The following is a 72,089-nucleotide window of genomic DNA, read 5'->3' as shown; positions in this document are numbered from 1 at the left end:
TACCTGGCTTCCGCGAAATTCACCGTCTTCACGGACAACAATCCGCTAACGCATCTGGATACCGCCAAACTCGGGGCCTTGGAACAGCGGTGGATGGCCCGGCTGTCCAACTATGATTTCACCATCAAATATCGGGCAGGGCACCAGAATGCCAATGCCGATGCTTTGTCCCGAATGCCCAATTTACCAGAAGTGGGAGAAGACCCGGAGGCACTTGAAGAGGTGGAGCTGCCTGCCTTCCATCGCCCCAAAGCCACTCAGAGCTCTCACTATGTGAAGAACAGGCACAAGAACCAACCGGATGCCACGCTGAATCCCCTGCCCCACCACGGATGGGCAGAAACCCAGGATAGTGACCCCGCGGTCCGTCAGGTGAAGGAGCTCTTGACGCAGGCTGGGTTGCACCCTGGCCCAGATGATCCACAAGAAACCCAACAGCTGTGGAAGGGAAGAAGCAAGCTGTTTATCCATGATGGCAAGCTGTGCAGGAGGAGCATCGACCCACGTACTCATGAATTGGTGTGGCAGATAGTGGTGCCAAGGCGAGATGCGCCCATGGTTCTGGGAGCCTACCATGATGGAGCCGGACACTTCGGATGGAAGAAGCTGGAGAAGCTACTCCGAGGGAGGTTCTATTGGATTGGCATGAAGAGAACCATTGAGAAGTGGTGTCGGGAGTGTGGTCCATGTAGTCTGCGCAGAAAGGACCGTGACAGCCAACGGGCCCCCCTGCGGCCTATCATCACCAAACGGCCGCTTGAACTGGTCGCGCTGGATCATGTGAAGCTGACACCTAGCCGGTCGGGCTATATCTACGCCCTTACCATCGTGGACCACTACTCCAGATTTCTGGTGGTTGTGCCTGTTAAAGATCTAACGGCCAGGACTGCCGCCAGGGCCTTCCAGCAGCACTTTTGTAGGCCCCATGGCTACCCAGAGAAGGTACTGACCGACCAGGGACCTGCCTTTGAAGCAGAAGTATTCCAAGAATTCTGCCAGTTGTACGGGTGTAAGAAGATCAGAACTACACCGTACCACCCTCAAACCAACGGGATGTGCGAGAAGATGAACCAGGTAGTAATCGATTTATTGAAGACCTTGCCTGTGGAGGAACGGAATCTGTGGCCGACAAAGTTGCCTGACTTGGTGGATATGTACAACCACATCCCAGTAAGTTCCACCAACTGTACTCCAGCGTACCTGATGCGAGGAAGGTCTAGTCGGTTACCCGTTGATCTGGACATGGGGGTCCTAGTACCCGAAGATACCTCGCCGGATGCGGATTGGGATGCAGAAAGGCAGCGAAGGTACCGTGAAGTGCAAGAGTGTGTGGAGAGAAGTCTCGCCCAGGCTAGGCAGAGGCAAGAAAGGGACTACAACCAACACGCTCCTGCGATTCCCCTGTCACCTGGTGAGCAAGTGCTTAAACGAAAGAGGAGGTTACACAAGCTCGATGACCAATGGGAAGCGGAACCGTATACCATCTTGCCATCCGACAGGGATCACCTTAAGGTCTGCCCCGATAAATTGAAAGAGAGGGGCACGGCCCCAGAAATCTCCCCGCCGGTGGAAAAGGAGAAAATGTTCCATACTGTCCTTGGTGACTTTCCCCAGTCCTGGACTCTGATAAACCAAGCCGTTGCGGTACCTGTTGTAATGTTTGAACAGCCGGACCCGCCAGAAACAATGGTGGAACCAGATCATCCGGCCCCGCAACCTCAACAAGCCTTGCCTGAAGAAGCCATGCCAACCGTTGAACCGGCATATCCTCCCTCTGCTATCAGTGAGCCTGCCGTACCCACTGTTGATAGCAGCAGCTCTGAGAGCCCCAACCTGCCAGTGCTACCCAGACTCACTAGAAGTGTAGTTAGAAGACAGCGCACTACACCAGCGGTAGCAAGCATAGCGGGCCCTGTTAGGCCAATAGCAACCCCTGCGCTGCGAAGGTCCACACGCAGCACGCAGAACCAAACTCCCCTCCGCTACAAAATGTGGAGGTATTGATAAGGGCTGCTATTTCATTAAAAATGTTTGTATGCATATCTTTTTGTTACAGGTTGTTAAAATGGACAATAGAGTAATGGACAGTGAATTGCTCAAAAACTTTCATAAGGGGGACCCCTTTGTTTACCCGGGGTCCCCGCTGTTTCAACCACTGAACTGAGAGTCATAAACTGTGCATGACCTAACTTTTGCAACGTTCAAGAATCCTCACCTCCCGTAAAGGGAAGCATTGTTATGTTCAATTGTTATGCTATTTCAAAAGTTTGTGTGTTTCCTGTTAACATGTATTATTGTTCTTGTTTTCCCAGTCCCGGAGTACTGGATTTAACCGGGGGGGAGTGCAGCACCCCAGAGTCCTGGTTGTTGCAGTACTGTGGCTCCGCCACTATGGGGAGCTATGGTACGTCTGATTGCACTAAGGAGTTTCTCTGACCAGGTACATTCTCACCACACTTCACACTCCGGCCACCAGGGGGGGTGGTCCTATCTAGTAGGCCACTCCTCACAACTCTGGTAAAAACTGGGGGTTGGACAGGAAGACAGAGAGAAGTAGCTGGGAAGAGCTAGTGAGAGGACCTGTCAGGGATGGGGATCCTGGTAGACTCCTCAGAGCAGAACTAACCAACAAACAACGGGAATACAGAAAAGGAGAATACCAGCAGGGGTTGTGCTGAAAGAGGCAGCACCTTGCTGAGGCGCAAACAATCGGTGGCCGGAACGCCGAGCAAGTAAGAGACTTTAAGTACATTGCAAACCACGGCAGGACAGCTAATTACAGGTTGGCTGTCTCACTTAACACCTAAGCAGACAACGGAGGCAGCTGTGGGAGAGGGGCGACTCTAGAGTCCCGGAAGAACTCCAGGCCTACCCCGTCATACGGGTGCGTCCTACCATATCACCTGGAGGACGGAGAACGAACAGTAGAGACAGAAGGAAACAGTTGTGAGAACTATCCCGGGAGCTCAGCAGGGAAGAACTACAACACACAGCGCTAGAAGGTAGATACTGATTCCCACCTGTGAGGAGAACTCCTGATGTGTCGTTGGACCGGCCGGTCTCTGAAAACCCAGTTAACAGCGCTCTGGACTGAGGTCTCCAACATCTTCAGTAAAGAGGTAAAGAGACTGCAAACTGGTGTCCTCGTTATTTACCGCGACCTGCACCGTTACCACACCACTTATTGCACCGGACGTCCCCCATTGACAGACAGGGCCACGGACCGGGTCTAGCCACCGTGACAACCCCGAGACTAAGAACCAGAGGCCCGGCTCCGGGTACCCCTCGGCCCTGCGGCGGTGTGGGGGCGCTCCACTAACACCGCCAGTTTTTGCCCAGATGTGCTAGCTGCACAGAGAAAAACACCAGCCAATGTGTCAGTGGGGTTCAGCACCGCCAGCTGTTCCCCTGCTGTGTAGCCGGCAACGTGTCCTGCGACCGCCACGCAGACACAAGAACTGAAATTGAAGGGAACCTGTCCCCCCTCCCCCAGGTGTTTCTATGTTTTACAGCTACCTTGAACAGCAGTAATGCTGCATGTGTTCAAGGTGGCTCAGAAACTTATTCTCCTTGCCCATGTTGAAGTGAACACGTCTAAAATGTGTCCTCTGTGACCATTAAAACGTCCCTCAGGTGTGATTTGACTTTGTATTGACACACGCAACAAGCTCCTTGGTAACGCTGCCCGTCTTCTGGCATCATTGTTTGGCTGGCTGCGCCTCTGCGGCCGCCCTGACCCACACAACAGCCCTCGTTGTCTTATTTAATGGGACTGCGAGGGTGTGATTGATGGGCAGGATCAGTGCATCAGTTCGCCTGTCCCTCCTCTCCTTCCGCCTTCTTCGGACTGTGCGGCTTCATGGCCGTGGCATGCGATAAGGGATCAGATGACGCCGCACAGTCTGAAGCGGGTGTAAGGACCCGAGTGTGAGAGGCGAACATATGTGCTGCGCCAGGCCCTGAATCCCAGCCCCGCAGTGTTTTAACAATGTTAAGACACTGCGGGGCTGGGATTCATGGGCATCGCGAACCGCACCGGCCGACATTACATGATGCCAGAAGATGGGCAGCGCTAACGGCGCTAGGCCAGGGGATAACACGACAGCGCAGACTCCTGTACAGCAAATAACAATGCTCGGGAGGCTGCACCCAGCACCAAGGTGGGATTCTTGACACCTGTGCTGCGTCTCATTACAAAGGGAACTCTCGCCTCCATTACACAGTTTGACTGTATAAAGGGCTAAATGTTATACGTGTTCCATTCAGCGTGTGCAAGGAGAAAAATTACAAGAGCAACCTTTGACTTGCGCAGCACTGCTGCTGCATAAGCTGTGGCTCTTCTACTTTGTAACCCCTGAGGGGGGGTTAAAGGTGACTTTTGAAATCGGTTCAATTAGGCTTCGGCCTACACTCTGCTCCACCTGCAGAGCCCGGGCTCCAACAACGCTAGTTGCTGTCCGGAAGTGCTGGCTGCACAGAGCCAAACACCTCGCCAATGTGTCAGTGGGGTCCAGCACCGCCAGCTGTTCCCCTGCTGTGTAGCCGGCAACGTGTCCTGCAAAAGCCACGCAGACACAACACACCCAAAGCTGCCGCCTGTGCAGGCTTCGGCCTACACTCCCCTCCCCCTGCTCCTCCTCCTCCTGCTCCTCCTCCTGCTGTCCCTGGGCTCTAACACACCGCCAGTTGGGGCCCAGATGTGCTAGCTGCACAGAGAAAAACACCAGCCAATGTGTCAGTGGGGTCCAGCACCGCCAGCTGTTCCCCTGCTGTGCAGCCGGCAACGTGTCCTGCAAAAGCCACGCAGACACAAGAACTGAAATTGAAGGGAACCTGTCCCCCCTCCCCCAGGCGTTTTTACGTTATCCAGCCACCTTGTACAGCGGTAATGCTGCATGTGTGCAAGGTGGCTCAGAAACGTATTCTCCTCGCACATGTGGAACTGAAAACACATCTGAAATGTGTCCTCTGTGTGACCATTTAACCGTCCCGGTGGTGTGACTTTCCTTTGTAATGACATGCTGCAACCCCCTTGGTAGCGCTGCCCGTCTTCTGGCATCATTGTTTGGCTGGCTGCGCCTCTGCGGCCGCCCTGACCCACACAACGCCCCTCGGTGTCTTATTTATTTGGACTGCGAGGGTGTGATTCATGGGCAGGATCAGTGCATCAGTTCGCCTGTCCCTCCTCTCCTTCCGCCTTCTTCAGACTGTGCGGCTTCATGGCCGTGGCATGCGATAAGGGATCAGATGACGCCGCACAGTCTGAAGCGGGTGTAAGGACCCGAGTGTGAGAGGCGAACATATGTGCTGCGCCAGGCCCTGAATCCCAGCCCCGCAGTGTTTTAACAATGTTAAGACACTGCGGGGCTGGGATTCATGGGCATCGCGAACTGCACCGGCCGACATTACATGATGCCAGAAGATGGGCAGCGCTAACGGCGCTAGGCCAGGGGATAACACGACAGCGCAGACTCCTGTACAGCAAATAACAACGCTCGGGAGGCTGCACCCAGCACCAAGGTGGGATTCTTGACACCTGTGCTGCGTCTCATTACAAAGGGAACTCTCGCCTCCATTACACAGTTTGACTGTATAAAGGGCTAAATGTTATACGTGTTCCATTCAGCGTGTGCAAGGAGAAAAATTACAAGAGCAACCTTTGACTTGCGCAGCACTGCTGCTGCATAAGCTGTGGCTCTTCTACTTTGTAACCCCTGAGGGGGGGTTAAAGGTGACTTTTGAAATCGGTTCAATTAGGCTTCGGCCTACACTCTGCTCCACCTGCAGAGCCCGGGCTCCAACAACGCTAGTTGCTGTCCGGAAGTGCTGGCTGCACAGAGCCAAACACCTCGCCAATGTGTCAGTGGGGTCCAGCACCGCCAGCTGTTCCCCTGCTGTGTAGCCGGCAACGTGTCCTGCAAAAGCCACGCAGACACAACACACCCAAAGCTGCCGCCTGTGCAGGCTTCGGCCTACACTCCCCTCCCCCTGCTCCTCCTCCTCCTGCTCCTCCTCCTGCTGTCCCTGGGCTCTAACACACCGCCAGTTGGGGCCCAGATGTGCTAGCTGCACAGAGAAAAACACCAGCCAATGTGTCAGTGGGGTCCAGCACCGCCAGCTGTTCCCCTGCTGTGCAGCCGGCAACGTGTCCTGCAAAAGCCACGCAGACACAAGAACTGAAATTGAAGGGAACCTGTCCCCCCTCCCCCAGGCGTTTTTACGTTATCCAGCCACCTTGTACAGCGGTAATGCTGCATGTGTGCAAGGTGGCTCAGAAACGTATTCTCCTCGCACATGTGGAACTGAAAACACGTCTGAAATGTGTCCTCTGTGTGACCATTTAACCGTCCCGGTGGTGTGACTTTCCTTTGTAATGACACGCTGCAACCCCCTTGGTAGCGCTGCCCGTCTTCTGGCATCATTGTTTGGCTGGCTGCGCCTCTGCGGCCGCCCTGACCCACACAACGCCCCTCGGTGTCTTATTTATTTGGACTGCGAGGGTGTGATTGATGGGCAGGATCAGTGCATCAGTTCGCCTGTCCCTCCTCTCCTTCCGCCTTCTTCGGACTGTGCGGCTTCATGGCCGTGGCATGCGATAAGGGATCAGATGACGCCGCACAGTCTGAAGCGGGTGTAAGGACCCGAGTGTGAGAGGCGAACATATGTGCTGCGCCAGGCCCTGAATCCCAGCCCCGCAGTGTTTTAACAATGTTAAGACACTGCGGGGCTGGGATTCATGGGCATCGCGAACCGCACCGGCCGACATTACATGATGCCAGAAGATGGGCAGCGCTAACGGCGCTAGGCCAGGGGATAACACGACAGCGCAGACTCCTGTACAGCAAATAACAACGCTCGGGAGGCTGCACCCAGCACCAAGGTGGGATTCTTGACACCTGTGCTGCGTCTCATTACAAAGGGAACTCTCGCCTCCATTACACAGTTTGACTGTATAAAGGGCTAAATGTTATACGTGTTCCATTCAGCGTGTGCAAGGAGAAAAATTACAAGAGCAACCTTTGACTTGCGCAGCACTGCTGCTGCATAAGCTGTGGCTCTTCTACTTTGTAACCCCTGAGGGGGGGTTAAAGGTGACTTTTGAAATCGGTTCAATTAGGCTTCGGCCTACACTCTGCTCCACCTGCAGAGCCCGGGCTCCAACAACGCTAGTTGCTGTCCGGAAGTGCTGGCTGCACAGAGCCAAACACCTCGCCAATGTGTCAGTGGGGTCCAGCACCGCCAGCTGTTCCCCTGCTGTGTAGCCGGCAACGTGTCCTGCAAAAGCCACGCAGACACAACACACCCAAAGCTGCCGCCTGTGCAGGCTTCGGCCTACACTCCCCTCCCCCTGCTCCTCCTCCTCCTGCTCCTCCTCCTGCTGTCCCTGGGCTCTAACACACCGCCAGTTGGGGCCCAGATGTGCTAGCTGCACAGAGAAAAACACCAGCCAATGTGTCAGTGGGGTCCAGCACCGCCAGCTGTTCCCCTGCTGTGCAGCCGGCAACGTGTCCTGCAAAAGCCACGCAGACACAAGAACTGAAATTGAAGGGAACCTGTCCCCCCTCCCCCAGGCGTTTTTACGTTATCCAGCCACCTTGTACAGCGGTAATGCTGCATGTGTGCAAGGTGGCTCAGAAACGTATTCTCCTCGCACATGTGGAACTGAAAACACGTCTGAAATGTGTCCTCTGTGTGACCATTTAACCGTCCCGGTGGTGTGACTTTCCTTTGTAATGACACGCTGCAACCCCCTTGGTAGCGCTGCCCGTCTTCTGGCATCATTGTTTGGCTGGCTGCGCCTCTGCGGCCGCCCTGACCCACACAACGCCCCTCGGTGTCTTATTTATTTGGACTGCGAGGGTGTGATTCATGGGCAGGATCAGTGCATCAGTTCGCCTGTCCCTCCTCTCCTTCCGCCTTCTTCGGACTGTGCGGCTTCATGGCCGTGGCATGCGATAAGGGATCAGATGACGCCGCACAGTCTGAAGCGGGTGTAAGGACCCGAGTGTGAGAGGCGAACATATGTGCTGCGCCAGGCCCTGAATCCCAGCCCCGCAGTGTTTTAACAATGTTAAGACACTGCGGGGCTGGGATTCATGGGCATCGCGAACCGCACCGGCCGACATTACATGATGCCAGAAGATGGGCAGCGCTAACGGCGCTAGGCCAGGGGATAACACGACAGCGCAGACTCCTGTACAGCAAATAACAACGCTCGGGAGGCTGCACCCAGCACCAAGGTGGGATTCTTGACACCTGTGCTGCGTCTCATTACAAAGGGAACTCTCGCCTCCATTACACAGTTTGACTGTATAAAGGGCTAAATGTTATACGTGTTCCATTCAGCGTGTGCAAGGAGAAAAATTACAAGAGCAACCTTTGACTTGCGCAGCACTGCTGCTGCATAAGCTGTGGCTCTTCTACTTTGTAACCCCTGAGGGGGGGTTAAAGGTGACTTTTGAAATCGGTTCAATTAGGCTTCGGCCTACACTCTGCTCCACCTGCAGAGCCCGGGCTCCAACAACGCTAGTTGCTGTCCGGAAGTGCTGGCTGCACAGAGCCAAACACCTCGCCAATGTGTCAGTGGGGTCCAGCACCGCCAGCTGTTCCCCTGCTGTGTAGCCGGCAACGTGTCCTGCAAAAGCCACGCAGACACAACACACCCAAAGCTGCCGCCTGTGCAGGCTTCGGCCTACACTCCCCTCCCCCTGCTCCTCCTCCTCCTGCTCCTCCTCCTGCTGTCCCTGGGCTCTAACACACCGCCAGTTGGGGCCCAGATGTGCTAGCTGCACAGAGAAAAACACCAGCCAATGTGTCAGTGGGGTCCAGCACCGCCAGCTGTTCCCCTGCTGTGCAGCCGGCAACGTGTCCTGCAAAAGCCACGCAGACACAAGAACTGAAATTGAAGGGAACCTGTCCCCCCTCCCCCAGGCGTTTTTACGTTATCCAGCCACCTTGTACAGCGGTAATGCTGCATGTGTGCAAGGTGGCTCAGAAACGTATTCTCCTCGCACATGTGGAACTGAAAACACATCTGAAATGTGTCCTCTGTGTGACCATTTAACCGTCCCGGTGGTGTGACTTTCCTTTGTAATGACACGCTGCAACCCCCTTGGTAGCGCTGCCCGTCTTCTGGCATCATTGTTTGGCTGGCTGCGCCTCTGTGGCCGCCCTGACCCACACAACGCCCCTCGGTGTCTTATTTATTTGGACTGCGAGGGTGTGATTGATGGGCAGGATCAGTGCATCAGTTCACCTGTCCCTCCTCTCCTTCCGCCTTCTTCGGACTGTGCGGCTTCATGGCCGTGGCATGCGATAAGGGATCAGATGACGCCGCACAGTCTGAAGCGGGTGTAAGGACCCGAGTGTGAGAGGCGAACATATGTGCTGCGCCAGGCCCTGAATCCCAGCCCCGCAGTGTTTTAACAATGTTAAGACACTGCGGGGCTGGGATTCATGGGCATCGCGAACCGCACCGGCCGACATTACATGATGCCAGAAGATGGGCAGCGCTAACGGCGCTAGGCCAGGGGATAACACGACAGCGCAGACTCCTGTACAGCAAATAACAACGCTCGGGAGGCTGCACCCAGCACCAAGGTGGGATTCTTGACACCTGTGCTGCGTCTCATTACAAAGGGAACTCTCGCCTCCATTACACAGTTTGACTGTATAAAGGGCTAAATGTTATACGTGTTCCATTCAGCGTGTGCAAGGAGAAAAATTACAAGAGCAACCTTTGACTTGCGCAGCACTGCTGCTGCATAAGCTGTGGCTCTTCTACTTTGTAACCCCTGAGGGGGGGTTAAAGGTGACTTTTGAAATCGGTTCAATTAGGCTTCGGCCTACACTCTGCTCCACCTGCAGAGCCCGGGCTCCAACAACGCTAGTTGCTGTCCGGAAGTGCTGGCTGCACAGAGCCAAACACCTCGCCAATGTGTCAGTGGGGTCCAGCACCGCCAGCTGTTCCCCTGCTGTGTAGCCGGCAACGTGTCCTGCAAAAGCCACGCAGACACAACACACCCAAAGCTGCCGCCTGTGCAGGCTTCGGCCTACACTCCCCTCCCCCTGCTCCTCCTCCTCCTGCTCCTCCTCCTGCTGTCCCTGGGCTCTAACACACCGCCAGTTGGGGCCCAGATGTGCTAGCTGCACAGAGAAAAACACCAGCCAATGTGTCAGTGGGGTCCAGCACCGCCAGCTGTTCCCCTGCTGTGCAGCCGGCAACGTGTCCTGCAAAAGCCACGCAGACACAAGAACTGAAATTGAAGGGAACCTGTCCCCCCTCCCCCAGGCGTTTTTACGTTATCCAGCCACCTTGTACAGCGGTAATGCTGCATGTGTGCAAGGTGGCTCAGAAACGTATTCTCCTCGCACATGTGGAACTGAAAACACGTCTGAAATGTGTCCTCTGTGTGACCATTTAACCGTCCCGGTGGTGTGACTTTCCTTTGTAATGACACGCTGCAACCCCCTTGGTAGCGCTGCCCGTCTTCTGGCATCATTGTTTGGCTGGCTGCGCCTCTGCGGCCGCCCTGACCCACACAACGCCCCTCGGTGTCTTATTTATTTGGACTGCGAGGGTGTGATTGATGGGCAGGATCAGTGCATCAGTTCGCCTGTCCCTCCTCTCCTTCCGCCTTCTTCGGACTGTGCGGCTTCATGGCCGTGGCATGCGATAAGGGATCAGATGACGCCGCACAGTCTGAAGCGGGTGTAAGGACCCGAGTGTGAGAGGCGAACATATGTGTTGCGCCAGGCCCTGAATCCCAGCCCCGCAGTGTTTTAACAATGTTAAGACACTGCGGGGCTGGGATTCATGGGCATCGCGAACCGCACCGGCCGACATTACATGATGCCAGAAGATGGGCAGCGCTAACGGCGCTAGGCCAGGGGATAACACGACAGCGCAGACTCCTGTACAGCAAATAACAACGCTCGGGAGGCTGCACCCAGCACCAAGGTGGGATTCTTGACACCTGTGCTGCGTCTCATTACAAAGGGAACTCTCGCCTCCATTACACAGTTTGACTGTATAAAGGGCTAAATGTTATACGTGTTCCATTCAGCGTGTGCAAGGAGAAAAATTACAAGAGCAACCTTTGACTTGCGCAGCACTGCTGCTGCATAAGCTGTGGCTCTTCTACTTTGTAACCCCTGAGGGGGGGTTAAAGGTGACTTTTGAAATCGGTTCAATTAGGCTTCGGCCTACACTCTGCTCCACCTGCAGAGCCCGGGCTCCAACAACGCTAGTTGCTGTCCGGAAGTGCTGGCTGCACAGAGCCAAACACCTCGCCAATGTGTCAGTGGGGTCCAGCACCGCCAGCTGTTCCCCTGCTGTGTAGCCGGCAACGTGTCCTGCAAAAGCCACGCAGACACAACACACCCAAAGCTGCCGCCAGTGCAGGCTTCGGCCTACACTCCCCTCCCCCTGCTCCTCCTCCTGCTGTCCCTGGGCTCTAACACACCGCCAGTTGGGGCCCTAGGAAGACAAGCTTGAATAGGTCCCCATCCGGGTTCCAGTACCGTCAGCTGGTTCTCGGCAGTGTCTTTTGCTCTTGTACCTTCTGCTCCCCATCCTGGTTCCAGTACCGTCAGCTGGTTCCGGGCAGAGCCTTTGGCTTAGGTGCCTCCCTCTGGGTATCCGAGTTCCACCAACGTCAGGTGGTCCTTGGTAGTGCTTTCAGGCACGGGTACCTCCTGCTTAGTAACCGGGTTCCAGTAACGTCAGCTGGTCCTCGGTAGTTCCATTGGCTCTTGGACCTTCGGGTAGCCATCCGAGTTCCAGTTCCATCAGCTGTTTCTCGGCATTTTCTCAGCCTTCTTGTACCTTCTGCTACATTTCCAAGTTCAAGACCCGAAAGACGATGACCCGGAAGACCACCCCTAAGATGATGACGACACCAGAGACGACAACCACCGAGATGACGACGACCCTGGAGACGATGACCCTGAAGACGACCCCGATGACGACGACCCCGATGACGACGACCCCGATGACGACGACCCTGGAGATGACGACCCTGGAGATGACGACGACAACCTGGAAGACCGAGAAGCAGAAGAACCAGAGGCTGCAGAACAAAGAGCAGAAGAACATTAAGCATAAGACTAAATATCAGAGCAAAAGATATTATCTAAATTATAAGCAGAAGAAGACTAAGCAGTGTATGGGGGTGAGTCCGTTCCTCCTCGTGGTGCCCCTGGATAAAGCCTGATGCTGCAGGCCAAACTGAACGCGGACAAATGTAACTGTTTTGTGACAGGCAGAACGGAAGGTGTAATCTTCAAACTTTTATAGATAACAACTACGGGAATGCCTGTCACAAATAAGAATATGATGAAGAAGTTGAATATAAAAAAGATAATAGTTAAATAAAAAGAATATGAACAATGTAAAAAAAAAAATATATATATACGTAGAAAAGAAGAAGATGAATAAGGTGAAGAAGTTGATGTCACAGAAGCTGATGATGAGGATAATGAAGAAGAAAGTGTGGGAGAAGTAAAAAATAGGGTGAAGGGCGTTTAAGTAGTGAAACATCAATATCTGACAAAATAAATAAAAAATTAACATAGTCAAATTCTTTCTAACGCCGAACGTCATAAAAAAATTAAAAATACTGCTATTCTATTTGATTGGGATAAACCCCTGTGCCTTTAATGTCTCCGCCACCTCCCCCAATACATCCTACATTATTCTTAGTTGTTTTCCTTCATGTAGAATTAACCTACAAGGAAAGAAAGGGTTTATTTTAATTCCGATATTTTCGTCCCATTGACTTGCATTGGGATCGGGTATCGGTATCGGATTGGATTCCGATACTGTGACGGTATCGGCCGATACTTTCCGATACCGATACTTTCCGATATCGGAAAGTATCGCTCAACACTATTCATGAGTAGTGACTAGCGTTACAGAGGTTAGAGGTAAAGTTCTTTATATAAAACACAAGTGCCAGAATATTAACTGTATAGAAATCAAATCACACCACTTCCTATGTGTACGTTCACATCACTGTATTTCCATCTTACTGCTTTCCCCATATGGCCTCAACAGACCTCACATGGACAGCACTCGGATCAATGTTATTCTATAGAGTTGTTCAGATAACACCATTCTCTTCGGTATTTCACATAAGACTCATCTACTCAAGCCTATGGGTGTGGAAAAATTCGGCATACCACAACGAATGGAAAAAAGTGTGCACAGATAACATATGGAAAATATACAGGGATATGACAAAAAGGATGAAATTAATTATTTTAAATGGATGAAAATCACATGAAAATTGGATGATTTTTATACACTTGTGTGAATTGAAGACCAATTTTTCCCTAGAGAGGGGCACTGACACAAATAGTCAGTTAGCTGGGCTTCACTTGCTGCTGCAAGTACCCACATAGTTTATTCTTATTTCCCCCCTGATGTACCCACTGAACAGAGGGAGAAATGCATTGGTTGGTTATACTGGTCATTTGGGCAATTGAGGAGCAGGCTGACACTTGGGGCAGTACGCCCTTGCCAGGGTGGGAGAAAAGCAGGGGCACGACAAGGAGCGATATAGGGAACTTATACTAATCTTATTCCATTATTACCCCTGCCTTTTCTACTCTTCAATGATGGACGAAAAATGGAGAGAATGAATTTAGGTCGGTGAGATCAAACCCTCTTTTTAACTTGGGCATAGTTACACATGAGCACTTGCACTCTGTATCAATAATATTTTGTTGTCTTAGATTGGCTGGTAAATTTTAGGCAAACTTGTTAAAGGTTATGTTTTAATTTATTTCCTAGCCCTGCTATAATTTGAGTGTGCCTCATTGCTTAGGCTTTTGTAGATCAGACCATTTCTGATTTATTTGCTGTTCATTAGTGATCCAGAACAACATCGAGAAGCAATTAGTTATTTTCCTGAGACTTTGGGTGTTATCAAAATCACGTTTATACACAACCTTAAAATTGTCCTCAATTCTTGTGAATACGATGTACAAATAATATTATGGAGAACTTCATGTAACAGGACACGGAATTAATAGAAAGAGTAAGAAAAAGAGGGTACCCAAAAAATGAAGTCACAGAAGCTCTGAAAACACGAAGCTCCAGTGGCCTTCCATATTCTAAAGATGAAAAAAGGAGAATAGAATATCGCTTTTGCTTTTCTGCTAAACACAGTCGTTTAAATACAGCCCTAAAATCAGCCATTTATAACAAAAATTGTCATATAATTGAAAATTATCCAGATTTTAAAGTAGTGATCCGAAAAACAATCGCAATGAAAAAAATATTTCATTGAGGAGCTGCTTTCGTGATAGGAAGACCACCTGGTTGGAAAATTCCACACCAAAAGGAAATTACAGATGCAGCAATTGCACAATTTGTACTGACGCCATGATAGAGTCGGGCCAGATGAGGCGTCAGTCACAGTGCGAAACGGCAGTTGCCTTTTAATGTTGCCTGCATGCATGACCCATCTACCGCTGCATACAAATAAAGTATACGTGCATTTTACTTCCAGGGTGACTGACACTCTACACCTAAGGCCGGGGACACACTTAACGTATAAAAAAACGGTCCGAGAATCTCACAAATGTTTCAAAAACAGTGATCCGTTTGCAGTGCGAGGATGCGATTTCCTCGCATCAACTGATCCGTGTGACATCCGTGTGACATCCGTATGGCATCCGTATGCCGAGATTTTCTCACAAGCTTGCAAAACCGACATCTAATGGATTTATGTGCTCAAATGTTCGGGAAAACATATATACAGTATATATATATATATATATATATATATATATATATATATGTCATTGAGACACATATATATATATTCTGTATTTATATTTCATTCAGCGCGATCTCTGTGAAAAGCCGGTAATTCAATTGCCGGCTTTGCATTTCTCCTTCACAAACCCGACAGGATATGAGACATGGTTTACATACAGTAAACCATCTCATATCCCTTTTTTTTTTGCATATTCCACACTACTAATGTTAGTAGTGTGTATGTGCAAAATTTGGCCGCTGTAGCTGCTAAAATAAAGGGTTAAATGGCGGAAAAAATTGGCGTGGGCTCCCGCGCAATTTTCTCCGCCAGAATGGTAAAGCCAGTGACTGAGGGCAGATATTAATAGCCAGGAGAGGGTCCATGGTTATTGGCCCCCCCGTGGCTAAAAACATCTGCCCTCAGCCACCCCAGAAAAGGCACATGGAAGATGCGCCTATTCTGGCACTTGGCCACTCGCGGTGATGCGCCCCCTGGTGGATGTCCTCATATGACCTGGAGCGTGGGAAAAAGTTCCCAGGCTGCAGTTCATGAGAACATCCAGCAGGGGCGCATCACCGCGACTGAATGTAAGTATAGATCACTGCTTTCCTTTCAGCACCCGGGGATTACAGGTACGAGCGAGTGGTTTATCGCAGCTCGTGCCTGTAATATTAGTTAACCCCTCCAGATGGATTACCTCGTGGGACGTGATAGGACATCAGAGAAGGTATGTATATTGTGTGTTTATTGTTTTGCCAAGCGAGGGTCTGAAAATGGATTGAGAGAGCAATAAATTATTAAAACAACCGCTGTGTTTATTGCATTAAAATACTTTTAAATCATGTGTGTGTGTGTTTTTTAACCCTTTCAAACAATTGGATTAATAATGGATAGGTGACATAATTGACGCCTCTCCATTATTAATCTGGCTTAATGTCACCTTACAATAGCAAGGTGGCATTAACCCTTCATTACCCCATATCCCACCGCTACAGGGAGTGGGAAGAGAGTGGCCAAGTGCCAGAATAGGCGCATCTTCCAGATGTGCCTTTTCTGGGGTGGCTGGGGGCAGATGTTTTTAGCCACGGGGGGGGCCAATAACCATGGACCCTCTCCTGGCTATTAATATCTGCCCTCAGTCACTGGCTTTACCATTCTGGCGGAGAAAATTGCGCGGGAGCCCACGCCAATTTTTTCCGCCATTTAACCCTTTATTTTAGCAGCTACAGCGGCCAAATTTTGCACATACACACTACTAACATTAGTAGTGTGGAATATGCAAAAAAAAGGGGGATATGAGATGGTTTACTGTATGTAAACCATGTCTCATATCCTGTCGGGTTTGTGAAGGAGAAATGCAAAGCCGGCAATTGAATTACCGGCTTTTCTATAGAACACCGCTGCGTATTTCTCGCAATGCACACGCATGGTCCGTGTGTAATCCGATTTTTTCTCGCACCCATAGACTTGCATTGGCGAGTCTCGGCCGAGATACGCTGACAATCGCAGCCTGCTGCGAGTTCCCTCGGATCCGAAATACGGTGGAGAAAATATCGGATGATGGGAGCTGAACCATAGATTAACATTGGGCCGAGTGCTATGCGATTTTTTATCGCATAGCACTCGTCCGTATTACGGTCTAGTGTAACCCCGGCCTTAAAGAGTGTCCAGCACCGCCCTTATGGTCGTATATCCTGGGAGATCCATTATATACATGACCCAGCTGCTCTCCTAATGCAGCCAAGTGCTTCCTAGCACCGGCCAGTTTCTTTTTACTTTTTTCCTCATAGTAATAATACAGTAACATTACATCCATAGAGAAGTAAAGTCATGCAGCTATGTCATCCTATGGCTCCTGCAGGGTATAATATCACAGTGGACAAAATGCCACCGAGTATAAAAACCACTGGAGAATGTGGACATTTTATATACTCTTATATGTAGATGAAATGTCACTGTGGCCTCTACACAACATAGTGCTGTGGGATGGAGGCGGTGGGGTCACAATGTGAAATATAAGGATTTGTTCCTATTTTCATTTATGTGCATCACTGCAGATTTGTACCCAGCAGCCAAAACATAAAAAACATCTGTCTAATATTTTTGGTACTTTGGAGTCTCCGATTGTTATTTTAATATGTCTTTCTTCATATATTATTTTAATGAGATCATGCCCAGCAATTTTGGATACTGAATAAATAAAACTGTATTTGTTTATTAATCTTTGTATTTGATGCTGCATCAGTTCTTGTTTTTTTTTCTAGGTATTCACAGTTTTTGAATAGTTAGATACAAAACATTTAGGGTTTTTCAGTAGGATATAAAAAAAATGATAAGTATGTTACTATGAAAAACTAAACTTTTCTTATACAAGGTCATCTGATTATGTCAAACTTAGTCCTGCAGCAGCTGATGACATCATCGCTTACACACTGGCTGATGATGTCACAATGGAGATGATGTCACAATACTAGGTGACTGTTAGGTTAAGGATTCCGATGTCACTTTTCTTACTTTACCTTCAACTGTTGGAGAGTGAAGACAACTTTTGCGCACTTAGCAAATTCGTTATTATTGATATTAATTTATCATGGAACGAAAAAGGAAGTGTAGTGAAAATGATAAGAGGAGTGCTAAAAAGAGATGCACGGAAGAGAGTTTTTCTCAGAGAGGAGAGACTTCTCCGGACATTGTACAGGACGTACCTGTTGAGAAGACAGATGATCCCTGTACAACATCTTCCGGACATCCACCAGAGATAAAGACCCTTAAAAAGGGGAAAAAAAGAGGGAACACATCTCCTGAGAATGGAGATGAAACCCCAAATAAGAAGGACGTACCTGTTGAGAAGACAGATGATCCCTGTACAACATCTTCTGGACATCCACCAGAGATAAAGACCCTTAAAAAGGGGAAAAAAAGAGGGAACACATCTCCTGAGAATGGAGATGAAACCCCAAATAAGAAGGACGTACCTGTTGAGAAGACAGATGATCCCTGTACAACATCTTGTGGACATCCACCAGAGATAAAGACCCTTAAAAAGGGGAAAAAAAGAGGGAACACATCTCCTGAGAATAGAGATGAAACCCCAAATAAGAAGGACGTACCTGTTGAGAAGACAGATGATCCCTGTACAACATCTTCTGGACATCCACTAGAGAGAAAGACCCTTAAAAAGGGGAAAAAAAGAGGGAACACATCTCCTGAGAAGGGAGATGAAACCCCAAATAAGAGAGGAAGAATGGTGGAATCTGAGAGTGGAAAGAATGTTACCTCTGAAATAAGGTTTAGCGGATCAGCTAAAACCAGGAGCTCTCACATCCATCATGAGAGAGTTGAAAATCAAAGTTGTACAGAACAACTTAAGAGAAAGAGGACATCTGACACTGAGACCACCACAAAGAGAAGATGTGAGAGTGACAACTCCATCGATCAAGCTCCAGAAGGTAAAGTTTGCAGTCATTTAGTCACAGGCCACATCCTTTTTTCATATATAGTGTTCATTTATTTTACAAAATGTAACCTAATGACATAATCTTATCCCGTCCATCTTACCGTGTACATCAGAACTCTCCATCTTCTGTACTTGGGGCTCTCCAGCCAGAACATGGTGGTAACCAGGTTTATCATGGTTCAAAGTTCATGATAGATTTAAAAAAAATGCCAATTTATTGGAGCACTATATGCAACTGTAAGATTAATTGTTATTATTTCTGTTTTCCTTTCTAGGTGTAATCGGTGCTCAGACCACCAGCCCTTCAGAGCAAGTGACTGCCTGTCTTTCCCTGGAGAGTTTCATCTTTACCAGGAAGCTTGGAGAAGGCAGTTTTGGCAAGGTGATGCTGGCGACACATCAACCCAGCGGACTTCAGCTTGCAGTCAAGATGGTCAAGAAGAGGAAATTGTTGGAGAACGCTAAAGACACCCTCCACTTAGAAAGAGAGGTCCTGGAAATCACTGAAGACAGCAGATTCTTCACACACGCCTATGGCACCTTCCAGACAGTGGTAAGAGACTCCTCACCTTCTAGAAATTCTCTCCTTTCTCCCCATCATGTCCATTTGCTTCCATTAGATTGCTAATTCAATCTTTAGAGTATAGCTAGGAGAGTCTCCCAATGAATAAAACTTAACTTTTAATCACTAAAATTAAAATGGACAAAAACATGACACAAGAAAAATAATGGTGAATCCAGGCGGTGACACAGACAGTGACATTAGTTGATAGGTACCCGACCACTGTGGGTTTCCTTTATGCAGACGGACACCTAATCTTAAGCAAAATATTAGGCATTATTCTTGTCTTTTGTCCCACTGGCTTCTATTAATTATAAACTCCCCTGATGAATCCCCAGGACTGGGTGGAAACGCGTAGGCAGACTCCGTATTATACTTCATCCTTGGTGGTGGATTGTCCACAGCAGGGTTCACTTGGGGCCTATCCTTGTTAGGACAGGAGTACTACAAGGGACACGACAGGGAGTTAGGGGAACAAATACCTTGTACCCTCTACCCTTCCCCTCTCCGTGCATCAATTGTTCCTGAGAAAACCTAATATTGGAACTTACTGTGGATCCATGTCCGTTCTTATTGGTGAAGCCAAAGCATTTTTTTAATAGAGCACTGGTTTGCACGAGCACTTTATTCATGTGTTTTTTCTTGTGTCATGTTTTTGTCCATTTTAATTTTAGTGATTAAAAGTTAAGTTTTATTCATTGGGAGACTCTCCTAGCTATACTCTTCTGTTATCCCTGAGGGTACTGAATAGTGTGGTAACAGCACATTTTCGCTGATTGTGCCAAAGTCAATCTTTGCCTGTGCAAATGAATAGCCCTGCTGCATGCTCTGTGTGCCTGTATGCCCTGGGCGCCATTACTCTTGGCTATCATTAGAGGATTTTGACTTAGTTTTCCCCCTGGACACCTCTCCAGTGTGTGCAGACAAGGAGACATGTCTTCTGAACTTACACTATAGGTCCCAGAACCATAGTAAATGTTATCAGGACGGATAAAATCTGCATTATTTACCATCATCTTCCCTCCTCTCGCACAGGACTATGCATTTTATGCCATGGAATATCTGAGTGGTGGAACGTTGACTGCATTTATCAAATCCAGAGCCCCCCTGGATGTCAGCACGACCAGGTAAGAGAACAGCCGCTCTGTGATATCTGTGGCCGCTGTCTCCCCTCATAGTTATTAGTGGTTCAGTAGAACAATTAATGCTGATAGGATTTTTTTTCTTCCTTATTAGGTTCCTTGCAGCAGAAATCTTGAGTGGAATACAGTTTCTCCACAGTCGGGGGATTATTCACCGGTAATAAGTCATTTTTTCTTTTATACATAGGGAACGATTTGCTATGGGAAATTGTTAAATGTGCCAGAATTGTGGTGTTATTTGTGCCAAAATCTGGTGAACAGGACGTGTACCACATTTATGAAGTGTTTTAGACACTTTTTGAGGCTCACTTGAAAAGGGGAAAAGGCTTTTATGGAAATGAATGGGAATAGTTTGATAGCAATCCATGTGGCTTACAATGTCACAACGTGCAACTAAACTGTAACCAGATTTTTGTGAAAATTATTGGCTCTAAGTAATGAAAACAATAGTAGTGTAACATCAGACAAAAGTCTCTGAAGATGCTCCTAATTTGTCGATCAGCCACTGTGATGAATTTGGCGCATATTCAGACGGCCTGGTATATGTCTACACAAGATAGGATTAGTGAATCTGCCCCCAGTGTTTAGTGAGTGGTCCTGTGAAGCCCCCACAGTAACCCAAGCACTACAGCTCATCTATGTCTGATTCACAGAACTATTTTTCTTTCTTTTTTAAAGGGATTTAAAACCAGACAACATTCTTCTGGACGGCGATGGACACGCTAAGATTGCTGATTTCGGCCTTGCTGCTATGAATGTATTTGGCTCTCGGACGATCAGAGGCTTTCAAGGCACTCCTGGCTATTTGGCTCCTGAGGTGACTATGTGACTACTAATATCTCATATTTTATTATCCATCTGCAATTGTCCCTTAATGTGGAGCTTGTGGAACCACAGATCTATCACTACGGCGGCCCACATTTACTAACGCTATCTAATAGAAGGACTGTGTGAGGGCCCCCATACATATTAAAGTCAGCTGACCCAGCCAATATCAGAAGGATCAGCCTATGGCAGCACGGTGGCTCAGTGGTTAGCACTGCAGCCTTGCAGTGCTGGGGGGTCCTGGGTTCAAATCCCACAAAGGACAACATCTGCGAGTTTGTATGTTCTCCCCGTGTTTGCGTGGGTTTCCTCCCACACTCCAAAAACATACTGATAGGGAATTTAGATTGTGAGCGTCATTGGGGACAGTGATGATAATGTATGTAATGCACTGCGGAATATTATAGCGCTGGATGATAAATAAATAAACAGTCTAAAGTGTACTGGGGCTTCTCGACTTGAGAGGTAGCTATCAACCAAATGATCTTTCGGCTGACATGTCATTTGTATGATGGCTTAGGTGAGGAAAAACACTGCCAGTAAACATGGACCACGGTTGTTTTCTTTCTCGCAGGATGGACAATGTACAAACCTACTCTTCTAATCTTATGTTTCCACAGATGATTCGTGGACGGCCCTATAATTACACGGTTGACCTGTTCGCTTTTGGGGCCATAGTATGGGAAATGACCGAAGTATATTTCGCGTTTTACTCTGTTCCGAACATCATGAATTCTCACCTCAGGGATGTCATAAAGAGAGTGAGTAAATAGACACTTTATACCTGGACATTGGAAGCATAGACCAGTCATGAGTTGTGATAATACACTGTACATTTCATCACCTCTGTGTTGGGTATTTCAGCTTTATCCAATAGAAAGAATTGGGACAATGCTGGAACCCCGGGACAGCCTCTCCTATATTCCTATATGTACAGCGTTCTTATCTACTGGCCAATATATACAATAAAGAGGCAGCGGCGCACACTAAAACCTCTTCACACAGCTAATCATCAGGATTATTGGGTATCGGCCCCTGACTGATCGACTACTGATGGCCTATCCTGTTCTATCCTATCCTATCCTGTTCTATCCTAAAACTTTACTGCACTATCCTATCCTGTACTATCCTATCCTGTACTATCCTATCCTGCACTATCCTATCCTGTACTATCATGTCCTGTACTATCCTATCCTGTACTATCATGTCCTGTACTATCCTATCCTGTACTATCCTATCCTGTACTATCCTGTCCTGTACTATCATGTCCTGTACAATCCTATCCTGTACTATCCTATCCTGTACTATCCTATCCTGTACTATCCTATCCTGTACTATCCTGTCCTATACTATCCTATTCTATCCTGTACTATCCTGTCCTGTATTATCATATCCTATACTATTCTATCCTTTCCTGTACTATCCTATCCAGTACTATCATGTCCTGCACTATCCTATCCTGTGCTATCCTATCCTGTACTATCCTATCCTATCTTGTACTATCCTATCCTGTACTATCCTATCCTATCTTGTACCATCCTATCCTTTCCTATCTTGCCCTATACTATCCAATCCTATCCTCTACTATACTATCCTATCCTGTACTATCCTGTCCTGTACTTTCCTATTCTATCCTGTACTATCCTGTCCTGTATTATCATATCCTATACTATTCTATCCTTTCCTGTACTATCCTATCCCGTACTATCATATCCTGTACTATCCTATCCTGTACTATCCTATCCTGTACTATCCTGTCCTGTACTATCATGTCCTGTACTATCCTATCCTGTACTATCCTATCCTGTACTATCCTGTCCTGTACTATCCTATCCTGTACTATCCTATCCTGTACTATCCTGTCCTGTACTATCCTGTCCTGTACTATCCTATCCTGTACTATCCTATCCAGTACTATCATGTCCTGCACTATCCTATCCTGTGCTATCCTATCCTGTACTATCCTATCCTATCTTGTACTATCCTATCCTGTACTATCCTAACCTATCTTGTACCATCCTATCCTGCCCTATACTATCCAATCCTATCCTCTACTATACTATCCTATCCTGTACTATCCTGTCCTGTACTTTTCTATTCTATCCTGTACTATCCTGTCCTGTATTATCATATCCTATACTATTCTATCCTTTCCTGTACTATCCTATCCCGTACTATCATATCCTGTACTATCCTATCCTCTACTATCCTATCCTGTACTATCCTATCCTGTACTATCCTGTCCTGTACTATCCTATTCTATCCTGTACTATCCTGTCCTGTATTATCATATTCTATACTATTCTATCCTTTCCTGTACTATCCTATCCCATACTATCCTATCCTGTACTATCCTATCCTGTACTATCCTTTCCTGTACTATCCTGTCCTGTACTATCATGTCCTGTACTATCCTATCCTGTACTATCCTGTACTATCCTATCCTGTACTATCCTGTCCTGTACTATCCTATCCTGTACTATCCTATCCTGTACTATCCTATCCTGTACTATCCTGTCCTGTACTATCCTATCCTGTACTATCCTATCCAGTACTATCATGTCCTGCACTATCCTATCCTGTGCTATCCTATCCTATCTTGTACTATCCTATCCTGTACTATCCTATCCTATCTTGTACCATCCTATCCTTTCCTATCCTGCCCTATACTATCCAATCCTATCCTCTACTATACTATCCTATCCTGTACTATCCTGTCCTGTACTTTCCTATTCTATCCTGTACTATCCTGTCCTGTATTATCATATCCTATACTATTCTATCCTTTCCTGTACTATCCTATCCCGTACTATCATATCCTGTACTATCCTATCCTCTACTATCCTATCCTGTACTATCCTGTCCTGTACTATCCTATTCTATCCTGTACTATCCTGTCCTGTATTATCATATCCTATACTATTCTATCCTTTCCTGTACTATCCTATCCTATACTATTCTATCCCATCCTGTACTATCCTATCCTATCTTGTACTATCTTATCCTGTACTATCCTATCTTGTACTATCCTATCCTTTCCTATCCTGCCCTATACTATCCAATCCTATCCTCTACTATACTATCCGATCCTGTACTATCCTATTCTATCCTGTACTATCCTATTCTGTCCTGTATTATCATATCCTATACTATTCTATCCTTTCCTGTACTATCCTATCCGGTATTATCCTATCCTATCCTGTCCTGTATTATCCTATCCTGTCTGGTACTATCCTGTCCTATCGTATTTGTTTCTAGCAATGGTTGTTTTAATAAATTCATCTTTCTATAAGAAAATGAGAAAATAATTCTGTAACTGCTGTTTTTCTGAGATTATTTATATTATTACTTGTGATATAATAATGGTTCTTATATATTTGCAGCTCTTATGTAAATCACCAAAGAAAAGGCAGGATGCTTGCAGCAATTTGAAAGGACATCCATTCTTCTTGCCCATAAACTGGGCGGAATTAGAAGCAGGAAGGTCCCGTCCACCATTTACAATGACACCTGTAAGTGCACAGCGTTATTTTATTATAATGTCACCACCTCGTTTGTGTAATGTGATAATATGTGTAAGAAATCCTCAAATAATGAGTAACATAGTGTAGGCCAGAATGTGTTTATCCTCCCCTGCTGGTAATTGGGTGGAATTACAGTATGGTGCAGGATGGACAGACATTTACATATTTCTCAAAAGTGTAATTATTGTCCCCAGTTCTTCAGAAGGTGACTTAGTGAATCCCTTGGATCCGTTAGGCTGTGTTCACGCTGTGTTTTTTTCTTGTGAAAGAGCTATAATGCTCTCGCCATTTTGGGGGGAAAACCACAACAAAAATATGCATTTTTGTTGATACTGCGGCAAAAGAACCCAATGTGGTTGCAACGTGTGAACACAGCATTATGGTGCAGTTGTAGCAGATGTGGATACCGCAGATTGCCAGGCAGCACCAGTAGTTGACTTGTTCTCAAGCTGCAGGTAACGATGCATCATGGCGATTAGCGGTAATCTGCACATGGTTACCACGGCTCATCCACAATCTGTACAGGTGCCCTCAGGAGGGGACGGATATAATTAAATACATAATGGATTATCCAAACGGATTTGTCTTTTTTCTGTAGATTGCAGTTTTGGAAACCAGCAAACAAATTGACTTGCATGAAGTGATGTCTGGCACTGAAGCTCAGAAACCACCTATAACCCCCGAGGACCAGCGGCTGTTCTATGGCTTCTCCTACATCAGCAACAGGTGGAAGAGCATTGAAAGCCGCAGAAATAATGGCAATGGAAATATAACGTAGTCCCCTCCCCCCAATACCTGACTACTGGGTCAGGGAGGCGTGGACCTGGGTGTGGTCTGAAGAAACAGGCGGGGTCTGTTGGAATCCCACCCCGAGTTCTTCCATCTACTCTGTTACATATCAGAGACCATAGTGTCCTGCGTTCTCTATTGCTGCCCCATAACTCACCTGGCTGGCATGCTGCTTGGAGATGTAGGACCGTCAGACTACAGGACGGCACGGTGGCGCAGTGATTAGCACTGTTCGCGAGCAGCGCGGTGCTCTTGGGTGTAAATCTGGGACACCATCTGCACAGAGTTTGTATGTTCTCCCCATGTCTGTGTGGGTTTTCCCCGGGTACTCCGGTTTCCTCCCACAATCAAAACATACTGATAGGAGAAAAAAATACAATTATTAATTATTGAACATCAACATCCTGTATCTCGTGTATTTATTACCAGTATGTGAGATATAGAAATGTGGTAACACTGCACACTGTCATGACTTTCATATACTATTAATTATCCTCTACATTACACATCTGTAAGAATTAAGTGATGTCCACAGGAACATTAACCATACATCTACTGTATAAGGCTGGGTTCACATTGCGTTAGTGCAGTCCGTTCAGCGCATACGCTAAACGGACTGCGCTAATGCAAGTGCCGACTTTGGCACAGCGCTAGCGCAGATGGAGCATCTGCTAGCTCCATCTGCGCTAGCAGTGACGGACCCGGAAACACTGCAGCCCGCGTCTCGGGTCCGTCACTCAATGACGGCACATCGCCTAGCGCACGCCCATTGTGGGGGTGCGCTAGTGATGCGTCCGACATTGCTTTCAATGGGGGCGTTAATGGACTACGTTACACCGCGTTATGCTGTGGTGTAACGTAGTCCGTTTAACGTACAGCCATAACGCAATGTGAACCTAGCCTTATATAACCAGAGATGTGTCCTTCTGTTCGAAGCCTCTACGCCTGCGCAGTGCACATGCATACTGCACTATGGCGCCATTTTATTGAAGAGTGTGTAAAAAATGAGGCTAAAGTAAGATTTTAGAGGTACATTTTTTTTTTTTTTCATTCCAGTTTGCATTAATTCCTGTGTAGCACCTGAAGGGTTAAAAATTGTTCCTGACAACAGTTTTGAAGTATTTGAGGGGTGCAATTTTTAAAATGACCTCACTTTTGGGGAATTTCCAATATATAGGTCCCTCAAAAGTCCATTAAAATCTGAATAGGTCACTAAAGAGACAGGTTTTGTAAGTCTGTTGAAAAAATTAGAAATTGCTGATAAACTTTTAATTCCTCTAATATCCTAAGGAAAAACAAATTGTTTCATTAGTGATGCAGATGTAAAGTAGACATATGGGAAATTGTTATTATTACCGTAATTATTTTGTGTGATATAACCATCTGATTTAAGGGCAAACAAAGTTTAAAATTTGAAAATTGTTAAATTTTCAAATTTTTTTGTTAATATTTCAATATTTTTTTAAATATGCGCAAATCATACCAACCAAAATTTACCACTAACATGAATTACAAAATGTCATGAAAAACACTCTCAGAATCAGTGTTATAGGTTGAAGCATTCCAGAGTTACAACCACATAAACTGACACTGGTCAGATATCTAAAATTTGGCTTGCTATTTAAGGTTAAAATTGTCTCCATCACTAAGGCCGGCCTCACACTAGCGAGTTTTACGGACGTATGAGCGCATAAACTACATCCGTAAAATTCGCATTACACACGGCCCAATGAATCTCTATGGCGCGCAGCTCCTATCTGCCGTATATTACGCATCCGTAATATACGGTCTTGTACGGCCGCAGAAAATCGCAGCATGCTGCGTTTGTCACAGTATTGCGCAAAAAAATCGCCAATGAAAGTCTATGGGGGCGAGAAAAATACGGATTCCACACTGACCAGCAGTGTGACTTGCGAGAAATACGCAGCGGTGTTAGTGAAACGCCGGTGATTCAATTGCCGGCTTTTCATTTCTCCTTCCCAAACCCGACAGGATATGAGACATGGTTTACATACAGTAAACCATCTCATATCCCCTTTTTTTTTTGCATATTCCACACTACTAATGTTAGTAGTGTGTATGTGCAAAATTTGGGTGCTGTAGCTGCTAAAATAAAGGGTTAAATGGCGGAAAAAATTGGCATGGGCTCCCGCACAATTTTCTCCGCCAGAGTGGTAAAGCCAGTGACTGAGGGCAGATATTAATAGCCAGGAGAGGGTCCATGGTTATTGGCCCCCCCCTGGCTACAAACATCTGCCCCCAGCCACCCCAGAAAAGGCACATCTGGAAGATGCGCCTATTCTGGCACTTGGCCACTCTCTTCCCACTCCCGTGTAGCGGTGGGATATGGGGTAATGAAGGGTTAATGCCACCTTGCTATTGTAAGGTGACATTAAGCCAGATTAATAATGGAGAGGCGTCAATTATGACACCTATCCATTATTAATCCAATTGTATGAAAGGGTTAAAAAACACACACACATATTATTAAAAATTATTTTAATGAAATAAACACACAGGTTGTTTTAATATTTTATTGCTCTCTCAATCCACCTGAAGACCCTCGCTTGGCAAAATAATAAACCAACAATATACATACCTTCTGATGAACTGTCACGTCCCACGAAGTAAATCCATCTGAAGGGGTTAAACCAATTTACAGGCAGGAGCTGTGCTAAAGCACTCGCTCGTACCTGTAAACCCCGGGTGCTGAAAGGAAAGCTAGGTGATCTGTACTTACATTGAGTCGCGGTGAGGCGCCCTCTGCTGGATGTTCTCATGAACTGCAGCCTTGGAAAAGTTCCCACGCTCGAGTTCATGTGAGTTCATCCTGCAGAGGGCGCCTCACCGTGACTCAATGTAAGTACAGATCACCCAGCTTTCCTTTCAGCACCCGGGGTTTACAGGTACGAGCGAGTGCTTTAGCACAGCTCCTGCCTGTAAATTGATTTAACCCCTTCAGATGGATTTACTTCGTGGGACGTGACAGTTCATCAGAAGGTATGTATATTGTTGGTTTATTATTTTGCCAAGCGAGGGTCTTCAGGTGGATTGAGAGAGCAATAAAATATTAAAACAACCTGTGTGTTTATTTCATTAAAATAATTTTTAATAATGTGTGTGTGTTTTTTAACCCTTTCATACAATTGGATTAATAATGGATAGGTGTCATAATTGACACCTCTCCATAATTAATCTGGCTTAATGTCACCTTACAATAGCAAGGTGGCATTAACCCTTCATTACCCCATATCCCACCACTACACGGGAGTGGGAAGAGAGTGGCCAAGTGCCAGAATAGGCGCATCTTCCAGATGTGCCTTTTCTGGGGTGGCTGGGGGCAGATGTTTGTAGCCAGGGGGGCCAATAACCATGGTTCCTCTCTAGGCTATTAATATCTGCCCTCAGTCACTGGCTTTACCACTCTGGCGGAGAAAATTGCGCGGGAGCCCACGCCAATTTTTTCCGCCATTTAACCCTTTATTTTAGCAGCTACAGCACCCAAATTTTGCACATACACACTACTAACATTAGTAGTGTGGAGTATGCAAAAAAAAAGGGATATGAGATGGTTTACTGTATGTAAACCATGTTTCATATCATGTCGGGTTTGTGAAGGAGAAATGAAAAGCCGGCAATTGAATTACCGGCTTTTCACATATACCACGCTGAATTAAATATAAATACAGAATATATATATATGTGTCTCAATGACATATATATATATATATATATATATATATATATACTGTATATATTTTTTAACGAACATTTGAGCACATAAATCCATTAGATGTCGGTTTTGCAAGCCTGCAAGAAAATCTAGCAGTACGGATGCCATACGGATTACATACGGAGGATGCCATGCGCAAAATACGCTGACACACCCTGCCTACGGATGACATGCGGATCACTATTTTTGGAACATTTCTGCGTATTACGGCCATAAAAAACGGACCGTATTTTTATACGCTGAGTGTGAGGCCGGCCTAAGGGGTTAATACTGCTATTATTTAGTTACTTACTGCAGGGTATTTTCTCATTGTTTTTATACTAGGATTTGCTTGTTAATTGCCACAGTATGAATGCGCACTTATACCAACAGGTGTGTCAACCCATTTTCCTGTTTTCAGTGTATTTCTCAATATCTGTATCATTCTGTAAATATAAACTGCAAAACAAAAGGAAAAGAACCAAACAACCAAAAAGTCCAAAATAGAAAATGTAAATACTTTCTTGGATAACAATATTAACAACAGTAATGGGAGCCAAAAGGACAATGTATATTAAAAGGTTTTTTGTAAGGCAGCACATCCATTAACAACACTAAATGGAAAGAGAGACAGTGACAAAATAAATAATTAAAAATATAAAAAATGAATATGAAAAATAGTGTCAGCAAAGGAATAGTGAAGATTGTATATCACATGTGTGTTACCATATAAATAGTGCAAACAAAAAACAATTATTTGTGTACCACAGAACACATAGTGCTATAAATTGTGAAAAAATCTCAGCAAAAATAAAATCATGTTGCTGGAAAAAATGATGATAAAATAATAATGAAGTATAGTGATACTAACAAAGAGAATCTAAGAGGTGAGAGAAAGGGGACACGATTACCATGGGAATAGTGTATAAAGTACTGATCAAAAAAAGATCAAAAAGTGCTTACAAGAGTAGTGCAGTCCCTTTTACGCTGCGATGGCGTGCCAACCCAACCCATGTTTCGGCTTGTTGCCTTCGTCAGGGGTCAATCCCCATTCTGCCCCATGTCTCCATTCTGCCCCCTGTGTCTCCATTCTGCCCTGTGTCTCCATTCTGCCCCCTGTGTCTCCATTCTGCCCCCTGTGTCTCCATTCTGCCCCGGGCTTGCCACTTTCAATAAAGATTAAAAAAAACACTTTCTCCTTACCTGGCTGCGCACCAGAAGAAGCCTTGCGCTGGGACCAGATGTGCAAAAGATGCGGGCCCCCTCCGCTCATCAAGCTTCATATGTTAGTCAGGGCAGTAATGCACAGTACCACTTCTCGTTTCTTATAAACTATGTATAATTCTCAGTACATGCTTTTATACTGTGTATATACACTGCACAGTACCACTTCTCCAGTCTTGTTGGCTGGAAGACATAGGACTTGGGGAGGGTCAGTATTGATGGGTTTATTATTTTCTATGAGTGCTTATCTTAACTTTGGAAGTTATTCCCTATCCATGGGGTGGGACTCACAGACATGTATACATGGTGCGCATACATGCACACATGCACAGACATGCACATATACACAGGGTATGCATAAAAACAAACATATACACAGGTAAATACAGATACAGGCATATGTACATATACAGTGGGTACAGAAACTACTGTATTTATGCCCCTTTAATTTTTTCACTCTTTGTTTCATTGCAGCCATTTGGTAAATTCAAAAAAGTTCATTTTTTTCTCATTAATGTACACTCTGCACCCCATCTTGACTGAAAAAAACAGAAATGTAGAACTTTTTGCTAATTTAATAAAAAAGAAAATCTGAAATATCACATGGTTATAAGTATTCAGACCATTTGCTCAAACACTCATATTTAAGTCACATGCTGTCCATTTCCTTGTGATCCTCCTTGAGATGGTTGTACTCCTTCATTGGAGTCCAGCTGTGTTTAATTAAACTGATAGGCCTTGATTTGAAAAGGCACACATCTGTCTATATAAGGCCTCACAGCTCACAGTGCATGTCAGACCAAATGAGAATCATGAGGTCAAAGGAACTGGCCAAGGAGCTCAGAGACAGAATAGTGGCACAGATCCTTGGCACAGATCTGGCCAAGGATACAAAAAAATGTCTGCAGTACTCAAGGTTCCTAAGAGCACAGTGGCCTCCATAATCCTTAAATGGAAGAAGTTTGGGACCACCAGAAGTCTCCCTAGACCTAGCCGTTCAGCCAAACTGAGCAATCGTGGGAGAAGAGCCTTGGTGAGAGCGATAAAGAAGAACCCCAAGATCACTGTGGCTGAGCTCCAGAGATGTATTAGGGAGATGGGAGAAAGGTCCACAAAGTCAACTATCACTGCAGCCTCCACCTGTCAGGTCTTTCTGGCAGAGTGGCCCGACGGAAGCCTCTTCTCAGTGCAAGACATATGAAAGCCCGCATAGAGTTTGCTAAAAAACACATGAAGGACTCCCAGACTATGAGAAATAAGATTCTCTGGTCTGATGAGACGAAGATAGACCTTTTTGGTGATAATTCTAAGTGGTATGTGTGGAGAAAACCTGCCACTGCTCATCACCTGCCCAATACAATCCCAACAGGGAAACACGGTGGTAGCAGCATCATGCTATGGGGGTGTTTTTCAGCTGCAGGGACAGGACAACTGGTTGTCATTGAAGGAAACATGAATGCGGCCAAGTACAGAGATATCCTGGATGAAAACCTCTTCCAGAGTGCTCTGTACCTCAGACTTTGCAGAAGGTTCACCTTGCAACAAGTCAATGACCCTAAGCACACAGCTAAAATAGCAAAGGAGTGGCTTCAGAACAACTCTGTGACGATTTTTGACTGGCCCAGGCAGAGCCCTGACCTAAACCCAATTGAGCATCTCTGGAGAGACCAGAAACTGGCTGTCCACCAACGTTCACCATCCAACCTGACGGAACTGGAGAGGATCTGCAAGGAAGAATGGCAGAGGATGCCCAAATCCAGGTGTGAAAAACTTGTTGCATCATTCCCAAGAAGACTCATGGCTGTACTAGCTCAAAAGGTGGTTCTACTCAATACTGAGCAAAGAGTCTGAATACTTATGACCATGTGATATTTCAGCTTTTCTTTTTTAATAAATGCGCAAAAATTACTAAATTTCTGTTTTTTTCAGTCAAGATGTAGTGCAGAGTGTACATTAATGAGAAAAAAATGAACTTTTTGAAATTTACCAAATGGCTGCAATGAAACAAAGAGTGAAAAATTTAAAGGGGTCTGAATACTTTCCGTACCCACTGTACATATTTGAAGACAAATTCACAAAAACACACATAAACAGACAAATATATACACAATCATACCCACTGACATACCTAGATATACACATTATACATGCACATACACAGACACATTTGAAATATTTTGCAATATGAGGATGCAGGAAACGCGCCTCGCTCACCTGCCCTCAGCTAGTCTCCCGTCCAGCTCCTCAGGAATGTGGATGTCACTTCACCAGACATGGCCACGTGCAGTGCACTGTGTGGCTGTGTCTGCTAGTACTGCAGTTTTAGTTTTTAGTAGTAGCATCAATTGCTTCAATTAGAGTAAAAGGTTTTATTTATTTTTCTTACTTATTATGTCAGTGTAAAATCATGCCGCTCTAGAAAGTAAGCACTGGCTCATGAGGGATCCGGCCCATCTTTTAGTCTTGGGTTTCATGTAGTGCTTGGTGCATGTAACACGTTTCCAATGTGTGGCTGCTAACAATCCTTTTTAAAAAATTCACAGCCTCATTCTGTTTCGTCTTAAGAAATGAATCACAGATGGTTTAGTTATTGTTAGGGTTGAGCGAAACGGGTCGTTCATTTTCAAAAGTCGCCGACTTTTGGCTAAGTCGGCGTCTCATGAAACCCGATCCGACCCCTGTGCTTGTCGGCCATGCGGTACGCGACTTTCGCGCCAAAGTCGCGTTTCAATGACGCGAAAAGCGCCATTTCTCAGCCAATGAAGGTGAACGCAGAGTGTGGGCAGCGTGATGACATAGGTCCTGGTCCCCACCATCTTAGAGAAGGGCATTGCAGTGATTGGCTTGCTGTCTGCGGCGTCACAGGGGCTATAAAGGGGCGTTCCCGCCGACCGCCATCTTACTGCTGCTGATCTGAGCTTAGGGAGAGGTTGCTGCCGCTTCGTCAGAAGCAGGGATAGCGTTAGGCAGGGTCCACTAACCACCAAACCGCTTGTGCTGTAGCGATTTCCACTGTCCAGCACCACCTTCGGTGTGCAGGGACAGTGGAAGCTATTTTTTTTTTTTTTTTCCCTCAGCGCTGTAGCTCATTGGGCTGCCCTAGAAGGCTCCGTGATAGCTGTATTGCTGTGTGTACGCCACTGTGGAAACCAACTGCTTTTTTCAAAGCACATATCCTCTTGTTCCTTCCTTTCTGCACAGCTATCTTTTTTGTTTGTCCACACTTTTTATTTAATTTGTGCATCAGTCCACTCCTATTGCTGCCTGCCATACCTGGCTTACATTACTGCAGGGAGATAGTAATTGTAGGACAGTCCCTGTTTTTTTTTTGTTTTTTTTTTGTGGAAGATTAAGATTGGCATTTCTGCTACAGTGCCATCCCTGTGTGTGCCATCTCTCACTGAGTGGGCCATAGAAAGCCTATTTATTTTTTTCCTTGATTTGTGTTCTAAAATCTACCTCAACACAAAAACACTACATCAATCAGTGGGAGAAAAATATTGGCCTCAGTCAGGGCTTGTGTGCCACTCCTGTGTGTGCCATCTCTCATTCAGTGGGCCATACAAAGCCTATTTATTTTTTTGTTTTTTTTAATATTATTGGGTTTCTAAAGTCTCCGTGAAAAAAAAAAAAAATACATAAAAAAACAGTGGGAGAGTAATATTGCCCTTTCAGCTTGTGTGCCAGTCTTGACTCCTGGGTGTGCCACCTCTCTCTCTCTAATTGTGGGCCATAGAAAGCCTATTTATTTTTTTGCTTTTTTTAATATTATTTGGTTTCTAAAGTCTCCCTGAAAAAAAAAAAAATACATAAAAAAACAGTGGGAGAGTAATATTGCCCTTTCAGCTTGTGTGCCAGTCTTGACTCCTGGGTGTGCCACCTCTCTCTCTCTAATTGTGGGCCATAGAAAGCCTATTTATTTTTTTCCTAGATTTGTGTTCTAAAATCTACCTCAACACAAAAACACTACATCAATCAGTGGGAGAAAAATATTGGCCTCAGTCAGGGCTTGTGTGCCACTCCTGTGTGTGCCATCTCTCATTCAGTGGGCCATACAAAGCCTATTTATTTTTTTGTTTTTTTTAATATTATTGGGTTTCTAAAGTCTCCCTGAAAAAAAAAAAAACATAAAAAAACAGTGGGAGAGTAATATTGCCCTTTCAGCTTGTGTGCCAGTCTTGACTCCTGGGTGTGCCACCTCTCTCTCTCTAATTGTGGGCCATAGAAAGCCTATTTATTTTTTTGCTTTTTTTAATATTATTTGGTTTCTAAAGTCTCCCTGAAAAAAAAAAATACTTAAAAAAACAGTGGGAGAGTAATATTGCCCTTTCAGCTTGTGTGCCAGTCTTGACTCCTGGGTGTGCCACCTCTCTCTCTCTAATTGTGGGCCATAGAAAGCCTATTTATTTTTTTCCTAGATTTGTGTTCTAAAATCTACCTCAACACAAAAACACTACATCAATCAGTGGGAGAAAAATATTGGCCTCAGTCAGGGCTTGTGTGCCACTCCTGTGTGTGCCATCTCTCATTCAGTGGGCCATACAAAGCCTATTTATTTTTTTGTTTTTTTTAATATTATTGGGTTTCTAAAGTCTCCCTGAAAAAAAAAAAAAATACATAAAAAAACAGTGGGAGAGTAATATTGCCCTTTCAGCTTGTGTGCCAGTCTTGACTCCTGGGTGTGCCACCTCTCTCTCTCTAATTGTGGGCCATAGAAAGCCTATTTATTTTTTTGTTTTTTTAATATTATTGGGTTTCTGAAGTCTCCGTGAAAAAAAAAAAATACATAAAAAAACAGTGGGAGAGTAATATTGCCCTTTCAGCTTGTGTGCCAGTCTTGACTCCTGGGTGTGCCACCTCTCTCTCTCTAATTGTGGACCATAGAAAGCCTATTTATTTTTTTGCTTTTTTTTAATATTATTTGGTTTCTAAAGTCTCCCTGAAAAAAAAAAAAAAACATAAAAAAACAGTGGGAGAGTAATATTGCCCTTTCAGCTTGTGTGCCAGTCTTGACTCCTGGGTGTGCCACCTCTCTCTCTCTAATTGTGGGCCATAGAAAGCCTATTTATTTTTTTCCTAGATTTGTGTTCTAAAATCTACCTCAACACAAAAACACTACATCAATCAGTGGGAGAAAAATATTGGCCTCAGTCAGGGCTTGTGTGCCACTCCTGTGTGTGCCATCTCTCATTCAGTGGCCCATACAAAGCCTATTTATTTTTTTGTTTTTTTTAATATTATTGGGTTTCTAAAGTCTCCCTGAAAAAAAAAAAATACATAAAAAAACAGTGGGAGAGTAATATTGCCCTTTCAGCTTGTGTGCCAGTCTTGACTCCTGGGTGTGCCACCTCTCTCTCTCTAATTGTGGGCCATAGAAAGCCTATTTATTTTTTTGCTTTTTTTAATATTATTGGGTTTCTAAAGTCTCCCTGAAAAAAAAAAAATACATACAAAAACAGTGGGAGAGTAATATTGCCCTTTCAGCTTGTGTGCCAGTCTTGACTCCTGGGTGTGCCACCTCTCTCTCTCTAATTGTGGGCCATAGAAAGCCTATTTATTTTTTTGCTTTTTTTAATATTATTGGGTTTCTAAAGTCTCCCTGAAAAAAAAAAAATACATAAAAAAACAGTGGGAAAGTAATATTGCCCTTTCAGCTTGTGTGCCAGTCTTGACTCCTGGGTGTGCCACCTCTCTCTCTCTAATTGTGGGCCATAGAAAGCCTATTTATTTTTTTCCTAGATTTGTGTTCTAAAATCTACCTCAACACAAAAACACTACATCAATCAGTGGGAGAAAAATATTGGCCTCAGTCAGGGCTTGTGTGCCACTCCTGTGTGTGCCATCTCTCATTCAGTGGGCCATACAAAGCCTATTTATTTTTTTGTTTTTTTTAATATTATTGGGTTTCTAAAGTCTCCGTGAAAAAAAAAAATACATAAAAAAAACAGTGGGAGAGTAATATTGCCCTTTCAGCTTGTGTGCCAGTCTTGACTCCTGGGTGTGCCACCTCTCTCTCTCTAATTGTGGGCCATAGAAAGCCTATTTATTTTTTTGTTTTTTTTAATATTATTGGGTTTCTAAAGTCTCCCTGAAAAAAAAAAAAAAAACATAAAAAAACAGTGGGAGAGTAATATTGCCCTTTCAGCTTGTGTGCCAGTCTTGACTCCTGGGTGTGCCACCTCTCTCTCTCTCTAATTGTGGGCCATAGAAAGGCTATTTTTTTTTTTTTTTTTTTTTATTAGTATTTGGTTTCTAAATTGTCCCTGAAAAAAACATTTTATCTTATTTGGTTTCTAAAGTCTCCCTGAGAAAAAAAAAAAAAAAAAAATTAGGTGGGAGAATAATATTGACATTAGTGCTTGAGTGACAGTCCTGCGTGTGTGTCATCTCTGTGATTTTGTGCCACAGAAAACAGAGTGTGTAACATTGTGCCTGATTTTCCTTGTGGTCTCACCAACCTGTTAAGGGATATAGAAATCATACTGAAGTTATAGCTCACCATGTAAGTTGTTTGACAGCAACAAATAAAGTTACTTTGGTTAATTTTTTAAAACAATGAGGAAGTCTGGTGCAAGAGGTCGTGGCCGTGGGCGTTCATTGTCAGCTGGTAATGATGGTAGTGGTAGTGGAGCATCAGGTGGTCGTGGGGATAAAAATATTCCACCTAAGTCTGGAGCTGTGGAGCCAGTTTCGTCGTCTGGCTACACAAGGCCTCGAACGCTCTCTTTTCTGGGAGTAGGAAAAACGCTTTTAAAGCCGGAGCAGCAACAGCAAGTTTTGGCTTACATTGCAGACTCAGCCTCTAGCTCTTTTGCCTCCTCTTCTGAAACTGGTAAATGTAAAAGCAGCGCGTCGCTTGTGGATGTTCACGGTCAGGGACAAGTCGCTTCCTTGTCCTCCTCAGCAAAAACTACAACAAGAGAGAAGGATGCAGCAGGCGACACAACGGGTCACTCCATGGAGCTCTTTACACATACCGTCCCTGGCTTAGAAAGTGAAACACTTAACAGGCCATGCCCAATACAAGTAGATTCTGACATGGAGTGCACTGATGCACAGCCACAGCCAGAGTACTATGCTGCTCCTTTGACTCAGACCACCACATTGCCCTCTCAGGGTACAGATCCACAATCAGACCCTGATGAGACTATGTTGCCCCGCCACGAACGCTATACCACAGACCGACACAGTGACACAGACGAAGTTGCACACGAGCTCGAAGAGGAGGTAATAGATGACCCGGTTGTTGACCCCGATTGGCAGCCATTGGGGGAACAGGGTGCAGGCAGCAGTAGTTCAGAAGCGGAGGTGGAGGAGGGGCCGCAGCAGGCATCAACATCGCAACAGGTTCCATCTGCCGGGCCCCTATCTGGCCCAAAACGCGTGTCAAAGCCAAAACCTGTTGGAGCACAGCGTTGCCATCCGGTTAAAGCTCAGTCTGCAATCCCTGAAAAGGGATCCGATGCTAGGAAGAGTGCAGTCTGGCATTTTTTTAAACAACATCCAATTGATCAGCGCAAAGTCATCTGTCAAAAATGTTCTACTAGCTTAAGCAGAGGTCAGAATCTGAAAAGTCTCAATACTAGTTGCATGCATAGACACTTAACCACCATGCATTTTCAAGCCTGGACTAACTACCAAACGTCCCTTAAGGTTGTAGCACCCTCGGCCAATGAAGCTAGTCATCAACGCAACATCCCTTCCGTCACTGTAAGGCCACCATTTTCCGCACCACCGGCAGTATCTGTGCAGGTTTCTTTGCCAGCCAAAAGCAGTCAGGGTCAGGGAATCACCAGTTTTGTAGGCGGAAATATTGCATCTAGGGCACCGGCGGAAACAATACCGTCTCCAACCGTCTCTCAGTCTGCCATGTCCACCGGCACACCCGCAAGTTCCACGATCTCCATCTCTCCAGTTCAGCTCACACTACATGAGACTCTGGTTAGAAAAAGGAAGTACTTATCCTCGCATCCGCGTACACAGGGTTTTAACGCCCACATAGCTAGACTAATCTCGTTAGAGATGATGCCCTACTGGTTAGTTGAAAGCGAAGCTTTCAAAGCCCTGATGGAGTACGCTGAACCACGATACGAGCTACCCAGTCGACACTTTTTTTCCAGAAAAGCCATCCCAGCCCTGCACCAGCATGTTAAACAGCGCATCGTCCATGCACTCAGGCAATCTGTGAGTACAAAGGTGCACCTGACTACAGATGCATGGACCAGTAGGCATGGCCAGGGACGTTATGTGTCCATCACGGCACACTGGGTGAATGTGGTGGATGCAGGGTCCAGAGGGGACATCAATTTAGGGACAGTTGTGCCTAGCCCACGGTCTAGGAAACAGTTGGCTGTAGGCGTTCGCACCCCCTCCTCCTCCTCCTCGTCCTCCTGCAGAAGCTACAGCTCTTCCACAGACCGCAGTCGGCCAACCACTCCATCGGCAGATGACACTGTTGCACACCAGTTGTCCCATTATGGGCCAGCTACTGGCAAGCGTCAGCAGGCTGTATTGGCTATGAAGTGTTTGGGCGACAACAGACACACCGCGGAAGTTCTGTCCGAGTTCTTGCAACAAGAAACGCAGTCGTGGCTGGGCACAGTAGATCTTGAGGCAGGCAAGGTAGTTAGTGATAACGGAAGGAATTTCATGGCTGCCATCTCCCTTTCCCAACTGAAACACATTCCTTGCCTGGCTCACACCTTAAACCTGGTGGTGCAGTGCTTATTGAAAACTTATCCTGGGTTCTCCGACCTGCTCCTCAAAGTGCGTGGACTTTGCTCACATATCCGACGTTCGCCTGTACACGCCAGCCGTATGCAGACCTATCAGCGGTCTTTGAACCTTCCCTAGCTTCGCCTAATCATAGACGTTGCAACAAGGTGGAACTCAACACTGCACATGCTTTAGAGACTGTGCCAACAGAGGCGGGCTGTTATGTTTTTGTGGGAGGATACACATACACGGGCAGGCAGTAGGATGGCAGACATGGAGTTGTCAGGTGTGCAGTGGTCGAAGATACAAGACATGTGTCAAGTCCTTCAGTGTTTTGAGGAATGCACACGGCTGGTTAGTGCAGACAACGCCGTAATAAGCATGAGCATCCCCCTAATGCGTCTGCTGATGCAAAGTTTGACGCACATAAAGGAGCAGGCGTCTGCACCAGAGGAAGAGGAAAGCCTTGATGACAGTCAGCCATTGTCTGGTCAGGGCAGTGTACAGGACGAGGTAGCGGGCGAAGAGGAGGTGGAGGACGAGGAGGATGATGGGGATGAGTATATTTTTAATGCGGAACCTTTCCCGGGGGCACTGGAAATTGGTTGCGTGTCAAGGCCGGGTTCTGGTTTTTTGAGGGACACAAGTGACGTAGATTTGCCTGCAACTGCCCCTCACCCAATCACAACCGGAGATTTGACAACTGGAACTTTGGCCCACATGGCGGATTATGCCTTACGTATCCTAAAAAGGGACACACGCATTACGAAAATGATGAACGATGACGATTACTGGTTGGCCTGCCTCCTTGATCCACGCTATAAAGGCAAATTGCAAAATATTATGCCACATGAGAACTTGGAACTAATATTAGCAACCAAACAATCAACTCTTGTTGACCGTTTGCTTCAGGCATTCCCAGCGCACAGCGCACGTGATCGTTCTCACACGAGCTCAAGGGGGCAACAGACTAGGAGTGTTAGGGGTGCACACATCAGAAGTGGCGTTGGACAGAGGGGTTTTCTGACCAGGTTGTGGAGTGATTTTGCTATGACCGCAGACAGGACAGGTACTGCTGCATCAATTGAAAGTGACAGGAGACAACATTTGTCCAGTATGGTTACTAACTATTTTTCATCCCTTATCGATGTTCTCCCTCAACCGTCATTCCCATTTGATTACTGGGCATCAAAATTAGACACCTGGCCAGAATTGGCAGAATATGCATTGCAGGAGCTTGCTTGCCCGGCAGCAAGTGTCCTATCAGAAAGAGTATTCAGTGCTGCAGGTTCAATATTAACCGAAAAAAGGACTCGTCTGGCTACCCAAAATGTTGACGATCTAACATTCATTAAAATGAACCACAACTGGATTTCGAAATCTTTTGCCCCACCTTGCCCGGCCGACACCTAGCTTTCCTATGAAAAGCTCTTGCCTGTGGACTACTGTGAATTACTTTTCTAATGTCTAATTTGCTGCAGCTGATTGTCCAGCATACGACATGTTTACACCTCCCTAAATGGCCAAACTCCCCGCACGGGGCCGTGGTATCGCGACTTGGCGCAAGCACCCGTGAGACTGCTGTTTGTCTGAAGAGGTGGGTGTACTCGCTTTTGGTCGACGGCATTGCTACTGGGTTCCTCATAGTACAATAAAGTGTCTCTGGCGGTGGTGGTGCGCACCCAACGTCAGACACACTGTTGTAACATGAGGGGCCTTGGGCCTGTAACGCCGGCCACAAGAGAGTTCACCCACCCCCAGGTCAAACATTGCTCTACCACTTCCACAGTTATCTCTCACACTTCCACCAATGTTAAGTCTATGCGCTGACATCCTTCCATACCTGCCACTGACAATACCATTGTGTTGACATGTATGATGGTACTTAACATAGTCAGGGGCAGTGTCCTCTATTTACCACAGTAAATACTTTGCGCAAAATTAGTAGGTCTGAAACAACGCAGAGGATCCCACCCCTGAACCTAATGATTGCACCCTTTAGTGTTTTTGTTTTGTTTTAATGCGAGACATTCACATTTAGTTGTTGTTTTGGACTACTAACTGGCAGACACTCATTACAATCGGCCTCCGTTGACCAGACCACTGCTGCCCGTGTACCCCTGTAACTAATAATAAAGTGCCTACAGCCAGCCCAATTTAATTATATTAGGCCTTCGAAGCCTGTCTGCGGTCCCTCCTTCCACTAGGCCTCCACTGACCAGACCACTGATGCCCGTGTACCCCTGTAGCTAATAATAAAGTGCCTACAGCCAGCCCAATTTAATTATATTAGGCCTTCGAAGCCTGTCTGCGGTCCCTCCTTCCACTAGGCCTCCACTGACCAGACCACTGCTGCCCGTGTACCCCTGTAACTAATAATAAAGTGCCTACAGCCAGCCCAATTTAATTATGTTAGGCCTTCGAAGCCTGTCTGCGGTCCCTCCTTCCACTAGGCCTCCACTGACCAGACCACTGCTGCCCGTGTACCCCTGTAACTAATAATAAAGTGCCTACAGCCAGCCCAATTTAATTATATTAGGCCTTCGAAGCCTGTCTGCGGTCCCTCCTTCCACTAGGCCTCCACTGACCAGACCACTGCTGCCCGTGTACCCCTGTAACTAATAATAAAGTGCCTACAGCCAGCCCAATTTAATTATGTTAGGCCTTTGAAGCCTGTCTGCGGTCCCTCCTTCCACTAGGCCTCCACTGACCAGACCACTGCTGCCCGTGTACCCCTGTAACTAATAATAAAGTGCCTACAGCCAGCCCAATTTAATTATGTTAGGCCTTCGAAGCCTTTCTGCGCTCCCTCCTTCCACTAGGCCTCCACTGACCAGACCACTGCTGCCCGTGTACCCCTGGAACCAATTATAAAGTGCATAGAGCCTATTTTTTAATTTAATTTAATATTAATAAAGCCAGGATGAACTACGATATACCACGCTATGAGCTACCCAGTTGACAATTCTTTTGCGAGAAAAGCCATCCCACCCCTCCACCTGCATGTTAAAGACCGCATTGTCCTTGCATTCTGTCAATTTGTCAGTCCAAAGGTATACCTGACAACAGACACATGGACCTGTAGGCCTGGCCACGGAAGGTTACGTGTCCTTTGTGGCTCAATGGGTTAATGTATTGGATGCATGGTCCACACAGGGGACAGCCTGCAAAGTCTGTCTGCAGTCCCTAATTCAAGTTGGCCTCAACTGAATAAAGCTGAGCTTCTACCTTCTGGCTCTGATTAACTGCTGTTTTTTAAAAAATTGGCTTTTCCGTCCTTCTAAAGGTGTCTGCCCCTGCCTGGTGTTGTCCTCAACTGAATAAAGCTGAGCTTCAACCTTCAGTTCCAAACATACAACAAAAAACTGGTACAATACAAAAAGTGGCCTCCAGCTACAAAAACTTTCTCCTACAAGTAGTTAACTGACAGTTTTTTTTCCAGTGAAAACACAGATATGGCATCCAACGAGTGTTGTCCTGTCTCGTCTTCTTTATATTATTGCCAAGAAGCTGCAACTGAATAAAGCTGTGCTTCAACCTTCTGTTCCAAATTACCATTTTTAAAAATGCAATTGGCTGTTCCGGCCTACTAAAGGGGTCTGCCCCTGCCTGGTGTTGTCCTCAACTGAATAAAGCTGAGCTTCAACCTTCAGTTCCAAACATACAACAAAAAACTGGTACAATACAAAAAGTGGCCTCCAGCTACAAAAACTTTCTCCTACAAGTAGTTAACTGACAGTTTTTTTTCCAGTGAAAACACAGATATGGCATCCAACGAGTGTTGTCCTGTCTCGTCTTCTTTATATTATTGCCAAGAAGCTGCAACTGAATAAAGCTGTGCTTCAACCTTCTGTTCCAAATTACCATTTTTAAAAATGCAATTGGCTGTTCCGGCCTACTAAAGGTGTCTGTCTGCCCCTGCCTGGTGTTGTCCTCAACTGAATAAAGCTGAGCTTCAACCTTCAGTTCCAAATTACCATTTTTAAAAATGCAATTGGCTGTTCCGGCCTACTAAAGGTGTCTGTCTGCCCCTGCCTGGTGTTGTCCTCAACTGAATAAAGCTGAGCTTCAACCTTCAGTTCCAAATTACCATTTTTAAAAATGCAATTGGCTGTTCCGGCCTACTAAAGGTGTCTGTCTGCCCCTGCCTGGTGTTGTCCTCAACTGAATAAAGCTGAGCTTCAACCTTCAGTTCCAAATTACCATTTTTAAAAATGCAATTGGCTGTTCCGGCCTACTAAAGGTGTCTGTCTGCCCCTGCCTGGTGTTGTCCTCAACTGAATAAAGCTGAGCTTCAACCTTCAGTTCCAAATTACCATTTTTAAAAATGCAATTGGCTGTTCCGGCCTACTAAAGGTGTCTGTCTGCCCCTGCCTGGTGTTGTCCTCAACTGAATAAAGCTGAGCTTCAACCTTCAGTTCCAAATTACCATTTTTAAAAATGCAATTGGCTGTTCCGGCCTACTAAAGGTGTCTGTCTGCCCCTGCCTGGTGTTGTCCTCAACTGAATAAAGCTGAGCTTCAACCTTCAGTTCCAAATTACCATTTTTAAAAATGCAATTGGCTGTTCCAGCCTACTAAAGGTGTCTGTCTGCCCCTGCCTGGTGTTGTCCTCAACTGAATAAAGCTGAGCTTCAACCTTCAGTTCCAAATTACCATTTTTAAAAATGCAATTGGCTGTTCCGGCCTACTAAAGGGGTCTGCCCCTGCCTGGTGTTGTCCTCAACTGAATAAAGCTGAGCTTCAACCTTCAGTTCCAAACATACAACAAAAAACTGGTACAATACAAAAAGTGGCCTCCAGCTACAAAAACTTTCTCCTACAAGTAGTTAACTGACAGTTTTTTTTCCAGTGAAAACACAGATATGGCATCCAACGAGTGTTGTCCTGTCTCGTCTTCTTTATATTATTGCCAAGAAGCTGCAACTGAATAAAGCTGTGCTTCAACCTTCTGTTCCAAATTACCATTTTTAAAAATGCAATTGGCTGTTCCGGCCTACTAAAGGGGTCTGCCCTTGCCTGGTGTTGTCCTCAACTGAATAAAGCTGAGCTTCTACCTTCTGCCTCTTATTAACTGCTGTTTTTTAAAAAAATTGGCTGTTCCGGCCTACTAAAGGTGTCTGTCTGCCCCTGCCTGGTGTTGTCCTCAACTGAACAAAGCTGAGCTTCCACATTCTGGCTTTCGCCCTATACTATCAGATATTAAACTGCATTTGGCCTACTAGTGTGGTTAGGCCCTTGAAACAGTGTCTGCTGCTCTTGGGTTTGCTACTCCACTGAACAAAGCAATGCCGCCTGTTTAGTCCTGTTACCAATTTTGAACTGCATTTAGCCTACTTTATTCTTTGGCCCTATATCTGTTTCCTCCTCATCCTGCCCATTGCCCAGCCACTGCTAGATGAGTCTGCTGGTACATTGACCTAGACCACTACATTCCCCTTATACTCTACACAGCCAGAATCTGACCCTGCTGAAAGTAAGGTTCCCCTTCCCGCATGTTATACCACCTTACACAGGGACAGAGAGGAAGGTGCAGATGAAAGTGCAGGTTCCTTCATCAGGTGGGGGGGCATACTCGTTGGCGACGTCACTGGCACAGGGCCCCTCAGAGTACGCAAAAGTGTCGCTGCTGGTGGGAGGCGCCCCCGCCATGCAAACACACCGCCGTACTTTGAGGGGCCCTGTGCCAGTGCCAATGCGAACGAGTGGGCCCCCCCTGCTTGCTCAGGATCACAGCACTTGCAACGTTGAAATACTTACCTTTCCCTGCAACACCGCCGTGACGTAGTCCGCATTTCCTGGGCCCACGAAAAACTTGAGCCAGCCCTACTCCCCCCACAACTTTTGCCAAATGACCCCCAATTCCCTATGCCCAACTATTATTATAAAGTTAATTAAGATTGACAAGCTTCAGAAACAAGAATGGATGTTTTTGGCATTAAAATGGGCACTGTAGGTGTTTTCCTGGCCTCCACTCACTGCCGACTATGCTTCCCCATTGACTTGCATTGGGTTTCGTGTTTCGGTCGATCCCCGACTTTTAGCGATAATCGGCCGACTGCACTCGACTCGACTCTGGACAAAATCGGGTTTCACAAAACCCGACTCGATCTTAAAAAAATGAAAGTCGCTCAACTCTAGTTATTGTTAATAGCTGCACAGGGTCTGCAAAACTAAGCAACTATTAAAGGGGTTGTTCGGTCTAAATCGATAAGTCTGCAGTCACTTTGGGTGACTGCTGACTTCTGAATCCCTTATGCGCACACCTTGTGCGCTGCGAGGAGTTTCCGCTTTCGGAGCAGAGAGCGGCGGGTATGTATGCATTATTCATACTCCACGGCAGAGCCCGCCTAGTGGACGCGACCTCTCTCCATACACTTGTATTGAGCGAAGCTGCGCCCCTTCTGGTCACGTGGCCATCAAGTGGGGATGGCTGTCCAGTGGGCACAGCCTCATTCAATACAAGTGTAGGGAGAGAAGCCACACCCATTAGTCAGGCCCTGCCCGGGAGTATGTATAATGCATATGTACCTGCAGCGCCCCAGAGTCCTGGTCGTTGCAGTACTGTTGCTCTGCCACTAAGGGGAGTGATGGTATGTCCGATGGCACTTAAGGAGTTCACCTCACCAGGTATCACAGACACCAATACACTTCACAGTCTGGCCTCCAGGGGGAGCAAAGGGTACTATGTATTAGGCCACTCCTCACAATCTGGTAAAACTGGGGGTTGGATAGGAAGTTAGTGAGAAGCTGACTGGGTTGGAACCAGGCAACATCCTGTGGCAGAGGGTGTTGCAGGGGAAGATTCAGGGGGGTCCCTGTCAGGGGTGGGATCCTGACAGAGGCCTAGCGAAAAAGACAGAACGTTAAGGAACCGCGCCTGCACTACATTGGGGCGGTATCTCAAGAAAGGACAAGAAGCGAGGTTTATTGTGGAGAAGTGAGAAACGAGATCACAGCAAAAAAAGGAGATAATACCAGTAGGAGTCGTGCCGTAAGATCGAGGCAGCATCCTACTGAGGCGCGTAGCCGGTGGCCGGAACGCCGAGGAAGTATTGGGCTCCAAGCATTACTTCAAACCAACAGCAGGACAGTTAATTATAGGTTGGCTGTCTCACCTAAATCACCTAAGCAGACATAGGGGGCAATTGTGGGAGAGGGGCGACACTAGGGTCCCGGAAGAACTCCAGGCCTACCCGTCATACGGGTGCGTCCTAGCCATATCATCTGGGGGACGGAGAAGAACATCAGAACAGATATAAGTTGTGAGAAAGAACATCAGAAACAGACACAACAGTTGTGAGGACTATCCCGTGGTGCTCAGTAGGGAAGTACTACAACACACAGGCGCTAGAAGGTAGGCACTGATTTTCACCTGCAAAGGGAACTCTGGAGGTGCCTTCGGACCGGCCGGTCTCAGCCAGCCCTGTTAGCAGTACTCTGGATTGAGGATCCTGAAGCCTTCAGTAAAGAGGTAAAGAGACTGCAACCCTGTGTCCTCGTTATTCATCGCGACCTACACCACGCACCATCATCTCATCTTTCATTGGACGCCCCTTAGCAGGATCACGGACCGGGTCTAGCCCCCGTGACAACCCCAAGACCGAGACAGAGAGGCCCGGTACCGAGTACCCCGCGGCCCTGCGTCTGGGGGCGCTCCAAACTTGGCGTCACGAACGGGATCTACTTAAGCCTGAAGAATCAGGTCATGTGTGCTTTGGAACTGTGTCAGGATTGTGCTTGAACTGTGATTTATTGCAAAGACTGTGGATTGCCACTTGCCGCCAAAAGTTCCCGCCAAAACCGCCGCCATTGCAGCGCCACGGGGAGCACAGAAGAAGAAGGGCGTGCCATGGGAGGAGACTATCAAAGCGGCGCCAAAAGTGGTGACCGCCCCCTCCGACTACTGCTGCAAGATGACGACCTGCCAAGGAGGAGAGGAGAACCGCCCCCTGATTTGCAACGGCGGGAACGAGAGGAAGGAGAAGCTACGCCCTCAGAAAATGGAGGGGCAACGTGCATGTGCCACCGAAGATCCCGAAGCAGGGATGGCGACCAGCGAGTCCCAGAGCGACGGCGGAGTGATCCCGGCCTGTCCTCGCCCACCGGAGATGGACCCGAATCCACCACCGCTGGAGGATCCGGACTTCTCGGAGCTACTGGTGGCGGGGCCGAGCCAGCCTATCCCGAATATGGAGCCAGCCGATGCGAAGCAATGGAAGTCGGAGCTGTGCCAGGAGGCCGCCCTGGAGGAACCGCGGTCCGGGCTGCAGCCGATTCCAGTGTCCTTGTCAATGGAACAGATCGACATCGGTGGAATCACATCAGACGCAGGTATGGAAAGCATCCCTGCTCCCCCGACCGATCCTGCTCTCCCGACCGACCCTGCTCCCGTGACCGCTCCCCAGCCCGACAATAACCAAGTTTTCACCGCTGAGCTGGTAGTGCTAACCCCAGGCACCATGGGGAAGCTGGTGACTCCGTTACCAACCACGATGGGGAAACCGCTAGATGTGAGCTCAGAGGGGGTGACCTTCCAGTGGGACACCCCACGGATCGGGCCGGATGGGGCCAGGCAGGAGGGCCTCAGCATTGCTGCGCTCACCTGGGAACAGTATAAGCAATGCTTATTTCAACAATGGCAAAACCAAAAAGACACAGAACCAAATGACCCACCAAGAGTACAGAGACCAAGGACTGAACACAATAAGAGGAACTCGGTAAGGCAGGGGACTGTACTGGCCTTTCACCCGAAGCGGGGTTGGGGCTCTATACAAGAACCGGGACTGCCGACTGAAATCTTCTTTACCAGCTACAATGTGAAAACCCCGTCCCGCAATCGATATGACAATCAGCTACCATGTAAAGGGGACCAGGTGACCTACACTCGCCACCGGAGTGCGCAGGGGTGGTGCGCTCGAGACGTCCAACGATGCGAGCCGGCAGTAGCGCCACCTGTGGTCCCGACTACGACTAACCCGGATTTGACCAATGCCACTACTGTCGCCACGGTGTGTATTATCGCCGTTACTGAACTTGCAACAACAGCCGACATTCGAATCCAGACACCGGGTGATCTGACCGCATCTGGGAGACCAACCAATGATACCGATTCCGCATCCGCCGAGGACAGAGGACCGTCGCCTTACCGGCCAGAGAGTGTCCGCCACCAGCAGATGCCGTGTAACCTCATGTAAGGATAGACCCCGAAACCATGAAAATGTAAATAGTTAACTGTTTGTTTCCCTGCTCTTTGCTGCTAATACCCGATCAGGGTTGTTCTTAAGGGGATACCTTTGTTTACCCGGGATCCCTATTTGCTTTTTATTTTTGCTTTTATTTTCCTTTTTGCTCCTTGTTCACCCCTGTTATAAAGACTGCCAAATCATGGACGGTGAATGGTTCACAAACTGCATTGTAAATAGTTTGCACCTTATTAAGGGTGCCCCCTACTGGTTTTACAAGTAAAGGAACTCTTTTCGAAGAAACTGTTCCTGGAAACAGTACAGGAGTTCCTGCTGCAAACAGACTTGCGACTTGAGAAGTTGCGCTACCTCAAAGAGACTTGGTTCCCTCTTAAAGGGGATGTTCACCAGTTGCACTTAATGTATAATGTTGCCTTAAGAGAAAGTGAATAGTAATAATGTTTTACATAGCAAGTAATATGTAGCCAGTTAGATAGTCATAGGAAATGTTTGATGATGTTATTAAAAGACTGAGGACAGGAAGAGAACTGAAAGCTGAATTTCAGGGAAAAGTGAACCTGTAGAGGTTAGTGAGTCTTCCTAGGAGCCATAGAGAGATGGCTCAGTGATCCTGTACTAAGAAAAGAGGCAGTAGGCCTAGGCAGATAGACAGGCGGTCCGGCATATGAACAATCAGAGAGTAAAAAGAAGAGTATTGCACTTAGAAGAGAAAAATAAAGAAAAAGTTAATTTATATTTTAGAAGTTTTATAGTAAGCCTTTAGTGGGTTCAGCTTATACGCCCTTAAAGGAAAAGTTAAATTATTGTTCAGAATTTGCACTAAGTAGAATACCCGGCTGGGTAATAGAAGTAATTTATAGTATGTTATTTAAAGTATTTAACCATGTTTTGTTTGTAACGTTCAAGAGTCCTTACCTCCCATAAAGGGAAGCACTGTTATAATTATTTGTTCATAGCATTTTCAAAATTTGTATGTCTTTTGCTGACATGTATTGTTGTTTTCTTCCCAGTCCGGGAGTACTGGATTTAACCGGGGGGGAGTGCAGCGCCCCAGAGTCCTGGTCGTTGCAGTACTGTTGCTCTGCCACTAAGGGGAGTGATGGTATGTCCGATGGCACTTAAGGAGTTCACCTGACCAGGTATCACAGACACCAATACACTTCACAGTCTGGCCTCCAGGGGAGCAAAGGGTACTATGTATTAGGCCACTCCTCACAATCTGGTAAAACTGGGGGTTGGATAGGAAGTTAGTGAGAAGCTGACTGGGTTGGAACCAGGCAACATCCTGTGGCAGAGGGTGTTGCGGGGAAAGATTCAGGGGGGTCCCTGTCAGGGGTGGGATCCTGACAGAGGCCTAGTGAACAAGACAGAACGTTAAGGAACCGCGCCTGCACTACATTGCGGCGGTATCTCAAGAAAGGACAAGAAGCGAGGTTTATTGTTAAGAAGTGAGAAACGAGATCACAGCAAAAAAGGAGATAATACCAGTAGGAGTCGTGCCGTAAGATCGAGGCAGCATCCTACTGAGGCGCGTAGCCGGTGGCCGGAATGCCGAGGAAGTATTGAGCTCCAAGCATTACTTCAAACCAACGGCAGGACAGTTAATTATAGGTTGTCTGTCTCACCTAAATCACCTAAGCAGACATAGGGGGCAATTGTGGGAGAGGGGTGACACTAGGGTCCCGGAAGAACTCCAGGCCTACCCATCATACGGGTGCGTCCTAGCCATATCATCTGGGGGATGGAGAAGAACATCAGAACAGATATAAGTTGTGAGAAAGAACATCAGAAACAGACACAACAGTTGTGAGGACTATCCCGTGGTGCTCAGCAGGGAAGTACTACAACACACAGGCGCTAGAAGGTAGGCACTGATTTCCACCTGCAAAGGGAACTCTGGAGGTGCCTTCGGACCGGTCGGTCTCAGCCAGCCCTGTTAGCAGTACTCTGGATTGAGGATCCTGAAGCCTTCAGTAAAGAGGTAAAGAGACTGCAACCCTGTGTCCTCGTTATTCATCGCGACCTACACCACGCACCATCATCTCATCTTTCATTGGACGCCCCTTAGCAGGGTCACGGACCGGGTCTAGTGTTGTGAACTATATTTCTTGGCTCCCTCTTGTGGTCTCTAGCGGTATTATACTTGGATCATCTTTCTCCAGGTTGGTACCCACCTGGTTCTTAGGCCTTGGGTGTTCCTATTTAGACTTCCTGGAAACTCAGTCTAGTGCCTGGAATCGATGTAGTCAGTCTATGTCTGTTTGCTCCTGACTCCTGGTCTCCTGTTCTTTGCAAGATAAGCTAAGTCCTGCTTTCTTATTTTTGTTTATTCGCTTTGCTTCTATTTTGTTCCAAGCTTGTTCATAATGTGATTCCTGATTTTTGCTGGAAGCTCTAAGGGGCTGATATTCTCCCCCCACACCGTTAGTCGGTGCGGGGGTTCTTGGATTTTCAGCGTGGATATTTTTGTATGGTTTTTGCTGACCGTATAAGTCTCCTTCCTATTTTCTGCTATTAATTAGTGGGCCTCTCTTTGCTAAATCTAGTTCATTCTTACATTTGTCTTTTCTTCTTACCTCACCGTTATTATTTGTTGGGGGCTTGTATTTTAACTTTGGGGTCCTTTCTCTTGAGGCAAGTGAGGTCTTATTTTCTCTGAAAGGGTTAGTTAGTTCTCCGGCTGGTGCGAGACGTCTAGAATCAACGTAGGTACGTTCCCCGGCTACTTCTAGTTGTTGTGCTAGGATTAGATATACGGTCAGCCAAGTTACCACCTCCCTATGAGCTGGTTTTTGTGTTTGCGGACTTAGCTGGAACTTCTGAGATCCTCTACCACTAGGATCATAACAGTCTAGCCACCATGACAACCCCAAGACCGAGACAGAGAGGCCCGGTACTGAGTACCCCGCGGCCCTGCGTCTGGGGGCGCTCCAAACTCACCGCTCCTGGTTCAGAAACTGGCGAATACTCACACTAGGGGAGGCATATCAAGTCTGCAGGCACACAGTGACTGCAGACTTATCATTCTGGACTGGACAACTCCTTTAATAATAAGCAGACAATTTGCACTTGATTTTTAAGATACTGTTATTTCAATTGGCCACTTCCCCCCTGATCACAATCACTTACCCCCTGTGCAGTAATAATCCCCTCCACCAGAGGCGTAGCTAGGGTTTTGGTTCAGGGGGGGCGAAACTTCTGAGTGGGCCCCTAACCAGGTAACCTTGATTACAACTCGTTGACGCGCCCTAATAGTGGAGGAGAACCTCAGCAGATGACCATGCTGTTACTGAAGGATATAACGACCAACATAGATATTACCGCCATATGGTCAGTGGTAGATAACAGTCCTACATAACATATAATAGATCACTGCACAGTTACAGATAATGTCTTACCGCTGACGTCCTTTCTGATGGAATCATTCATTTTTCCCGTCTTTTCCATTTCGCCCAGACTGACATGACAACTTCTTCCAGCTACATCTCGTCTGCAGAGAATACAACAAAGACACATTTCACTTCTCATATTCCAGCCCCATCACCATCTATTCCCAACCTGCACAAACTCTTCATCCTACTAATACCCCAATACTGGGCCGCTGCTGCCATATGTGTCCCTATTACTGCACCTGATACCCCAATACTGAGCCGCTGCTGCTGTATGTGTCCCTATTACTGCACCTGATACCCCAATACTGAGCCGCTGCTGCCGTATGTGTCCCTATTACTGCACCTGATACCCCAATACTGAGCCGCTGCTGCCGTATGTGTCCCTATTACTGCACCTGATACCCCAATACTGAGCCGCTGCTGCCGTATGTGTCCCTATTAGGCTACGTTCACATTTGCGTTGTGCGGCGCAGCGTCGGGCACAGCTGCGGCGACGCATGCGTCATGCGCCCCTATATTTAACATGGGGGGCGCATGGACATGCGTTGCCTTGCGTTTTGTGACGCATGCGTCATTTTGGCGCAACTGTCAGGGTACAGAGGACGCTGCATGATGCAGTTTTTTCTGCGCCAAAAATCATGCAAAAAATGAACGCATGCGTCACAAAATGCTGCGTTGTGCATGCGTTTTGCATGCGTTGTGCGTTGCGTCACCAACGCTGCGCCGCACAACGCAAATGTGAATGTAGCCTTACTGCACCTGATACCCCAGTACTGAGCCGCTGCTGCCGTATGTGTCCTATTACTGCCCCTGATACCCCAATACTGAGCCGCTGCTGCCGTATGTGTCCTATTACTGCCCCTGATACCCCAATACTGAGCCACTACTGCCGTATGTGACCCTATTACTGCACCTGATACTCCAATACTGAGCCGCTGCTGCTGTATGTGTCCCTATTACTGCACCTGATACGCCAATACTGAGCCGCTGCTGCTGTATGTGTCCCTATTACTGCCCCTGATACACCAATACTGAGCCCTGGCTGCCGTATGTGTCCCTATTACTGCACCTGATACCCCAATACTGAGCCGCTGCTGACGTATGTGTCCCTATTACTGCCCTGATACCCCAATACTGAGCCGCTGCTGCCATATGTGTCCCTATTACTGCACCTGATACCCCAATACTGAGCCGCTGCTGCTGTATGTGTCCCTATTACTGCACCTGATACCACAATACTGAGCCGCTGCTGCCATATGTGTCACTATTACTGCACCTGATACCCCAATACTGAGCCGCTGCTGCCGTATGTGTCAATATTACTGCCCCTAATACCCCAATACTGAGCCGCTGCTGCCATATGTGTCACTATTACTGCACCTGATACCCCAATACTGAGCCGCTGCTGCCCTATGTGACCCTATTACGGCCCCTGATAGCCCAATACTGAGCCGCTGCTGCCGTATGTGTCCCTATTACTGCACCTGATACCCCAATACTGAGCCGCTGCTGCCGTATGTGACCCTATTACTGCACCTGCTGTGTGGATCTCTGTGCCCTCTAAATTCTAAAGCAACTCTCTACAATATAGTAATGCCAGGTGCAAGTGCCCTAGAAAACACTGCCCATATTTTGCCCCTAGAAAGTAACATTGCCCTGTGTGCCCCTTTGATAGCCACAGTAACCTGACTTCCCCTATAACAATAACTGCCCATTTTACATTTAATAAAGTCCCGAGTCTCCCCCTGTACAGCTCCCCTATACGCAGCATGATGCTCTCTTATACACAGTATAATGCACCCACACAGTATACTGACTCCTTAGTAGACCCCAAACTGTTTGATGGCTCCAACAATGTATAATGACCCCCACACTGTAATCTCCATACTGTATGATGGCCCACTAGATAGCCTCCATATACAGTTGCATAATGCACCAAATAGTCCACAATACTCGTATAGTATAATGCACTCCCCATAGGCAGACTCTATAGCATACGGCAGCCCCCATAGGCAGACACTGTAATAAGGTAGCACCCCCATAGGCAGACCCTGTAATAAGGCGGCAGACCCTGTAATCAGGTAGCACCGCCATAGTCAGACTCTGTAATAAGGCAGCCCCCATAGTCAGACCCTGTAATAAGGCAGCCCCCCATAGGAAGACCCTGTAATAAGTCAGCCCCCCATAAGCAGACCCTGTAATAAATCAGCAGCACCCATTAAAAAAAAAAAAAAAATACTCACCTTTCTTCTTCCTGGTTCCTGCGCTGCTCCCGCTGATCTCCTGACAGCGGGCGCCGGGCAGTGAGGTCAACACGCCCGCTGTCAGTGTCGGCGACGTCAGACACCGACACTGACAGGAGGATGCTGGGAGAAGGAGCATAGAGCTCTTTCTCCCATCAATGCAATCAGATCTGATCTTCCGATGACGGCGGTTGGCCCACTGCTGGCACCGGGCCCCCTGCCTGCTCAGGGGCCCCATAGTGGCAGAGCAGGGAGATCGATTCTCCCTGCTCTGCCACACAATGTAACTGTATCGTAGCTCTGGGTGGGCCCCCTCAGAGCACTGGGTCCGGGGCGCCCGCACCCTCTGCCCCCCCTGGTAGCTACGCTACTGCCCTCCACAGTATAATAATAAATTCCTGTCCCTATTATAATGTCTTACACCTTTTCAATGATCATCCCACCCCAGTATAATGATTACGGTAATATCCTCCCAGATTATAACATTTTCTTCTTGCAGTAATCAGCCCAGCACCGGATTATAATCAGCCCCAAAATTGTAACATATCACCCCACAATAATCATTCTCATACCACCCCTCACATACATTCTCACACAGACCTGTGGCGCCCCAGGGTCCTAGTCGTCACAGTAGCATTGCTTTCCTCATGGGGAGAGTGATGTTACTCTTGAAGGCAAGAAGGGATAACTGCAACCAGGTACCACAAACATGCAACACATTCACACTCCAGGCCACCAGGGGGAGCTTTTGATCCTACTTGCTAGGTGACTCCCCACATATATATATACTGGTAGTCTGTAGAGAAAGTCAGTCAGTACTTACCACGGAACAGACTGGATCAGTCTGAGGCAAAGCAGAAGGTTTTACGGAGCTGTGTTGCCCCAGTGCATCAGCTCCTGGAAAGAGACACTGAGAAAGCTGAATTGATTGCAGAGAGCGTGCAGGAGAGCAAAGCACAGGAGTGGAGATCGGAAGGAGACCAGCCCCGAGCAGGCTGCCTCCTTCTGAGGTGCAGAAACCTGTAGCCGGAGCACAGAGGGAAGGCTTTTGATTTCCACCTGGGTAACCTGCCTTCAAGCTGGCCGGACCCTGCCTGCCCTGTGATCTGGTGCTCTGGACTGCGGATACTGAAGTCTTCAGTAAAACAAGGTAAAGAGACTGCAAACCTGTGTCCTCATTCTTTACTGCACTTGCAGCGCCCCAGGGTCCTGGTCGTTGCAGTAATGTCATTCTTCCACCAGGGGGAGTGATATTACGTCTGAAGGCAATAAAGGAGATCTCTTTACCAGGTATCACAAACCACACAACACACTTCACACTCCAGGCCGCCAGGGGGAGCCATGCTCCTATTTATTAGGGCACTCCTCACAATTAGGTAAAACTGGTAGTCTGGACAGGAAGTTAGGCAGAAGTGAGCTGGGCTTCACCCAGTGAGCTGCTATCTGGTCTCCGCTCAGGTAGTGGGTCCCTGACAGGGGTGGGATCCTGTCAGAGGCCTAGACAGAAGGCCACGGAGCTGCGCCTGCTCCACGTGCGGCAGCATCCTAAGAAAGAGACATTGGAAGGGAATTGTATTGTAGCGAGTGAGACACGAAGTCATAGCAAAAGGAGAGGGAACCAGAAGGAGTTATGCCCTGCAAAAGGCTGCCTCCTTTCTGAGGCACAGGATCCGGTAGCCAGAACACCGAGGGAATCATCATCTCCAAGCCTGATTCCAGAGACTGGCAGGACAGCTAGTTCCATATTAGTTGCCCGACCTTATACCCAGGAGGCACGGTGGCAACTGTGGGGGCCAGGGCGTGATAGAGCCCCTGTAAAAAGCCTCAGGCCATCAGTCATACGGGTTTGTCCTATCCATCAGGGGGACAGCGAGAAAGAGACATAACATCTAGAACACCAACATCAGTTGTGAGGACCTTATGGAGAAGCTCAGCAGGAAGGGACTACAACACTCAGGCGCTAGAGGAAGGCTATTGATTTCCACCTGGATAAGGGGGACTCTGGATTTGCCTTCAGACCGGCCGGACTCTGCCTACCCTGTGGTTTGGTGCTATGAACTGTGGACGCTGAAGCCTTCAGTAAAGGTAAAGAGACTGCAACCTTGTGTCCTCGTTCTTCACTGCGCCTCACACCATCCACCCTCTACACTCTGGGAAGCCCAGGGGATACACTTCACCTGTGGGAAGGTATACCATCTAGCTGCCATTCCATCACCCCAGCGGACCCCTAAGCAACGTCGGTCACCCTGGCCGAATACCACAGGTGGCGTCACGAACACTATCCCTTTAAAGACCTTTTCCCCTGCAGCGCCCCAAAGTCCTGGTCATTGCAGTATTGTCGCTCTTCCACAAGGGGGAGTGATGGTATGTCTGATGGCACTAAAGGAGTTCACCTGACCAAGTATCACAGTCACACAATACACTTCACACTCCGGCCACCAGGGGGAGCTAAAGGTCCTATCTACTAGGCCACTCCTCACACACGGGTAAAACTGGGGTTTGGATAGGAAGTGAGTCAGAAAGCAGCCTGGAAGAGTTCCAGGGAGGACCTGTCAGGTGTGGGATCCTGACAGCGGCCTAGCACAGACAGATCGTTACGGAGCTGCGCCTGCACTGCATCGCAGCAGTTTCCTAAGAAAGGACCAGAAGCGAAGTGTTTTGTGGAGAAGTGAGAAACGAGATCACAGCACAAAGGAGATAGAACCAGGAGGAGTCGTGCCCCAAGATCGGCAACATCCTCCTGAGGCGCGTAGCAGGTGGCCAGAACACCGAGGGAGTACTGACTACATGCTTTAATCCAGATCACGGCAGGGGCAGCTAATTCCAAGTTGGCTGTCCACCCTTTACACCTACGAAGACAACGGAGGCAAGTTGCGGGAGAGGGGCGTCTCTAGGGTCCCTATAAAATAACTCCAGGCCTACCCCGTCATACGGGTGTGTCCTATCCAAACCATCTGGGGGACGGAGAGAGAGAACAGAAACATACACGACAGTTGTGAGGACTATCCCGTGGTGCTCAGCAGGGAGGTACTACAACACACAGGCGCTAGTAGGAAGGCTACTGATTTCCACCTGCAAAGGGAACTCTGGATGTGCCTTCGGACCGGCCGGTCTCAGCCAGCCCTGTTAGCAGTGCTCTGGATTGCGGATGCCGAAGCCTTCAGTAAAAAGGTAAAGAGACTGCAACCCTGTGTCCTCGTCATTTACTGCGACCTACATCATCACCATCTACTCATCAAGGGAAGCCCTGGGGACATACTTCACCTGTGGGAAGTTACACCATCTAGCTGCCATTCCATCACCCCAGCGGACCCCTAGCAGCGTCGGTCACCCTGACCAAATACCACAGGTGGCGTCACGTACACTTGACAAACTCTCACCTTCACCTTTAATTGGGCGTCCCTTAGCAGGGCCACGGACCAGGTCGGGCCACCGTAACACCCCCAGAACCGAGACCGAGGGACCCGGTACCGAGTAGCCCACTGCCCTGCGTTCGGGGGCACTACACCCCCATTTACAACGGACGTCCCTAGGGCCACGGACCGGGTTAGCCACCGTGACATCCCCATCAAGAACCGAAGGGCCCCGCTCCGAGTACCCCACTGCCCTACTGGGGGCGCTCCATCTTTTTGGTGTCACGAACAGGATCTACTTAAGCCTGAAAATCGGGTCATGTGCGCCTAAGAATTGTGCCAGAACTGTATTTGAACTGTGATTTACTAAAAGACTGTGTATTGCCATTTACCGTCAAAACCGCCGCCATTATAGCGCCACGAGGAGCGCAGGAGAAGAAGAAGGGCATGCCAACATGGGAGGAGACTACCAAAGCGGCGCCAAAAGTGACGACCGCCCCCTCCGACTACTGCTACGAGACGACGACGTGCCCAGCAGCCAAGGAACTCCGCCCCCAGAAAATGGAGGAGCAGCATGCATATGCGGTCGCAGATCCAGGAGCAGAGATGGCGACCAGCGGGTACCTGAACGACGACGAAGTGACCCAGGACCATCTCAGGAGACCGGAGGCGAACCTGAACTTGCCGATGCTGGAGGATCCGAACTCCTTGGATCCACAGGTGGAGGAGCCGAGCCATCAACTCCCAGACGCAGAGCCGACAGCAGTGAAGAAATGGAAGTTGTAGCTGTGCAGGAAGATCGCACTGGAAGAATCGCAGTCCGGGCAGCAGATTCCAGCTTCCTCATCAGAGGAGCAGATCGACATCGGTGGAATCACATCAGACGCAGGTACAGAAAACGCCCCTGCCCCGCCGACCGATCCTGCTCCAGTGACCGCTCTTCACCGAGACTGTGACCAATCACCAGCCGCCGCTCAGCCCCAGCGACTTCCTGCGCCACTGACGAGACACCACTCCCGCGCCTAACGAACGAGGGCATACCGGTGGACGTGAGCCCGGAGGGGGTGATCTTTCACTGGGACCCCCTGAGGAATGGAGTGAGCGGGTCCTATATCGCATATATCGCAGTCCTCACCTGGGAGGAATATAAACAATGCCTACTCTCCCACTGGGAAAACCGAAAAGAGAAGGAACAAATCGCCCAATGTAAAACACAGACGACTAAGGCCAAATACCGTAAACCGCGTCCCGCAATGCTGGGGACAGTAACCGCCTTTTACCCAAAAAGGGGTTGGGGCTTCATACAGGAACCGGGACTGCCAACCGAAGTCTTCGTTGATAGCTGTAATGTGGGGTCCTATTTTCGGAATGGTCGCTCCACCCGGAGGTTGTGCAAGGGAGATAACGTGACCTATACCCGCCACTGGAGTGACCAAGGTTGGTACGCCAAGGATGTTAAACGATGTGAACCGGCAGCAGCGCCATCTGCTGCCACGACTAAAATGGACAACAACACCACCACTACTGTGTGCATAACTAAGTCTACCACTATTAGACCTGCTGCTGTGGCCAATACTAAAGCTGACACTTGTACTCGAGCTACGCAAACTTTGATAGCAGCCAATGATTTGACGAAACATGAAAAGCCAATGTAGCGCCCCCACTGCCGCAGGGCCGAGGGGTACCCGGTACCGGGCCTCTGAGTCTCTGCTCTGGGGTTGTCACGGTGGCTAGACCCGGTCCATGACCCTGCTGAGGGGCGCCCAATGAAAGGCGTGGATGGTGGTGGTAGTGCGGTGCAGTGCTGGTCACAGTAAATAACGAGGACACCAGGTTGCAGTCTCTTTACCTCTTTACTGAAGGCTTCAGGATCCTCAGTCCGGAATACGGTTAACCAGGCTGCGCAAGTCCGGCCGGTCCGATGGCACCTCCAGAGTTCCCTTTGCAGGTGGAAATCTGTGCCTACCTTCTAGCGCTTGTGTGTTGTGGTCCTCCCCTGCTGTGCTTACGGGATAGTCCCCACAACTGTTGTGTCTGTTTCTCGTGTTCCCTCACAACTCGATTCTGATGTTCTTCTTCGTCCCCCAGATGATATGGCTAGGACGCACCCTTATGACGGGTAGACTCGGAGCTCTTCCTGGACCCTAGTGTCGCCCTTCTCCTGTTGTTGCCCCCTGTGTCTTCGTAGGTGATTTGTGTGAGACAGCCCGCCTATAGCTGACTGTCCTGCCGTAGGTTTGAAGTTAGGCCTGGAGCTCTATACTTCCTCGGCGTTCCGGCCACCGGCTGCGCGCCTCAGTAGGATGTTGCCTCGTCTTACAGCACGACTCCTACTGGTGTTTCTCCTTGTTGCGTTGATCTCGTTTCTCACTCAGCACAATAAACCTCGCTTCTTGTCCTTTCTTAGGGCACCGCTGCTATCTCGTGCAGGCGCGGTCCCGTAACATTCTCTCTGTTCGCTAGGCCTCTGTCAGGATCCCACCCCCGACAGGGACCCCTGTCATGTTCCCAATGGCAGGGAATTAAACACATAACACGGGCAAAAACAGGACGAGCTCTAGGGTGATGGAACCTGAGCTGACCGCGATCCTGAACCTCAACACTCAACTAACAGCAGCCGGGGAACGTTCCTGGAGGGACTCTAGACGTCTCGCGCCAGCCGGAGATCTAGCTACCCCTATAAGAAGAATCACAGACCTATCTTGCCTCCAGAGAAATATTCCCACAGAAATAGCAGCCCCCCACATAATATAATGACGGTGAAATGAGAGGAAGGCACAAACGTAGTTATGAAAACAGATTCAGCAAAATGAGGCCCGCTTAAGCTAGATAGCAGAGGATACATAAGGTGAACTGCGCGGTCAGCTTAAAACCCTTCAAAATACCATCCTGAAATTACTTGAACTCATGTGCCAACTCATGGTACATGAGTGGTAATTTCAGCCCACTAGAGCAACCAGCAGCAGAGAATTACATATCTGCAAGCTGGACAAAAAACATGAAAGCAAACATGAAACAGGGAAATCCAGACTTAGCTTGTCTTGAAGGCCTAGGAGCAGGTAGCAAAGGTAACAGAGACACACTGATACATTGATCGCCGGCAAGGGAATGACAGGAAAGCCAGGTAAAATAGGAAACACCCAGCCTCTGATGGACAGGTGGAAACCAGAGACCGCAACCCACCAAAGTCACCCAGTACCAGTTGTAACCACCAGAGGGAGCCCAAAAACAGAATCCACAACAGTACCCCCCCCTTGAGGAGGGGTCACCGAACCCTCACGAGAACCCCCAGGGCGATCAGGATGAGTTCTATGGAAGGCGCGGACCAAATCAGTCGCATGAACATCAGAGGCGACCACCCAGGAATTATCCTCCTGACCATAACCCTTCCACTTAACCAAATACTGGAGTTTACGTCTGGAAACACGAGAATCCAAGATCTTCTTAACAACATACTCCAATTCTCCCTCCACCAGCACCGGAGCAGGAGGCTCAACCGAAGGAACAACGGGCACCTCATACCTCCGCAATAACGACCGATGGAACACATTATGAATAGCAAACGATGCTGGGAGATCCAAACGAAAAGATACAGGGTTAAGAATCTCCAAGATCTTATAAGGACCGATGAACCGAGGCTTGAACTTAGGAGAAGAGACCTTCATAGGGACAAAACGAGAAGACAACCACACCAAGTCCCCAACAAGAAGTCGGGGACCCACGCGGCGACGGCGATTAGCAAACTGCTGAGTCTTCTCCTGAGACAACTTCAAATTGTCCACCACCTGATTCCAAATCTGATGTAGCCTGTCCACCACCACGTCCACTCCAGGACAATCCGAAGGCTCCACCTGACCAGAGGAAAAACGAGGATGAAACCCCGAATTACAAAAGAAAGGAGAAACCAAAGTAGCAGAACTAGCCCGATTATTAAGGGCAAATTCGGCCAGTGGCAAAAAGGCAACCCAGTCATCTTGATCAGCAGAAACAAAACACCCCTTCACCCCCGGAGCTTTTTCCGTTTTTCCGTTTTCGTTTTTCGCTCCCCTCCTTCCCAGAGCCATAACTTTTTTATTTTTCTGTCAATTTGGCCATGTGAGGGCTTATTTTTTGCGGGACGAGTTGTACTTTTGAACGACATCATTGGTTTTACCATGTCGTGTACTAGAAAACGGGAAAAAAATTCCAAGTGCAGTGAAATTGCAAAAAAAGTGCAATCCCACACTTGTTTTTTGCTTGCCTGTTTTGCTAGGTTCACTAAATGCTAAAACTGACCTGCCATTATGATTCTCCAGGTCAGTACGAGTTCATAGACACCTAACATGACTAGGTTCTTTTTTACCTAAGTGGTGAAAAAAAATTCCAAACTTTGCAAAAAAATAAATAAATAAAATTGCGCCATTTTCCGATACCCATAGCGTCTCCATTTTTCGTGATCTGGGGTCGGGTGAGGGCTTATTTTTTGCGTGCCGAGCTGGCATTTTTAATGATAGCATTTCGGTGCAGATACGTTCTTTTGATCGCCCGTTATTGCATTTTAATGCAATGTCGTGGCGACCAAAAAAACGTAAATCTGGCGTTTCGATTTTTTTTTTCATTACGCCGTTTAGCGATCAGGTTAATGCTTTTTTTTTATTGATAGATCGGGCGATTCTGAACACGGCGATACCAAATATGTGTAGGTTGGGCTTTTTTTTTATTGATTTATTTTGATTGGGGCGAAAGGGGGGTGATTTAAACTTTTATATTTTTTTTATTTTTTTCACATTTTTTTTTACTTTTTTTTTTAACTTTTACCATGCTTCTATAGCCTCCATGGGAGGCTAGAAGCAGGCACAGCCCGATCGGCTCTGCTACATAACAGCGATCATCAGATCGCTGTTATGTAGCTAAAATGCAGGTGTGCTGTGAGCGCCGACCACAGGGGGGCGCTCACAGCCACCGGCAATCAGTAACCATAGAGGTCTCCAGGACCTCTATGGTTACAATGGAGGAGCATCGCCGACCCCCGATCATGTGACAGGGGTCGGCGATGCGCTCATATCCGGCCGCACGGCCGGATGCGGTAGTTAAATGCCGCTGTCTGAGTTTGACAGCGGCATTTAACTAGTTAATAGCGGCGGGTGATCGCGATTTCACCCGCCGCTATTGCGCGCACATGTCAGCTGTAAAAAACAGCTGACATGTCGCGACTTTGATGTGCGCTCACCGCCGGAGCGCACATCAAAGCGGGGGTCCCGACATGTGACGTACTATTACGTCACATGTCGGGAAGGGGTTAAATAAGTTTCCAAGGTCTGATTAGTTCGCTCCGTCTGGCCATTCGTCTGAGGATGGAATGCAGACGAGAAAGACAAATCAATGCCCATCTTAGCACAAAACGTCCGCCAAAATCTAGACACAAACTGGGATACCCTGTCAGAAACGATATTCTCCGGAATCCCATGCAAACGAACCACGTTCTGAAAAAATAAAGGGACCAACTCAGAGGAGGAAGGCAACTTAGGCAAGGGTACCAAATGAACCATCTTAGAAAAGCGGTCACACACAACCCAGATAACGGACATTTTCTGTGAGACAGGGAGATCTGAAATAAAATCCATGGAAATGTGCGTCCAAGGCCTCTTCGGGATAGGCAAGGATAACAACAACCCACTGGCCCGAGAACAGCAAGGCTTAGCCCGAGCACACACTTCACAAGACTGCACAAAGGTGCGCACATCCCTTGACAAGGAAGGCCACCAAAAAGACCTGGCCACCAAGTCTCTAGTACCAAATATTCCAGGATGACCAGCCAACACAGAAGAATGGACCTCGGAGATGACTCTACTGGTCCAATCATCCGGAACAAACAGTCTTTCTGGTGGACAACGATCAGGTTTAACCGCCTGAAACTCCTGCAATGCACGTCGCAAGTCTGGGGAGACGGCGGACAATATTACCCCATCCCTAAGGATACCAGTAGGCCCAGAGTCTCCAGGAGAGTCAGGCACAAAACTCCTGGAAAGAGCATCTGCCTTCACATTCTTTGAACCTGGCAGGTATGAAACCACAAAATTGAAACGAGAAAAAAACAACGACCAACGAGCCTGTCTAGGATTCAGACGCCTGGCAGAGTCAAGGTAAATCAGATTTTTGTGATCAGTCAAGACCACCACACGATGTTTAGCACCCTCAAGCCAATGACGCCACTCCTCAAATGCCCACGTCATGGCCAAAAGCTCCCAATTACCCACATCATAATTGCGCTCGGCGGGCGAGAATTTTCTAGAAAAGAACGCACATGGCTTCATCACCAAGCCATCGGAACTTCTCTGTGACAAAACCGCCCCCGCTCCAATCTCGGAAGCATCAACCTCTGTTGTGAAATTGGATTTTGGGCTCCCCCGGTGGCCACTGGTGGAATTGAACTGGTGTGCATCATCCCCTCTGTTCACCTGTTTCCATCAGGATGTGGGAGTCGCTATTTAACCTTGCTCCTCTGTCACTTCCAGGCCGGTCAACATTGTAATCAGAAGCCTTTCTGTGCATGTTCCTGCTGCTAGACAACTCCCAGCTAAGTTGGACTTTAGTCCTCGTTTGTTTTTGCATTTTGTTCCAGTTCACAGCTGTAGTTTCGTTTCTGTGTCTGGAAAGCTCTTGTGATCTGAAATTGCCACTCTGATGTTATGAGTTAATACTAGAGTCTTAAAGTAATTTCAGGATGGTATTTTGATAGGGTTTTCAGCTGACCATGAAAGTGCCCTTTCTGTCTTCCTGCTATCTAGTAAGCGGACCTCAATTTTGCTAAACCTATTTTCATACTACGTTTGTCATTTCATCTAAAATCACCGCCAATATATGTGGGGGCCTCTGTCTGCCTATCGGGGAAATTTCTCTAGAGGTGAGCCAGGACTATATTTTCCTCTGCCAGGATTAGTTAGTCCTCCGGCCGGCGCTGGGCGTCTAGGGATAAAAAACGTAGGCAACGCTACCCGGCTACTGTTAGTTGTGCGGCAGGTTTAGTTCATGGTCAGTTTAGTTTCCATCCTTCCAAGAGCTAGTACTTATGTTTGCTGGGCTATGTTCTCTTGCCATTGAGAACCATAACAGTTTGACCGGCCAAAAAGGGTTAAATTAATTGACAGAGAAAGGAGAGAAAAGAGAAGTCTGCTGAAGATTTTTTATTTTTTTTCCTTCCCTTCAGTTCTGAGTGTGCTTGTAATTGAATTTCTTGCAAGTCTGCCTATATTGCAGCCTTTCTCTCTCTCTCTCTCCTTCTAATCCTGGAATGGCTCTGTGTTCACCTGTTTAAAATGGATATTCAGAGTTTAGCTGCAGGTTTGAATAATCTCACCACGAAAGTTCAAAATTTACAAGATTTTGTTGTTCATGTTCCTATATCTGAACCTAGAATTCCTTTGCCTGAATTTTTCTCGGGGAATAGATCTTGCTTTCAAAATTTCAAAAATAATTGCAAGTTGTTTTTGTCCCTGAAATCTCGCTCTGCTGGAGATCCTGCTCAGCAGGTCAGGATTGTGATTTCCTTGCTCCGGGGCGACCCTCAGGATTGGGCTTTTGCATTGGCTCCAGGGGATCCTGCGTTGCTCAATGTGGATGCGTTTTTTCTGGCCTTGGGGTTGCTTTATGAGGAACCTCAGTTAGAGCTTCAGGCGGAAAAGGCCTTGATGTCCCTATCTCAGGGGCAAGACGAAGCTGAAATATACTGCCAGAAATTCCGTAAATGGGCTGTGCTTACTCAGTGGAATGAGTGCGCCCTGGCGGCGAATTTCAGAGAGGGTCTCTCTGATGCTATTAAGGATGTTATGGTGGGGTTCCCTGTGCCTGCGGGTCTGAATGAGTCCATGACAATGGCTATCCAGATCGATAGGCGTCTGCGGGAGCGCAAACCTGTGCACCATTTGGCGGTGTCTACTGAGAAGACGCCAGAGAATATGCAATGTGATAGAATTCTGTCCAGAAGTGAACGGCAGAATTTAAGACGAAAAAATGGGTTGTGCTTCTATTGCGGTGATTCAACTCATGTTATATCAGCATGCTCTAAGCGTACTAAGAAGCTTGATAAGTCTGTTTCAATTGGCACTTTACAGTCTAAGTTTATTCTATCTGTGACCCTGATTTGTTCTTTATCATCTATTACCGCGGATGCCTATGTCGACTCTGGCGCCGCTTTGAGTCTTATGGATTGGTCCTTTGCCAAACGCTGTGGGTATGATTTGGAGCCTCTTGAAACTCCTATACCCCTGAAGGGGATTGACTCCACCCCATTGGCTAGTAATAAACCACAATACTGGACACAAGTAACTATGCGGATTAATCCGGATCATCAGGAGATTATTCGCTTTCTTGTGCTGTATAACCTACATGATGTGTTGGTGCTTGGATTGCCATGGCTGCAATCTCATAACCCAGTCCTTGACTGGAAAGCTATGTCTGTGTTAAGCTGGGGATGTAAGGGGACGCATGGGGACGTACCTGTGGTTTCCATTTCATCATCTATTCCCTCTGAGATTCCTGAATTCTTGACTGAATATCGTGACGTTTTTGAAGAACCTAAGCTTGGTTCATTACCTCCGCACCGGGAGTGCGATTGTGCCATAGATTTGATTCCGGGTAGTAAATACCCTAAGGGTCGTTTATTTAATCTGTCTGTGCCTGAACATGCTGCTATGCGAGAATATATAAAGGAGTCCTTGGAAAAGGGACATATTCGTCCTTCGTCATCTCCCTTAGGAGCCGGTTTTTTCTTTGTGGCTAAGAAAGATGGCTCTTTGAGACCGTGTATTGATTATCGGCTTTTGAATAAAATCACGGTTAAATATCAATATCCGTTGCCACTGCTGACTGATTTGTTTGCTCGCATAAAGGGGGCCAAGTGGTTCTCTAAGATAGATCTCCGTGGGGCGTATAATTTGGTGCGAATTAAGCAGGGGGATGAGTGGAAGACCGCATTTAATACGCCCGAGGGCCACTTTGAGTATTTGGTGATGCCTTTTGGTCTTTCAAATGCCCCTTCAGTCTTTCAGTCCTTTATGCATGACATTTTCCGTGATTATTTGGATAAATTTATGATTGTGTATCTGGATGATATTTTGATTTTTTCGGATGACTGGGACTCTCATGTCCAGCAGGTCAGGAGGGTTTTTCAGGTTTTGCGGTCTAATTCCTTGTGTGTGAAGGGTTCTAAGTGCGTTTTTGGGGTTCAAAAGATTTCCTTTTTGGGATATATTTTTTCCCCCTCTTCCATCGAGATGGATCCTGTCAAGGTTCAGGCTATTTGTGATTGGACGCAACCCTCTTCTCTTAAGAGTCTTCAGAAATTTTTGGGCTTTGCTAACTTTTATCGTCGATTTATTGCTGGTTTTTCTGATGTTGTTAAACCATTGACTGATTTGACTAAGAAGGGTGCTGATGTTGCTGATTGGTCCCCTGCTGCTGTGGAGGCCTTTCGGGAGCTTAAGCGCCGCTTTTCTTCCGCCCCTGTGTTGCGTCAGCCTGATGTTGCTCTTCCTTTTCAGGTTGAGGTCGACGCTTCTGAAATCGGAGCTGGGGCAGTTTTGTCGCAGAGAAGTTCCGATTGTTCCGTGATGAGACTTTGTGCCTTTTTCTCGCGTAAATTTTTGCCCGCCGAGCGGAATTATGATGTTGGGAATCGGGAGCTTTTGGCCATGAAGTGGGCTTTTGAGGAGTGGCGTCATTGGCTTGAGGGGGCTAGACATCAGGTGGTGGTATTGACTGACCACAAAAATCTAATTTATCTTGAGTCCGCCAGACGCCTGAATCCTAGACAGGCGCGCTGGTCGTTGTTTTTCTCTCAGTTTAATTTTGTGGTGTCCTACCTGCCGGGTTCTAAGAATGTTAAGGCGGATGCCCTTTCTAGGAGTTTTGAGCCTGACTCCCCTGGTAACTCTGAACCTACAGGTATCCTTAAGGATGGAGTGATATTGTCTGCCGTTTCTCCAGACCTGCGGCGGGCCTTGCAGGAGTTTCAGGCGGATAGACCTGATCGTTGCCCACCTGGTAGACTGTTTGTTCCTGATGATTGGACCAGTAAAGTCATTTCTGAGGTTCATTCTTCTGCGTTGACAGGTCATCCTGGAATCTTTGGTACCAGGGATTTGGTGGCAAGGTCCTTCTGGTGGCCTTCCCTGTCTCGAGATGTGCGAGGCTTTGTGCAGTCTTGTGACGTTTGTGCTCGGGCCAAGCCTTGTTGTTCTCGGGCTAGTGGATTGTTGTTGCCCTTGCCTATCCCGAAGAGGCCCTGGACGCACATCTCGATGGATTTTATTTCGGATCTTCCTGTTTCTCAGAAGATGTCTGTCATCTGGGTGGTGTGTGACCGTTTCTCTAAGATGGTCCATTTGGTTCCCCTGCCTAAGTTGCCTTCTTCTTCCGAGTTGGTTCCTCTGTTTTTTCAAAATGTGGTCCGTTTGCATGGTATTCCGGAGAATATCGTTTCTGACAGAGGAACCCAATTCGTGTCTAGATTTTGGCGAGCATTCTGTGCTAGGATGGGCATAGATTTGTCTTTCTCATCTGCTTTCCATCCTCAGACTAATGGCCAGACCGAGCGGACGAATCAGACCTTGGAGACATATTTGAGGTGTTTTGTGTCTGCAGATCAGGATGATTGGGTTGCTTTTTTGCCTTTAGCGGAGTTTGCCCTCAATAATCGGGCCAGCTCTGCCACCTTGGTGTCTCCTTTTTTCTGTAATTCGGGGTTTCATCCTCGATTTTCTTCTGGTCAGGTGGAATCTTCGGATTGTCCTGGAGTGGATGCTGTGGTGGAGAGGTTGCATCAGATTTGGGGGCAGGTAGTGGACAATTTGAAGTTGTCCCAGGAGAAGACTCAGCTTTTTGCCAACCGCCGGCGTCGGGTTGGTCCTCGGCTTTGTGTTGGGGACTTGGTGTGGTTGTCTTCTCGTTTTGTCCCTATGAGGGTTTCTTCTCCTAAGTTTAAGCCTCGGTTCATCGGCCCGTACAGGATATTGGAGATTCTTAACCCTGTGTCCTTCCGTTTGGACCTCCCTGCATCTTTTTCTATTCATAATGTTTTTCATCGGTCATTGTTGCGCAGGTATGAGGTACCGGTTGTGCCTTCCGTTGAGCCTCCTGCTCCGGTGTTGGTTGAGGGCGAGTTGGAGTACGTTGTGGAAAAAATCTTGGACTCCCGTGTTTCCAGACGGAAACTCCAGTATCTGGTCAAATGGAAGGGATACGGTCAGGAGGATAATTCTTGGGTGACTGCCTCTGATGTTCATGCCTCCGATCTGGTCCGTGCCTTTCATAGGGCTCATCCTGATCGCCCTGGTGGTTCTGGTGAGGGTTCGGTGCCCCCTCCTTGAGGGGGGGGTACTGTTGTGAAATTGGATTTTGGGCTCCCCCGGTGGCCACTGGTGGAATTGAACTGGTGTGCATCATCCCCTCTGTTCACCTGTTTCCATCAGGATGTGGGAGTCGCTATTTAACCTTGCTCCTCTGTCACTTCCAGGCCGGTCAACATTGTAATCAGAAGCCTTTCTGTGCATGTTCCTGCTGCTAGACAACTCCCAGCTAAGTTGGACTTTAGTCCTCGTTTGTTTTTGCATTTTGTTCCAGTTCACAGCTGTAGTTTCGTTTCTGTGTCTGGAAAGCTCTTGTGATCTGAAATTGCCACTCTGATGTTATGAGTTAATACTAGAGTCTTAAAGTAATTTCAGGATGGTATTTTGATAGGGTTTTCAGCTGACCATGAAAGTGCCCTTTCTGTCTTCCTGCTATCTAGTAAGCGGACCTCAATTTTGCTAAACCTATTTTCATACTACGTTTGTCATTTCATCTAAAATCACCGCCAATATATGTGGGGGCCTCTGTCTGCCTATCGGGGAAATTTCTCTAGAGGTGAGCCAGGACTATATTTTCCTCTGCCAGGATTAGTTAGTCCTCCGGCCGGCGCTGGGCGTCTAGGGATAAAAAACGTAGGCAACGCTACCCGGCTACTGTTAGTTGTGCGGCAGGTTTAGTTCATGGTCAGTTTAGTTTCCATCCTTCCAAGAGCTAGTACTTATGTTTGCTGGGCTATGTTCTCTTGCCATTGAGAACCATAACAAACCTCAACCTGAAAAGGAAGTGAAACATCTGGTTGACATAACACAGGAGCAGAAGAAAACCAGCGCTTAAGTTCCTGAAAGGCCTCCACAGCCGTAGGAGACCAATTAGCAACATCAGCACCCTTTTTAGTTAAATCAGTCAAAGGTTTAACAACACTGGAAAAATTAGTAATGAACCGACGATAAAAATTAGCAAAACCCAAGAACTTCTGAAGACTCTTAACAGATGTAGGTTGTGTCCAGTCACAAATCGCCTGAACCTTGACGGGATCCATCTCAATAGTAGAAGGAGAAAAAATGTACCCCAAAAAAGAAATCTTCTGGACTCCGAAGAGACATTTTGAGCCCTTCACAAACAGAGAATTGGCCCGCAGGACTTGAAACACCTTCCTGACCTGTAGAACATGAGACTCCCAGTCATCAGAAAACACCAAAATATCATCCAAATACACAATCATAAACGTATCCAGATATTCACGGAAAATATTGTGCATAAAGGACTGAAAGACTGAAGGAGCATTAGAAAGTCCAAAAGGCATTACCAAATACTCAAAATGGCCCTCAGGCGTATTAAATGCGGTTTTCCACTCATCACCCTGCTTTATCCGCACAAGATTATACGCACCGCGAAGATCTATCTTAGTGAACCACCTAGCCCCCTTAATGCGAGCAAACAAATCAGTCAATAATGGCAATGGATACTGATATTTGACTGTAATCTTATTCAGAAGGCGATAATCTATACAAGGCCTCAGGGAACCATCCTTTTTTGCCAAGAAAAAAAAACCTGCTCCCAGAGGGGACGAAGATGGACGAATATGTCCCTTTTCCAAGGACTCCTTAATATAATTCCGCATAGCAGTATGCTCTGGCACTGACAGATTAAATAAACGACCCTTAGGGAACTTACTGCCAGGAATTAATTCTATAGCACAGTCACAATCCCTATGAGGAGGGAGCGAATTGAGCTTAGGCTCCTCAAAAACATCCCGATAGTCAGATAAAAACGCAGGGACCTCAGAAGGAGTAGATGAAGTGATTGAAATCAGAGGTGCATCATCATGAACCCCCTGACATCCCCAGCTTAACACAGACATTGTTTTCCAATCCAGGACTGGATTATGAGTTTGTAACCATGGCAGACCAAGCACTAGTACATCATGTAAATTATACAGTACAAGGAAGCGAATCACCTCCTGATGAACGGGAGTCATGTGCATGGTCACTTGTGTCCAGTACTGCGGTTTATTCATAGCCAATGGTGTAGAGTCAATTCCCTTCAAAGGAATAGGAACTTCCAGAGGCTCCAGACTAAAACCGCAGCGTTTGGCAAATGACCAATCCATAAGACTCAGGGCAGCGCCCGAATCCACATAGGCATCGACGGAAATGGATGACAGTGAACAAATCAGAGTTACAGACAAAATGAATTTAGACTGCAGAGTACTAATGGCAAAAGATTTATCAACCTTTTTTGTGCGTTTAGAGCATGCTGATATAACATGAGCTGAATCACCACAATAAAAACACAATCCATTTTTCCGCCTATAATTTTGCCGTTCACTTCTGGACTGAATTCTATCACATTGCATAGTCTCAGGTGCCTGTTCAGAAGACACCGCCAACTGGTGCACAGGTTTGCGCTCCCGTAAACGCCGATCAATCTGAATGGCCATAGCCATAGACTCATTCAGACCTGTAGGCGCAGGGAACCCCACCATAATATCCTTAATGGCCTCAGAAAGACCATCTCTGAAGTTTGCAGCCAGGGCGCACTCATTCCACTGAGTAAGCACCGACCATTTCCGAAATTTTTGACAATATACTTCCGCTTCATCATGCCCCTGAGAGAGGGCTAATAAAGCCTTTTCAGCCTGAATCTCCAGGTTAGGTTCCTCATAGAGCAATCCCAGTGCCAGAAAAAACGCATCTACACTGAGCAATGCAGGATCCCCTGGTGCCAATGCAAATGCCCAATTCTGAGGGTCGCCCCGCAGGAAAGATATTACAATCTTGACCTGCTGAACAGGGTCTCCAGAGGAGCGAGATTTCAAAGAAAGAAACAATTTGCAATTGTTCCTGAAATTCAGGAAGGTAGATCTATCTCCAGAAAAAAACTCTGGAATAGGAATTCTAGGTTCAGACATAGGAGTGTGAACAACAAAATCCTGTATGTTTTGAACTTTTGCAGCAAGATTATTCAGGCTGGAAGCCAAACTCTGGACATCCATGTTAAACAGCTAAGGTCAGAGCCATTCAAGGGTTAAGAGGAGGTAAGAAGCAGCTAGACAGCAATTAAGGGCTAGGCAGCAAAACTCTGAGGGGAAAAAAAAAAATAATTTCCCTTCAACACTTCTTTTTCTCCTGCTTCAGCCCAAACAATTAACACTTTGTGGGCCGGCTATACTGTCATGTTCCCAATGGCAGGGAATTAAACACATAACACGGGCAAAAACAGGACGAGCTCTAGGGTGATGGAACCTGAGCTGACCGCGATCCTGAACCTCAACACTCAACTAACAGCAGCCGGGGAACGTTCCTGGGGGGACTCTAGACGTCTCGCGCCAGCCGGAGATCTAGCTACCCCTATCAGAAGAATCACAGACCTATCTTGCCTCCAGAGAAATATTCCCACAGAAATAGCAGCCCCCCACATATAATGACGGTGAAATGAGAGGAAGGCACAAACGTAGTTATGAAAACAGATTCAGCAAAATGAGGCCCGCTTAAGCTAGATAGCAGAGGATACAAAAGGTGAACTGCGCGGTCAGCTTAAAACCCTTCAAAATACCATCCTGAAATTACTTGAACTCATGTGCCAACTCATGGTACATGAGTGGTAATTTCAGCCCACTAGAGCAACCAGCAGCAGAGAATTACATATCTGCAAGCTGGACAAAAAACATGAAAGCAAACATGAAACAGGGAAATCCAGACTTAGCTTGTCTTGAAGGCCTAGGAGCAGGTAGCAAAGGTAACAGAGACACACTGATACATTGATCGCCGGCAAGGGAATGACAGGAAAGCCAGGTAAAATAGGAAACACCCAGCCTCTGATGGACAGGTGGAAACCAGAGACCGCAACCCAC

General features: G+C 47.2%; 1 protein-coding gene across 1 annotated transcript; it reads left to right on the top strand.

Moving 5' to 3' along the window:
• The first annotated feature begins 18,012 nt into the window (after positions 1 to 18,012).
• Positions 18,013 to 25,428, top strand: LOC143788834 (protein kinase C delta type-like). The gene is made up of 8 exons (XM_077278745.1): positions 18,013 to 18,217; positions 18,501 to 18,778; positions 19,823 to 19,914; positions 20,024 to 20,086; positions 20,608 to 20,746; positions 21,375 to 21,515; positions 24,138 to 24,266; positions 24,877 to 25,428. The coding sequence occupies exons 1-8, from the start codon at positions 18,013 to 18,015 to the stop codon at positions 25,054 to 25,056; spliced, it is 1,227 nt and encodes a 408-aa protein (XP_077134860.1). The 3' UTR covers positions 25,057 to 25,428.
• The last annotated feature ends 46,661 nt before the right edge of the window (positions 25,429 to 72,089 follow it).

This window comes from Ranitomeya variabilis, chromosome 8 (genome assembly GCF_051348905.1).
Source record: "Ranitomeya variabilis isolate aRanVar5 chromosome 8, aRanVar5.hap1, whole genome shotgun sequence".
In the NCBI taxonomy this organism is placed as follows: domain Eukaryota; kingdom Metazoa; phylum Chordata; class Amphibia; order Anura; family Dendrobatidae; genus Ranitomeya; species Ranitomeya variabilis.
The sequence above is the reverse complement of the archived record's forward strand: the minus strand, read 5'-3'. Positions and strand labels throughout refer to the sequence as shown.

Coding starts and splice junctions, on each gene's coding strand:
- LOC143788834 (XM_077278745.1), top strand. CDS start 18,013: ATGGTGGAATCTGAGAGTGGAAAGAATGTTACCTCTGAAATAAGGTTT. Junction 19,915..20,023: donor CTGGATGTCAGCACGACCAG/GTAAGAGAACAG, acceptor CTTCCTTATTAG/GTTCCTTGCAGCAGAAATCT. Junction 20,747..21,374: donor CTGGCTATTTGGCTCCTGAG/GTGACTATGTGA, acceptor ATGTTTCCACAG/ATGATTCGTGGACGGCCCTA.